Consider the following 69,680-nt stretch of genomic DNA (forward strand, 5'->3'; position numbering starts at 1 on the left):
ACGTATGGCAAAGCACACACAATAATATATTGTTTAAACAAATTAATAACAATAAGGAATAATATATGCACTGACTTGGTACTGACGTCTCAGTACCGATCAATAAAAATAATACAAAACATGACACGTAATAAAACCGTGTTCAATACTAACAGATTAATAATAGAGGAATAATAAATAATACTATAGTGATAAATAATAATAATGATAATAGATTATCAACAGTACATTATAATCAATAAAATATGGTACAATAATAGTTACGCGCCTCTCTTACGACCATTGGTGATGACTCGGCAATAGATAACAAGATGCGGCGACAAAATATCCAACGACGTCTCTCCCACATGTATCACCCGTGACTGGTTGTTGAAGTTGTGGCGAAGTGTAACACCGGATACTACAAGCGTGTGTTCCGCTTGAACACAACCGAACGTACGCGTATTACAGACCGATCAGCCGACGTGCCACAAAAATAATAATAGAGAACGCACAGATAGCAAGCGTATATCCGTCGGACGACCAGGCACAATGTCAAAATACAACAATGATTAATAAAACCTACGAGAACGGCGACGTACAGCCTATGGAGGCAAAGCAAATAATATAATTAAATATAATATTATTACGGCGATCAACCGACGTGCGTAACGTAAACGGACACACAAGGTTTCGACGAGCAACGAGAACCGTAAATCGGCCAGAGCAACGTTACGACGACGGGCCGTAAGTCGGCAAAGGTCGTCGGTGAACTAACTAGGTCAGGCGATTACGGGGTCTACGGTGTACGTGTATTATCGGCGATAGCATGCTAGACGGGCGGAGGAGATGGCACTACCGGTTCAAAGACGCATTGGCTGGATAACGACTGCGGCGCTCGAACAGTATCTGTATTTCAGATTGATAATTAGTTTGGATGTGCGGGAGTTAAAAACATTGCGCTGTCAAATCTTTATAGTTTGTTATGCGAATAGCATAATGCCATCAGCACACCAAGACTGTACGTGAGAGAATAAAACGAGCTCCCACATGGGTATTTGATCGGACATTCGGACTGGTTGTGCCGATCGCGCGGTATTGGGCGTGGCTTACACGCTTCGACCGCTTGAGGATCGCGAAAACACTTAGTAGCTCATTCTCTCGGCCGTTGCATACGTTTCGTTTTGGGTATCACCACAGATATATATACTAAACTAGATAGCCGATTCAGTGTTGCCATAATGTAAAACCAAAAAAAAGTAAATAGGTGATAAAAATAATGCTAGATAAAGCTAAATACAAACTCTTCCAAAAAAAGCTATAAAGTGTTTGTATTGTTTTTAATATCGATATAAAATATTTCATTTATAATTTATACATAGAAAATCAAATACAAAACTATTTTATTTTCACTTTATTATACGTATTACTTATTAGGTATTTTATAAATATAATAAATAATAATAATTATATTAAAGTTTTTAGTAGTAACAATAACAAATCAATAGAATAATAATAATAATAATATTTTTATTTTAAAATTATAGACATCTTATTCTTATAGCTGTATAGCCCATCTAAATGTAGGAAATCAGCCTTCCTTGACTAAATAATAAATAACAAAAAATAAAAATTAAGATAATACTTATAATTTTAGTATTCTAATGAACTAGAGTATTATAGGTCGATCTAAATCTATCAGATGAGTTACATCTTTGAGTAGTTTGTCAGTCTCTTCGGTAACTTTTGCGGGATAATAATTTGAATTGGAAATATTTTTTAATAAATCTTCAGATAGTTCATAATCAGCACAGCACTTGCCATTTATTTTAAGGCCATATCTTACAGTTAAAATAGAATCCAATAACTTCGGTCCCATACGATTCCTTAATTTTGTCTTAACAATTTTCATTTGACTGAATAGTCTCTCAACATCAGCGTTGGATCAGGGAAGTACAAGAATGCGTTGACTCAGATCACACGGCTCAGAAAATGGATTTATGTTAGATGCATCTCTATAATCACTTCTTTCCAAAATTTTGTTGTATTGACAGTTTCTAGCTACTTAATATTAGTAATATTTTTCCATTGTTGATTTACTTTATCAACAGTAGATTTTTCATACATGAAAAGTTCTGTTAAGGGTGTTAATGGTTCTTTAATAACATTTAAAGAATTTTTCACTGATATAAGTGAAACTTTTTCTAAGATATGAATGTTTTTTGGTAATCTTTGTTGAAATTGTTTTAATAAAACTTTTAAAAATTGCAAACATCTACTTTTCAATACATCTTTATCATTACTATCTTTTACTAGATCTTCAAATTCTTTATTAAAATACATTACTGGTACAACATAGTTGTCCAAGTTATTAGTCAGTGGGTCTAGCCGGCAATGAGGATTGATAACACGGTTTGCAATTGAACGCACCAACAAAGATAAATCGCTTAGCAATTTACTGGGATCAGCATCGTTAGATTCAAATGATTTATTAACCAACTGAATCTCTAACAATATTGGATGTAAAAATATGAGGTATGCAAAATTATTATTGTCATTATACATTTGATATAAAATTTCAGCATTGTAACACTTCTCTTTATTTCTAGCAATACTAAAAAGTGTTTTTAGTTCAACCCATTGGTTTATAATTCGACTTACTGCAGTCTCAATAGATAGCCATCTGATATTGCAAGACTTGACAATTTTTAATGTGCTAAGATTGTCATTAATTGTCTTGTACAAGTTCTTATATTCTGCTTGGCGCAACGTCGAATGAGAAAACCAATTGTATGTTTCTTTTATGAGGTATTCAATATTTCTGGGAAGGGTGTCATTAGCTGCTGCTGAAACACACATCATCATCATCGTCATTTTTAACAGTTTCCATACCTTCTGAATTTGAATCAAAATTGTTTATTGATAAATTGCATTCAGACAAAAATAATTTTTTACAAACTGACATAAATCTCACAGGAATACAATTTAATTTAAATTTTGGATGACTGATGGATGATAAAATATAAGCTTTGCTTTTGACATGCTCAAGATCAAATATAAATGGAAATCTTTTTTCTAGACTTATTACTATTAATCATTATTAATGATAATGGCTTGCAATATACTAAACTTGTTAAATTAAGAAACTTCAATCTCAAAGCAATTATTGTGGGAATTACATAGCCTAAAAAACATGTTTTTTCACCCTGTAATTTATCTAGAGAAATAGCTAACGGTGCCATTACAGAACAATATTTCTCTAAAAATGACCATTCATTTAACGTAAGTTTACTTAATTTCAAATCATCAAATATAAATACTAGCTTATCTTTATAAGAAACTATTTTTTTTAGCAGCAAAGAACATAGAGCTCCATCTAGTTATTATGGGAACGGGAAATTTACAATTGCATACATCTTCTACTTTATCGGAAGCAACAGTGCTTCTACTTAAAAGATTCCAAAAAGAATTTAGTTTTTTGAGAGTTGTTTTATTATAGGATGAGTTGGAGATTTTAGAAGTATCTATAGTTGCTATTAAATTCAGTGTATGAGCAGTGCATGTCATGTTTTCTGGTAAACTATATGCATTGCTATAATTGACAGAACTAAGAATAGAATCCATTGTGATGACTTCAATTTCAACCTCCTCATCTGAATTATCAGAGCATGAATCATCAAACCAATTTCTTTCTAGATCACCATGTTTTGAAGAATTTGAATATGTTGAAACAACAGATTGGGAAGAAAATATTCTAAAAGCTTTTACAAAATTACTTGCATTATCAGTAACAGTGTGCGAGATTTTAGAGTTATTAATTTTATAGGTTTGAGTAATTTCGTTAATAATTTCAGCGATATTATCATAAGTATGACTACCTTTTATACGTCTACATCCTAGAATATAAGATGATCTATCATAAGTATTTTCATTAATAAAATGACAAGTCATGCCTAAATAACTCTTGTTGTTGCAGCTCCAAATATCGGCAGTAGTACAAATAAAGTTATGCTCAGAAATCAGTTTAGTTAACAAACAATTATAAGAAAAATATTTAAGTTTTAACTCTTTTAACATAACTTGTCTATCAGGAAGATGAATATTTTCTGTGATACCAGGAAGACCTTTGATTAAACTCCGAAAACTTGTTTTTTTACAGGTTACCATGGGTCGCATCTCTTCAACAATATATTCAAAAACCAGTGTAGTCACCTAAATCAAAATTAAATAACTATTATCAACAACATAAAAAATAATATTCTTTAAATTACACTACTTTTAGGTAGGTTTATACATTTTTATTTAAAATAAAATATGTATAAATATAAGACATTTTAATCAATTTTGGGGACTACTTCCTTTAGATTTTGAAAATCTATTTGAGCAAATGGTAATTTTAATTGTGTGTTCACCGAAGACAATGTTGAATCATTTGTTGGTTTCTTTAATTTGTAACTGTCTTTTACTATCTTTACTTTTGAAAGACTCGCAGGATATCTATACTATACAAATATACATTAAAGTAGTACAATATTATCAATTTAGGTGAAAAATTAAGAAACACAATACTGATGAATGATGATTAAGTATAGATAAACTTTGGTACTAGCATAACACAATTGGTATTTCAAAAATATCAACATAGGTAGGTACATAACCAAACAACATGCATACATAGCCACATATATAGGTATCCATACAAGTATACAACACACATTATTTTCTTTAGAAAACATATATTATTTATTTACCAATTCAATTCAATCCAAAAATTATAATGTTCAAGTAAACTAGCCTATTATAAAATTTAGAAAAAAAATTACAGGAATGTATTATTTTTGTTTATTTATTTTAATTTTTTTAACATTTTAGATAGCTAATTGAGATTTTGATAGGGGTTTCCTTTAAATGGTGTATGGTACCTAATGACTAATGAAGGTAGTTATGTATGATTTTATTAAAAACTAAAAATCTGAGTTAGAACAAAATATATAGATAACTATGCATAACAGCATTTTTAGAATAATATAATTTACAAAAATAGTATATTTTTATAATTTTTTTGTAATATCAGATAGTGTTACACTATTTAACCAATGTTCTTAGGTATTTCAAAAATCATTACTAATTAAATAAAATCGAAACATACCTTAATGTGGCTAAGCAAATTTCCAGTAGATCCCTTTTGTCCTTGAATAACTTTTGTACACATTTGGCACTGGGCTGATATATTTTTATCATCATCTTTGATGACACTGAACAGTTGGCCATCAAGAATACCATAGCAATTGGTACTTTTTACACTAATTTCATTTGATGTTTCGAGTTCATCAATATCGTCAGATTGCGTTTAAAGCTTTTGCTTTTTATTTGTAGAGGAGTCAGATTTGGAAATTACAAATTTGTCCATATTGTGTAAGACGGACAAGTAGACAACAATTTACAGTCGGTTATTCAAGTTATGAGCTGCTAGTGTTATAATGTAATGCGTATCAGTGACTACGTGTTCATGCGTTCGATTAAACTATTATGCGAAGACTGATGAAGTACTGAATAGTGAATTGTTTGGTCATTGGTATACTGGAATAAATTCCATGTATACCTAATTATAGAACTTATGATAAAGATTATACTATTAACCGTTAATATATATATATATAATATATATATATATATATATATATATATATATATATTATTTAACTATTTTTATACAGTTTACACTTATCATGTAGATGTTATTGCTATGCTCAGACTAACAGTATATTACATTATTACATGGGATTTCGGTAATATACTCGACGACGACGATGTTCGCACGATTATAAAAATAATTTTCAGATAATGCCAACTTGGATTATTATTGGTGGCGATAATGTACAGCCGTCGTCCTCACTCGTTTCATATAGGGAATCCCGTCGCTATTCGTCGTCACCGTGACATCGTCCCGTTTTTATTTTTAAATAATATACGGTGACCCGTTATCGCATGCTGCTCATTTAAAATAAGAATTTGATAAATCCATTAATTTAAATGAAAAATATATAGGTATAGGGATATTTATAATTTAAAAATTATTCTACCAATACAAATAGATGGTTAAATTTTTATCCATATGTATAAATATAAATTTTGTAAAATACCTAATTACTGGAATTAGTAATTAACATTAACTTTAAAATCAATGTTTAAAAGTTAAATGTTATCTAGATAAATTTATCTAGATGTATTAATAATTTATCTTAAAATACTGCTCAGATAACAAACTTCCCATTTATGTGGATAAGATAAAAGATAAAAATATAACTATCTAGATAAAACACAACACTGCTGACAAGCATAAAAAATAAAGCCTCTGTTGCTGGAGTATCCGTTCCTTCCAATTGTAATTTATATTCTAACACAACAGAAGAAGTAAATCATTGGGCAAATATTCAAGTGGGCTTACATCTTTATGATAAAATTCATCCATTTTTGAACGAAATGACTGATCTGTTCTTAAAGGTGCGTTCATATCATATTTTTGATAACATTCTCTGTGTACATATCGTCTTCGTTACAAGTCAAATTTAATTTAATTTGTATGCGTTTCGCTTTCGCTTGTTAACTTAACAATTCTATGCCAACTCATAGTGCTTTAGAAGTCGATGCAGCCCACCTACTTCAGTTTTTGTGCTTCTTTTCAAGTTTTCTTGGGGCAGCTTGTTCGTGAGTACTGAATTTTGTTTTGTTGTTATCACTTTGTACTCGATTCTCACAACCACAAACAGCTGTTTTACGGAGACTTTAACGGTAGTTGCCATTGTTTCCGAATCACTACACACCGTACCTCCATCTGCTTTTACCCAGTAACTTTAACGCTGGTACATCCTCTACTACCTTAAATACAATCCATCCATACTCGTCATGAATTCAGGAAAAAATTCAATTAATAGCTCTTCTTCTGACCGTGTTCTTCGTACGCGCACTACTACTACCCAACCTACCTCCTCAAAAGTTCTCTCACCGGTTACAAGTACTTCAACCATTGATGACGTGATGTCGACTCTACTTTCTTTTCGGAACGACTTGACAGCTTCCAATGAGAAGCTATCTACCGCCCAAACATCACAATTCAAAGACTTAAAAAGCGATCTTAAGAAACTTTCATGTCTAATTGCGGACCTTAAAGCCGAAAATACTGCGCTACGAAATGATGTTGACTCACTTATGGACAAAGTTGCGAAACTTGAGTCAGGTTCAACCACTAACATTGCTTCTAATACCGTTTCACAAGTTCTACAGGAGACTTTTGAGCGTGAGAGATGTTCTTATAATGTACTTGCCTATGGTGTCACAGAGTCACTTTCTTCAAATATTGCTGAACGTATTAAAGACGACAAGGAAAGTTTTCAAAAACTACTCGAAGAAAATTCAATTGGGCCCTCTCATGGCTCCAAATATTTTCGGCTCGGTAAAGCTCGTTCTGATTATGTCCGCCCTCTCAAAGTTATTTATACTTCAAAAGAAGATGCAACTAAACTAATTATGTCCTTTGCCGAGTTAAAAAACCAAGGTGTATCAATTACGCAGGGATTCCGAGTTGTCAAGGACAAGACCAAACTCCAACGGGAACTACTAAGATCATGTCACTTGGAAATTGACCATAGGACTAGCAATGGCGAATCTGGGCTTTCCAAGTATGTTAACGGTTCTCCGAAAGTGATCTCTGATGGGTCAAAAAACGGTGTTCACCCTCGGCGACTAACCGATCCAAAGTCCAACGCCCAAATCAACTAGTAGCTTCCACTTTATTATCCGGCTTCTACCAAAACTGTAGGGGTCTTAATACTAAGTTAACCAATTTTAAATGTAATGCATCATCTGTAAATTATATATTTATTGTACTAACAGAAACTTGGCTACACAGCAATATCTCTAATTCCGAACTTGGTCTTATTAATTATAATATTTTTAGATATGACCGATGTAATTCTAATAGCAAATGTAGTCGTGGTGGTGGTGTTCTCATTGGCATTCGTAAAGATTACCCTGCGTGTAATGTTAAAGTTCCTCAATTAAATGTTGAACATGTTTTTGTCCGTTTTACTATTGGTTCGTGTAGTTTCATAGTTGGTGGTGTCTATATTCCGCCTCTCCCTCCTCCTTTAATTTATGAATCTCACGTCTCTTCCATTGAATGTTTGATTAATACTTATCCTAATGACAAATTTATTATTTGTGGTGATTATAATATTCCTGAAACAAAGTGGGACAATGATGATTATGGTATTGTATACTCATATTCTTCACCTGCCCGTGCCCCATGTATTCCCGAATCTTTTTCAACTAACGGATTCTTTCAAAAAAATAATATTTATAACTCAACCAATTCGATTCTAGACCTAGTTTTTTGCAATGATAAAGATTTAATCGTTGAAAAGTCGCTTGACCCGCTAGTTCCTATAGATAAATATCACCCAGCTTTAAATATTTTACTTCCATTTAGTCTCCCGGTACCAAGCTGTAAACAGAGCCGCAGGTTCTACAATTTCCGCAAAGGCGATTATGGGAACATCCGTTCCTTTGTGTCTACATTTAACTGGTCTTCAATACTTTCTCAATACGACCTTGACTCAGCAGTAAATGTTTTATACGACGCATTGCATAAATCAATCCTTGATCACGTTCCCCAAGTCTCTTTTAATGAATCAACATACCCACCCTGGTTTACCAAAAATCTTAAAAGTATATTATTTTTGAAAAAAAAGGCTCATATTAACTATAAGTCTTCTTTAAGCATTAATGATTATAGAGAATTCTCTCTCCTCAGGGCTAAACTTAAATATGAAACAAAAATATGTTACCGAAACTTTATACTCCGTACTGAAACAGCCCTTAGGACTAAGCCTAATGATTTCTGGAAATTTGTTAGGAACAACCGTGCTAAGATTTGTATTCCCAAGGAAGTGTCATACAACGAATTCACTTCTAGTAATGAACAAGAGACCGCCAATCTCTTTTCTGACTACTTTTCCTCAGTTTACTCTACTAAACGAGTAGATTTTGATGCCAAAAAAATAGATATTTCTACATATGATCTACCCAATAATGCTACGTTTAGCGTAGAAGATGTATCGCATGGCCTATCTTCGTTGGAAAATGTGTGGTCAATTGGCCCAGATGGCCTCTCAGGTCACTTTTTATATGAATTAAGAACTATTATTGCTTATCCGCTATGGCTTCTGTTTAGAAGGTCGCTTGATGAAGGCGTTTTTCCTTCCATGTTCAAATTCAGTTCTGTAACCCCTATTCCTAAATCTGGTAGCCCCTCCGTTGTTTCCAATTATCGACCTATTTCCATCCAATCGCATATTTCAAAAATGTTTGAACACATAGTCTTAAACGCCATTCAACAAACCGTTAATTCTATCCTAGCCGAGGAACAGCATGGCTTTCGCCCAAGACGGTCTACTAACACATGCAATCTTGTTTTCAATAACTATGTCTTCGACTCTTTTCAACAACGAACTCAAGTAGATGTAATCTACATTGATTTTCAAAAAGCTTTCGATTCGGTCAACCATAATGTACTTATTCATATTCTCAAAGAATCAGGTTTTGGCGAACCTCTTCTGTCTTGGCTAAGATCCTTTGTTAGTAACAGGTATCAATGGGTTAAAGTCTTTGATGTTAAGTCTAATCTGTTCTTGGCTTCATCGGGTGTCCCTCAAGGGAGTCATCTGTCGCCAATATTGTTTTCATTATTTATAAACAACCTCCATCGTGTGCTACATCACTGTCAATTTCTGTGTTTTGCTGATGACATCAAATTATATCTGCGTGTAACCACGCCAGATGATTGTACAAAACTTCAATCCGACCTAGATCGATTCTCAAATTGGATCAACACTTTAGGTTTAGCACTTAATCTCGATAAATGCAAAATTATGACCTTCACTAGATCACGTTCTCCTATAATGTCCCCATACTTCATCAATAATATAGCTATTACTCGTACTATGGACTATGTCATGGATCTTGGTTTCAAGTTAAGCTGCAATCTTGACCCAACTGCTCACATCGAGTACGTGTGTTGTAAAGCTTTAAAAACCCTTGGTCTAGTCATCCGATTAATAAAGGATTTTCGGCTTGAATCGTCATTAAAAACACTTTTCTGTGCGCTTGTGCGCCCCATTTTAGAATACGGGACCGTAATATGGGACCCTCATACTGCAGACAATGCAAGGCAAATTGAGCGTGTTCAGCGCCGGTTCCTACGCTATGCTAGTCATATCCTTAAGATACCTTGTGCACCTCATAACTATACACCGGTTGCTATTCATCTAGGTTTGGCATCCTTAGCCGAACGTCGCCGTGTCGCAGGTCTTAAATTCCTAGCGGGTCTTTTAAATAATAATATAGATTCTCCAGTCCTTCTCTCGCAAATCTCCATTAAAGTTCCATCCCGTCCATCCCGCTCAAAGGCCCTCTTCTATGTCCCGCACGCCACCACTAACTATATGGCTAATGAGCCTTTAAGACGCCTAATGTCGTCTGCCAATGCAGAACCTTCCTTCGACGAATTGCTAAATTTTTAATATACAAATTTAAATTAAAGTTTTTTGTTTTAATGTTTAAGTTTTTATTGTCATCAGATAATTGTATCTCATATTAATGTAAGCTGTATATATTTAATTTAGTTTTGTCTTATTGTAAAATTTCATCATCATATAAAATATACACTGTAATGTCAAAAAGGGCTAAGCCCGTATAACAAATAAAAATAAAATAAAATATCTAAATAAGCCATTCGATTATGAATAAAATCTCCTTCAACTGTACATGAGTTACACCCATGATATGCGTTATGTCCTTTAACGTTTAAAATAAAAGCTTTTGCTGGAGCGTCACATACAACCTGAACTAGCTTAAATTTAAAATGTCTATTATTAATAGTTATACCAGTAGTTAAAATTTGTTTCATCTCATCTATAAACGGATTTAAGTAATCATTACTTGAAGTTGGCTTTTTATATTTTCCATGGTACAGTCCTACTGGAATTACAATTTGTGACACATGTTTTACATTAACAAAAGATATAAGAATGGGCCAAAGACTTGATTTAGAACTGGACGTTAGAGGCAAACCATCGACATTCATTCCAAGTTGTATTTCGTCATTTTTAAAATGTTCTAGGTATGCAGTCATGCATTTAGACAACATAAATTCAATACCAAGATGTATATAAGATCCTGGATGAATACTTATAATAGTATGATCATTTGCTTTAGGAGTTTTAATTAATGTTCTAGTGTCTTTAGGGAGATCAAGGCCTTCTGATCTTAAAATTAATAAGAGAGCATTTACACAGTTGTGTGAAACATGAAAATCAACTATCCATTTACATAATTTTTTATCTAGAGTAGATTTTTCCATTTTTTCATTATCAAAAACATCTTTAGTACTAACTGCAGTTATACTAGGATTATTGACAAACTGTTGATCTAATGGTTGTAATATATCACTTGTTGAAGATAAATTTAAAGGAATATTTAGTTGATTGGATGGTATTGGATCAGTCTGTACTTGAAGTTCCATGGTCTGATGTTTTTGTTATACTTGGTAGTTGGTTTTCAGTTATTTCACTTTGTACATATCTTAATAAGTATCTTCTTGATAATAAGTTTACATTTTTTTTTTCTTATCGAAATAAAAATAAAAATATGAATGAGGAATATGGAATATTAATATGCAATCTGATATAAATGAATAGGTAATTTATTTGATAATGAATTAATGTGTTTATACTTTTTACACCAAGTTTAAGATTGTTTTGTATTAAAAATAATAAAATATAGGTAATAAAATGGACGATTTCATATTAAAAAAATTTGAACTATATAACATAAATATAAAATAGAATAAAATAAATGGATGATATCATATTCAGATAGCAACTTGAATAATATAATATTAATAAAAAACAAAATAAAATGATTATAATAAAATAAAGCACATATAAAAATTATTATAATATTAAACCAAATCATTGTTTTTCACGTGATAGACGTAGGCTAGCGTGCCTAAACCAATTTTTTGTATGGGTTCCTTTAAATAACTTCATACAAACCTGAAATTTGTCACTAGATAATATTACAATGCCCAGTGTACACAGACATACAAGATATAATAATACATGTACAAAACTATAATTACCTTTTATAATTTTAATAATTTCTAAAGTTTCTAATTTGTTGTTATTCCTGAAACCAGTCCAAGAATATTTGGTAGCTAATGAATTAGTGAAAAATCTGGAAAAAACTCTTTTGATAAAATTTTGAACATTTAATCCTCCTATTTGAGTCACGCAAGTAACCTATAACGTACATTGTAATTCAAGTTAAAATTAATATTATAAATTATATTAATAAAAAATATATATAAGTACTTGCCACTTTTTTTTCAAAATCACTATCTGCTTTTATTTTGTTTTCAATTTCATCCAAACCTTCTACAGTTTTTATGGGTATTAAATTAAAAAAAGCGGGCAAGTGGGTACCGTTCTGCTGTACATTAGGAGGTGGAGTTGACCTCGGACTAGGGTAGGTTAAATTTGAATGCAATGATAGGTATCATTGTATACGAAAAACGATTCTGAACGAAGATGATTTGTCAGCCTAGGATATAATTTTCAGTGGTTGGTGAAAAAGGTGATTTATGTTTTAATGGCCCGAATACACCAAAATTTAAGTTCTTTTATAATTATTGTAAGCTAAACTTATGAAAAATCTTGTATTAAATTTTCAACTCTTAGCTACCTATACAAACATTTTATGAATTATACCTACAAAATAATTTGTAAATATTCATAATGTTGACGAATTTTCGTTAAAATTTTAACTTCAAATGCAAATAAAAAAAAATTGTGCCTATGTATTCTTATAATTTTTTAATCACTATAAGAATAACATATGAGGAACTTTGTATAAAATTTTCAAGTATTTTGATAGGGCCAAAAATATTTTATCGACACTTCAAAAATATTTTTTTTAGAAAAATTGAAAATTTTAGTTGTCTATAAATAGCTCAAAAAAATTCAAAATATTTTAAAAATTAAATCACGTAAAGAAAACGCGAATCTTAATAACTGGTAAAATTTTCAAGTATCTACGACTTATACTTTTTGAATAATAACAAATATTTAAAGTCGTTTGGGATATTACGCTATTTCGTAAAAATTTAAAATTCGCATATAAAATTTTTCCTATAATGATGTTATGAATTTTCTCTATAGCTACTTGAAGAAAAACTTATGGAAAACTTAGTGTTATAATTTTAATCCTTAGTTATGAACACAAAAAATTTTATGATTTTTCAACTTCAAAATTACTTGCAAATTTTCGCGTTTTCGACAGATTTCGTAAAAATTTGAACTTATAAAACTTATAAAAAAAATTGTAACTAACGATTTTTATTTTTTTTTAGCTACAATAAAAACAACTCATAAGGAACCTTGTATTAAATTTTCAAAACTTTTTGGCCATCCAAAAATTTTTTATCGACACTTTAAAAAAAATTTCTCAAAAATCGAAATGTTCAGTGGTCTATAAATAACTCAAAAAAGTCAAAATTTTTTGAAAATTTAACTATATACAGATACCACTAACATAAACATTTGGTGAAAATTTCAAGTATTTTCAGTGATTAGTTTTTGAATTACAACCATAAAAAAAAAATCGATTTGGTCGAAAACTGGTTTTGCGTAAAAATTGCCGTTTTTCCGTCATTTTTTTTTTGTTTTTCTCGATTTTTTTGAAAATTGTTGGAAAACTTTAACTTTTTACCTTTATAATGCACCAAGGATATTCACTTTTACATCGGAAACTACCCCCATAGTTTGAAATTGGAGCATTATTTCGACTAGTTATGCTGTACACAGACACAAAAAAAAAAAAAAAAAAAAAAAAAACACACATCATTGTAAAATCAATACATTCATCACTTCGTTCAGAATCTAAAAAAAAACATACATCATTGTAAAATCAATGCATTCATCACTTCGTTCAGAATCTAAAATTAACAGGAAATTTAAAATTTAAAATTAAATTAAAATAATTATAGGTACTACGAATAAATTTTTAAAGATGAATTGTAGTGATAATATATGAATAAATAAATAATATAATAAATATATAAATGGATTTGGTAGTTAAATAAAAAAAATAAAGAATTCTAACATAAAAATATTATCATATTGTTATTAAATGTTAAATGTTAGAAAAACATAAACAATCAATAATATTATAGTAGATGAATTATAAATTAAAATTAATTGTGTACTTAAATATGTGTTTCAAACAATAATTAATAGTAGATTTAAAAATGTTACATACATGACAAACCACCATTATTATCTGATTCCTGAGGTTGCATATTAATGTCATGTATTACATCTACATGACATTGTTCTTCTTGCAGTTCATAACAACCACTTATAGCATCTAAAAATTAAAATTAATTTATTATAACATAAATTAAATACTAATAAATACTATTAATTTCAAATTTCAATACATACTAGATATAGTTTGATAGAATTTTTCTGTATTCGTTTTAGTGGACTCTACATTTAAGTTTTCATAGGAATTTTTTTTTTTTATTGCTGTTTTTATATTTATTGGGCTAACTGGAGTACTGGAAGTACTGCTGTTTGCTAAAACAAAAAAATATAAATGAGCATTTAACAATAATACAAGTAGGTATCTCATTGGTAGGTGTATTTAACTATTTAAATATTTTAAGCAGGGCAATATTTCAATATGATTGTTGTTTATTATATGTAGCCAATCAGTAATTTATTTAATTATTCAATATTCTAATGTCTTTAAATCATTATTATTTATGCCTGCTGTTTGTCAATGCAATTATAATTAAAGTTTAAAAAAAAAATTATAGAAGATATCAGGTACTGGAGCTTATTTTATTAATATCTATGGTAATAACTAATAGTAATTATTATGTTAGTTAGTTCATATTTATCATTAATATATATATATATATTAAGATTAAATAATAACTTACAGCTGTCATTCCCGTCTTGAGCAATGTTACATAATGTTTTTTGCTTTTTATAACTATTGTTACGATAATCTCCATCATATTCAGTTTCTGATGCTGAAGCTGATAAAAAAATTTCTTTTTCTTTTATAGCAGCATCATCATAAGTGTCTAAATAAATATAAAATACCTAACATTGAGTATTGATTACATAGAACATTTGAAATATATAAAAGTGTATTTTATTGTGATCTTGAATATGTTAAAAAATAACTATAAGTACCTACATTACAATTAACTTTACTATTCTTAGCATTTGGAAAATATATAATAATACTGTGTATCTTTTCAGATATCTAAAAATGAATGGGTACCATAGGTGCAAATAGGGAGTTACATTGGCGGGAGCTTAAGCCCTTCAATATATTCTACAAAAATTCCCCACACCCCCTCCACATCAAATAAAAATATTAATTTTTTTTTTTATATATTAGCTTCTATAGTATAAAATTATTACTCAATGCACATATTATATTTATCATTAACTAGATAATACAGTATTAAATTTATTCTCCTGTTGAATTAATTAAATGTTATTCAAATTTATATATTTATGTTTATTTAAATTATTTAAATTTTAAATTAATAGCCCCCTCAAGCCCAACACTATTTGTGCCTATGATGGGTACAGAAAAAATTGGTTGGATTTAAATGTTAATATTTTTAAATTTCTGGATTACTTCTAATTTTTTTAAGTTAAATGATTTAAATAAATGATTTTGAATTGATCTAGGTAAATTAAATTTGCTTACTGTAAAACTGTGAAACGATTTTGACAGGATATTTTGGCCAATCATTTTCTGTGTCAGCATATTCAGAAATCATGCTTCTAACATTACCAATTTTTGGCCATCTTGATATCCACATTGTACCACATTGAATAAGCCAGTTATGTGGTATAACTGAATATTTATTCTCACCGTTCAAATAACCAACAACCCACTAAATAACAATTATAGTAGATATGTGTACTATTATAAACTTATCTTCTTGAATAAATACAAAACTAGAACTTCTTTTATAGTTTTAATTTAAAATTAAATAAAATTATAGTTAATATATTTTTGTTACATATTATGTCACCTAACAAATTTTCTATTTTCTATCCAAACTAAAATTTAAATCTCCCATACATGAGTATTAAAATGATACCTAATTTAATATTTAATATATATTAACATATATATTAACTTTCTATAAGATGCCTACTAAAAAACTCATATTTAAAAAATTATATTTTATTATTTTTTTTTAATTTCAGCAGTAGGCACCTAATAGAAACTTATACACAAGTAACAATGTCTAACACTTAACATAGTTAATTACAATATATTAGAGAAGTTAAATTATTGATAACTATACAATACTAAATAGTATAAAATATAAATGTTAATATAAGGTATAGGTAATATATAGATTATAGGTATTTAAATTATTTTTAGTTGGACAAAATTGTATAAACACATTAATATCTTCAGGACATATTATTATAAATACCTACTTAATTAGCTGGTAAAAAATGATCATTACATTGGTAGTAGATCACCAGCTGAACATTAAATAAAATTACTTGTTTTAATCATAAAATAATTACCTGTTTTTAAGACATATTTAACAATATACAGCAAGGTGTTTGATGTTGGTCACGATTAGCACTTTAGCAGTACAAATAATAAAATTTAACAAATTTTAATAAATGAGTAATGACGGTAACACATGTAAAACGGCGTGGACGATTAAATAATATTTTATACGCGGGAAAAACTATAGAACAATAAACTAAACAATAATTGTATACACAGTACACATGTCATGAAGATGGTATTATAATATATATTTACGATATTATACATATTATTTTATATTATTAATATATTTTGCAGTAGGCACATTGTGATGACTATGAGACATCGCTATCTATTTATAGATTAAAAATACCATTGTTTTACCCATGACTAAATAAACAGGCATGTCAGCTCTGATAACACTGCGCATGAAATGTTCCCCAGACTTGGAACAAACACTAAAATGCATGGAAGAATTAAATCCGGTGTATTTCGAATTGTATAAAATTTAACAATTTTTATAACTATACATATTTTACCATTCTAAATCTATGTAAATACCTACTGGTATAAATCTGGTATATTTATAACTTTAATGATATTATTTTTTATACTTTGTTTTGTCTTTAATATTATTCTGTACATTTTATGTTGTCTTTTGTACGATAGAAAATAAAAATTTGAATTTTTATACGTAGTTTGTCTTATTTTTTAACCCTAACATTTTAATAAAAATGCCTAACTGTATGGTACCGAGTTGTCCAAATAACTCATGTAGGAGACGTACTAAGGACATTAGTTACTACAGGTTACCCAAATCTCCTAAAATCAGGAAAAAATGGTTAGATGCTTGTGGCAAGGAAAGTGGTCTAATAAAAGATGGTAGGCATAATATTTAATTATTTATTTTCAACATAATACACAACAACGATACAGAAGTACGGCAATAATTCAATAATATACATTTTGAAGCAATACAACTTGTCGTATACGCCAATTACTCGGACGTATATCAAAATAAAGTTAAACACAAAATAACGCAAAAGAAGAACTTTATTCACATATGACGTCTAGTGATAATCGAGTCACACGATTACCACTACTGACCCCCTTTGCTGTCTTAGCCATCTCACTTATATATTACACTTACAATCGAATTACTATCGATTGTTCTACATTTTTCTATTACTACGTTAAATTTACAGTTTATAGACACTATGATTATTATGTAATTGTTATTTTAACCCGATTAGTAAATTATTAAACAAATTTATTTACATTTCTTATTATTATATCTTGCTTACTATGCTAACTGTAATATAAAGTTTACTGACACTGAATTGCACAATTTTATTTTAACCTATTTGTGTGAATAATTAAGTATTGCTTAACTTATTGAATTTTACTGTTTTACTTATTATCTATAGTTTTTCTTAACTTATTTCTTACGTACTAACATCTCTTATAAAATATTCATACATATAATACAACAGTCCCCGAAATTACAAAAAATATGACCTCATATTTTACACCTGTGCCACGTATATGGAAAAGTTTAAATTGAATAGCCGTATTTATGTCTGTTGGTCACGCTGTTTAATTATTGATGACTACTGACTACTGACTATGGAATTATGTAGTTGTGTTGTCTGAAATATGTTGACGTAGAAAATGCTTATTCTTTGTTTATTGTTTTTGTATTTGCTGATGTGTTTTTGATGGTTTAGTAGCTGTTTTGACTTCTTTCAAGTCACTCCACAACACCGTCACAGTGTGTCTTTGATTTTTATTGTTTTTATTGAACCCACCTCTTCCATCATGCCAGTAATCGACGAAACTATAACAAGCATTGATTATGTGTTTTTTGGTATGTTGTATTTTATTGTTTTTCTTCTTTTTTTTCTTTTTTTTTTTTTTATTCTGTATATTTTATTTGCTGGCCTTATTCCTATGAGGATTACCGTAGATTGGCCGATCGGTGTTGAGCCACCGCCGTATCACGTGGTCGTGGCTGGCCTGGAGGCGGAAGAGGAAGAGGAGTAAACCAGAGAAAAAAAAATTTTTTTTTTACTTGTTTTTCTTTTAATTAAAATTTTCCTTTTTCTTTTAAAATGACTTGTTTAGTAATTTAGTAACATATTCTTTGGTAAACTATGGGTCTGGGGTCTTCTGTTGTTTTGAGTATGAATCCCGATCGGTTCCATACATGTGTAAATAAATCTTTCTATAGATCTAAATTCAATAATAAAATTTCCACATTAGGTACGTCAGTTCGATTTGCCGTCTTTTATTCCGGCGATCATGTCGGTGCTGATTGTTGGCGAAAATATCATACAAGTGTAAATTATGGGTTTTTTTTTTCTTTTTTTTTTTTAAATATTGTTAAAAGGAATAATTACAAGTTTTACTTACATTATATTATTATATTATACAAGTGTTAAAAATATTGTGTCGAAAAGGGGGAATTACAAGTTTTACTTATATTATGGTTTTAAGGTTTAAACAGAGCTTGATACTTTTACACCTCTATCAGTATCATTGGTATTACAATTTTAGCTTAACTTATTACAGAACTATGGTACAAGGTACGTTGTTGGATTTGTATAAACAAAAAAAAATATATATATATATACTGTGTCGTTTTTTTTTTTTTATTTAGGTCGAGAATTATGGACTTGCGTATCTGTGCTGTTCGTCTTTGTTTCGCAGATCACTTTTCGTTTACTTACTTATGGATATCCTGTGGAACGTCTTCACGTGCAGCGAAAATTAATTAATTAAGTTATTTTTAGTTTATTTTAAGTGTTAGATTTATTGTTTTGGAGGTATAGGTGGGGGTAATGTATGTGCTGTCATAAGCAATTGTACTGTTATGACCACTGGGTATATCTTATAGCAAATAAAAATTATGCTTATAGTTAGAATGGTTAGCCAAGTTATATAAATAATGTCTCCTAAAAAGTCATCTATTAATCTGTTCGGTATCCCGTCTAATGTAATGTCTTTGAAATAATTGGTCATAATTTTTAATTTGTTAATGTGGAAATTTGGAATATCTTTTGTCCAGTCTGTGTTTAATATTTCTGTTAGGTTAGTAAAATAAATGTTTTCTTTTTGTTCTTCGTGTATTATTTTTAGTGATTTGATGTTTGTCCATGATATGGGTAGCACTCTTTGTATAGTTAATTTATTATTGTTGCTTAGTTCACAAGGGTACATTTTGGGAATAAGTATCTGTTCATTTCTAAATAATTCGTGATTGCATGGCAATTTTATTTTAATGAGTCCGGGGTGTTCATAGTTTATGTAAATTTGTTGTGACGTTGTGGTGTTCCCTACTTCTTTCCTAATAAATAATGTTGGTTGTGGGTTGGTTATTGCGTATGTGTTAACCCCGATTTGTTTAATAATTGTTTCTTCATTGTTTATTTGCGTTACGCATTGAAAGTAACAATATTGGTTTCTTTCTTCTAGAGGCAAATTTTTGAAAATTGATTCTACGCATCTCGGTGTTAATGTTAAGTCTGAGGGGAACCTGGGTGTGTAACATATGTCTGTTAAGAGAGGGTCACAATGTTGAAGTCCTATCCCAGATATTATCCTATGTTCGTTATTGATTGTATTTACTGCCATGTATGTTTTCTCAGAGTGTATTATGCATGTTGCATTTTTATATTTGAAATGGGCTGGCACATATTGAAATAATTTCCAGTCTGACTTATATTCACGAATTGGAATTTTTAATTTTATTAAAACTTGTGTTTTTGAGAACTGACATTCAGTTATTGGTATATTGTAATATAATGAGAGGTTATCTATTTTTATTGCTAGTTCAAATCCATCTTTCCTTAATATTTCCGAAAGTTTCTGTAAATCGGCTTGTAGGGTGTCTATAGTGATTAGTCCTGGTGGTATTTTCCCAATTTTACAATGTATTTGTGTACTTGTGTCTCTTTCATAATTTATAATTTTCATAACTATTGTTAGTGTATTAAAGATTATGTCCTGCATCCCTTTTATCTCTTTATCAATTTTAGTATTTTCCATTAATTCATTTTTTTTTCTTCGGTAAGGTATATTTTAAAGATATTTTTTAAATTTTCTAGTTTGTTACTAGTTGCAGTTGTGTAGTTATTTAATTGTGATGTGATCTGGTTTAGATCTTTGTGATCTGATACAAATACGTCCCTTAGTTTGTCAGCTTGTTGTTTTAGTTTGTCTTCGTTTGCATAAAAATTTTTTACTTGTTTTTCGGTTGCTATATCACAGCAAAAATTGTAAAAATCTCCTATGAATTGTATGCCTCTTTTCTTGTTTTTTTTTTTTTTACTATCTCCTACTATTTCTGCTAATTTCTCCAGATTCTTGTTTTCATTAATATTTATGTTAAGGGTTTTTAATAAGATTAGGGATTGTTGTACAATGTAGCAGTAGCTATTTTTCTTTTTTTCACAGTAATTTTCTACTTCTAATAAGTTATCTACGTTATTTTCCTCTTCTATTATTGTTTTTTGTGTATATATAAGAGGTATACTTTTTTCATATACTATTACTTCTGGTACTTCATTGAAGAAAGCTCCTGAGGATATTGTTATGCTTATTTTTTCCTCTGCGATGGCGCTTGCTATTATTAATATCATGAACTGAAACATATTTCTAAAACAAACCATGTAATTATATCATTTGATTATTATTAGTTTTTATAGTTTTACTTTTTAATATATATTAACATGTTTTTTTTTCTGTCTGTAAAAGGTTTTATTCTTTGTACGTGTATGACGTCCGTGGTTGTTTTTCCATTTAATATTAGTTCTATCTCATAATTTACGTCAGATATCTTTTTAATTATTTTAAAAGGTCCTCTATACCTATATGCTAATTTTTTTGATTTGTTTGCTTCCTGAAATTGGAATTTTATTAATACTTTTTGACCGGGTAGGTAGCTAACAGTTTTATGCGTTTTATCGTAATTTAATTTTTGTGTTTGTTGTTCTTTTTGTATTATATTTGGTATTTCTTTCCTAATTTCTTGCAATGTTTCTAATGATTTTGCTAGATTAAAATTGTCAATGTTGGGTATAATTTTATTATCTAACGGTTGGTTGGCCTCAATGCCATGCAATAGAAAGAAATGGCTTACTTTTAGCCTTGAGCTCGGGCATGTATTGTATGCAAAAACCACTAATTTATAATACAACACCCAGTCTTTTTGATTTTTATTAACATAGTGAGTTAAACTATTGCATACTATTATTTTGTTCATTAGTTCTGTCATATTCGATTAATTTAAAAATGCTTTTCGTTATTCTTGATGAAGGATTTTTCATTGTTTTGAATATTTGTAAACTAGAATGATCACTGTATACAATGAACTCTCTTCCTAATAGGTATTCCCGAAAATAGTTAATTACAAACAACTGCTGCCATTTCTAGCTCTGTAGTGGACAAATTTTTTTCCCCCCTTTTAATTTTCTAGAGTGTAACCTATGGGGTGTTTTTTTCCTTGTTCGTCCTCTTGTTCCAGTATTCCTCCTAGTCCTTCCAATGATGCGTCAGTTGTTATATAATTGGTCTTCCTTCTTTAAAATGTGCCAATACTGGGGCTGATATTATTGCATGTTTTAGTACCTCAAAGGCGTTTTTTTTTCTTTTTTTTTTTAAATATTGTTGTTAAAGGAATAATTACAAGTTTTACTTACATTATATTATTATATTATACAAGTGTTAAAAATATTGTGTCGAAAAAGGGGAATTACAAGTTTTACTTATATTATGGTTTTAAGGTTTAAACAGAGCTTGATACTTTTACACCTCTATCAGTATCATTGGTATTACAATTTTAGCTTAACTTATTACAGAACTATGGTACAAGGTACGTTGTTGGATTTGTATAACAAAAAAAAATAATATATATAATTACTGTGGGTTTTTTTTTTTTTTATTTAGGTCGAGAATTATGGACTTGCGTATCTGTGCTGTTCGTCTTGTTTCGCAGATCACTTTTCGTTTACTTAATGGATATCCTGTGGAACGTCTTCACGTGCAGCGAAAATTAATAATTAAGTTATTTTTAGTTTATTTTAAGTGTTAGATTTATTGTTTTGGAGGTATAGGTGGGGGTAATGTATGTGCTGTCATAAGCAATTGTACTGTTATGACCACTGGGTATATCTTAAGCAAAAAAAATTATGCTTATAGTTAGAATGGTAGCCAAGTTATATAAATAAGTCTCCTAAAAAGTCATCTATTAATCTGTTCGGTATCCGCGTCTAATGTAATGTCTTTGAAATAATTGGTCATAATTTTTAATTTGTTAATGTGGAAATTTGGAATATCTTTTGTCCAGTCTGTGTTTAATATTTCTGTTAGGTTAGTAAAATAAATGTTTTCTTTTTGTTCTTCGTGTATTATTTTTAGTGATTTGATGTTTGTCCATGATATGGGTAGCACTCTTTGTATAGTTAATTTATTATTGTTGCTTAGTTCACAGGGTACATTTTGGGAAAAGTATCTGTTCAATTTCTAAATAATTCGTGATTGCATGGCAATTTTATTTTAATGAGTCCGGGGTGTTCATAGTTTATGTAAATTTGTTGTGACGTTGTGGTGTTCCCTACTTCTTTCTAATAAATAATGTTGGTGTGGGTGGTTATTGCGTATGTGTTAACCCCGATTTGTTTAATAATTGTTCTTCATTGTTTATTTGCGTTACGCATTGAAAGTAACAATATTGGTTTCTTTCTTCTAGAGGCAAATTTTGAAAATTGATTCTACGCATCTCGGTGTTAATGTTAAGTCTGAGGGGAACCTGGGTGTGAACATATGTCTGTTAAGAGAGGGTCACAATGTTGAAGTCCTATCCCAGATATTATCCTATGTTCGTTATTGATTGTATTTACTGCATGATGTTTTCTCAGAGTGTATTATGCATGTTGCATTTTTATATTTGAAATGGGCTGGCACTATTGAAATAATTTCCAGTCTGACTTATATTCACGAATTGAATTTTTAATTTTATTAAAACTTGTGTTTTTGAGAACTGACATTCAGTTGGTATATTGTAATATAAGAGAGGTTATCTATTTATTGCTAGTTCAAATCCATCTTCCTTAATATTTCCGAAAGTTTCTGTAAATCGGCTTGAGGGTGTCTATAGTGATTAGTCCTGGTGGTATTTTCCCCATTTTACAATGTATTTGTGTACTTGTGGTCTTTCATAATTATAATTTTCATAACTATTGTTAGTGTATTAAAGATTATGTCCTGCATCCCTTTTATCTCTTATCAATTTTAGTATTTTCCATTAATTCATTTTTTTTTCTTCGGTAAGGTATATTTTTTAAAGATATTTTTAAATTTTCTAGTTTGTTACTAGTTGCAGTTGTGTAGTTATTTAATTGTGATGTGATCTGGTTTAGATCTTTGTGATCTGATACAAATACGTCCCTTAGTTGTCAGCTTGTTGTTTTAGTTTGTTCTTCGTTGCATAAAAATTTTTTACTTGTTTTTCGGTTGCTATATCACAGCAAAAATTGTAAAAATCTCCTATGAATTGTATGCCTCTTTTCTTGTTTTTTTTTTTTTTACTATCTCCTACTATTTCTGCTAATTTCTCCCGATTCTTTTTTCATTAATATTTATGGTAAGGTTTTAATAAGATTAGGGATTGTTGTACAATGTAGCAGTAGCTATTTTTCTTTTTTTCACAGTAATTTTCTACTTCTAATAAGTTATCTACGTTATTTTCCTCTTCTATTATTGTTTTTGTGTATATATAAGAGGTATACTTTTTTCATATACTATTACTTCTGGTACTTCATTGAAGAAAGCTCCTGAGGATATTGTTATGCTTATTTTTTCCTCTGCGATGGCGCTTGCTATTATTAATATCATGAACTGAAACATATTTCTAAAACAAACCATGTAATTATATCATTTGATTATTATAGTTTTTATAGTTTTACTTTTTAATATATATTAACATGTTTTTTTTTCTGTCTGTAAAAGGTTTTATTCTGTACGTGTATGACGTCCGTGGGGTTTTTCCATTAATATTAGTTCTATCTCATAATTTACGTCAGATATCTTTTTAATTATTTTAAAAGGTCCTCTATACCTATATGCTAATTTTTGATTTGTTTGCTTCCTGAATTGGAATTTTATTAATACTTTTTGACCGGGTAGGTAGCTAACAGTTTTATGCGTTTTATCGTAATTTAATTTTTGTGTTTGTTGTTCTTTTTGTTTATATTTGGTATTTCTTCCTAATTTCTTGCAATGTTTCTAATGATTTTGCTAGATTAAAATTGTCAATGTTGGGTATAATTTTATTATCTAACGGTTGGTTGGCCTCAAGCCATGCAATAGAAAGAAATGGCTTACTTTTAGCCTTGAGCTCGGGCATGTATTGTATGCAAAAACCACTAATTATAATACAACACCCAGTCTTTTTGATTTTTATTAACATAGTGGAGTTAAACTATTGCATACTATTATTTTGTTCATTAGTTCTGTCATATTCGATTAATTTAAAAATGTTTTCGTTATTCTTGATGAAGGATTTTTCATTGTTTTGAAATATTGTAAACTAGAATGATCACTGTATACAATGAACTCTTCCTAATAGGTATTCCGAAAATAGTTAATTACAAAAACAACTGCTGCCATTTCTAGCTCTGTAGTGGACAAATTTTTTTCCCCCCTTTTAATTTTCTAGAGTGTAACCTATGGGGTGTTTTTTCTTGTTCGTCCTCTTGTTCCAGTATTCCTCCTAGTCCTTCCAATGATGCGTCAGTTGTTATATAAAATTGGTCCTTCCTTCTTTAAAATGTGCAATACTGGGGCTGATATTATTGCATGTTTTAGTACCTCAAAGGCGTTTTTTGTTCTTTTTCCCATTTGAACCCAATATCTTTTTTTGTTTTGTCTATTAAAGGATTTGCTATTTTTGAAAAATTTTTGATATATTTTTGATAGTATGAACATAATCCAATAAATGCCCTAACATCCTTGATTTTAGTTGGTTTGGGAAATTTTTTTACTGCTTCAATGTTTCTTTCTAATGGTTTTAATCCGTGCTTAGAAATGTTGTGCCCTAATAACTCAATTTCAGATTGAAAAAAAAACATTTATTCGTTTTAAGTTTTAGTCCTGTCTCGTCTAACCTAATGAACATTTTCTCTAAATTATATAATGCTTTTTCGAATTCGTCTGCGAAACAACAAATATCGTCCAGATAAGCTACTATTGATCTGTATAGGTATTCGCTAAAAATTTGATTAATTGTTCTTTGAAAAATTGGTGCTGAATTTGTCCAACCCTGTGGTATTCGATTAAATTGAAATAATCCAAAATCCGTTGTAAATGCTAATTTTTCTCTATCTTCTTGTCTTACTGGGATCTGAAAATAACCTTGTGCCATGTCAGCTGTTGAAAAATATTTTGCCCCTTCTAGAGCTCTGAATATATCTTGTGCTCGTGGAATAGGGTGCCTGTCATTTATTGTTTGTTCATTGAGTTTCCTAAAATCTACTAGGAACCGGTATTCCCCTTTTTGTTTTTTTGGTATGAGAAAAACGGGTGCTGCGTAGCTACTTTTGCTTGGTTTAATAATATCTGCATTAATCATTTCATTTATTATTTTTTTTAACTTTTCTCTTTGCTTTGGAGATACTCTGTATGGCGCTTGAAAAACCGGATCTTTCGAGCTTAATTTAACTTCACATTCCTCTACTCTGGCACAGTTTAGATCCAGTTGTTCCGAAGTAAATAAATGTTTTAATTTCCTTATTAGAACCTTTGCTATTTCGGCCTGTTAATTTGTTAGGTCTTTAGAAATTTTAATAATTGTACCTTGGTTATCACATACATCGTTATTTGTTTTATTAATTGTGAGTAAATTGTCTTTTTTTGAAAAATTGTATAGTTGAATTTCTGTGGTTTTTTCCCCTACTTTATTCGTTTCCAGTTTTAGGTAGTGTTTCTAACTTAAACGGTCCACCGGGTGAATGACTGACTGTTCATCAAGTGCACCTATATTTGTTTCAATTTTTATGTTTGTTAATATTTTGGGTGGCATTAAGGTGTCTTCTGTCACTATTATTTTCTGTATAATATGTTCATTTGTCATTTTATCTACTTTCTCTGTTTTATACAGTATCGTAGGTGGTCCATTGTGTTCGACCCAAATCTTGTCCATTTTTATATTATTTATATTATCTCCTGTATAAAATCTTATTTCTTTTTTTTGAAATGTATTACTAGACCGTATTTTAGACAAAAATTATTTCTAATAACAACCTGCATGTTAAGCCTTTAAGTACGTATGCCTTTATTTCATATTCAGTACCTTGAATATTTATTTTTAATAATATCGTTCCCATGTTTTTTAACTCAGAATCGTTTGCACTAGTGATAATTGTTTGCTTCTCTGGAACAATTTCTTCTTTGTTTTTTATTAAGGAATATTCTATACATGAAATGTTTGAACCTGTGTCTAGTATTGCATGTTCTATTTTATTTTCAAATTGCGCTTTTATTGATAAAACTCTATTTTTCTTAATTGTTTCTTCTTGTTTATTTGACTCAAATTTTATAGCTTTATTTTCGTACCAATTTTTTACGAAGTGTAGATATGTATATTTTCTTTATTAATTGTTTTTTTTTCTTCCCGAGTTAATTTTCCGAAATTTCATCATCCAACCCGGTAGTTTTTAGTTTTTTGTATTTGTACACTTATCTGCATAGTGACCTTTTTCGTCACATCTATAACATATAATTCTTTCAGCTTCTTTACTATAGCGATCTCCCCTGTATCGTTCTGGTGTTTTTTCTCGACTATGTTCTCTGCTGTATTGGTGTCTGTTGCTGTAATTGTACTCTCTATTATTGTCTCGATCTCTGGAATGTGATCTGTTTCTGTAACCTCTACCGTTGTTTGTATTTATGTTAGGATCTCTATCGCGTGAATTATCTCTGTGTTCATAATTTTTTTGAAAGTATCTATAACTTGGTTTCCTTTCATAATCTTGATTTGTGTTAGTCTCGTTTTGTATATTATTATAGTAGTGTCTCTCTCTAGAAAGTGATCTGTCTCTACCATATTGTCTATTTCTGCTGGATTCTCTACTTCTGTAGTTAACTCTTTCTGGTTATGGACTCTTATCTCTGTATTCACGTCGTTGTCCCTGATAGTTTGTTTCTGTTCTATAACTTCTTCCCCTGTCTTCATTATAGTTATAATTGTTATTATTATATCGATTATTTATTTCTCCATCGTCGAAATTTACCGATTTATTTTTCCTTCCTGTAATGTTGATTTGTTGAATATTTTCCCTTAGCTGGTTTATCTCTCTCTTGTATTCTCTATCTCTCTCTATTAACTGTCTTTTTAGTTCATCAATTTCTTTTCCCTTTTCTCTTGTTTTTTGATTTAGTTGAGATACATGTTTATTAAGAATTTCAGTATAATCACTTAATTCTGTTCCTCGATTATTGATTCGAAGTTGCATCAATTCAAATTTCTTTAGATTTTTTTTTAATGCTTTTAAATTACTATTGTCATGTAATGAAATCGCATGTAAGACTGTTTCTTTAAATCCTTTTAAAATATATGTGCAAATTTCGTCTTCATTCATATTTTTATTTAATTGTCTACATATATTTTCTATTTCGGTTACAAAACGCATTATAGACTCTGTATCTCCTTGTCGTCTAGTTTCTAATCTAGCTTTTAAAATTGTATCGTACCCAATTGGTTGAAATTCGTCGAGAAACTCCTGTTTCAAATTATTCCATGTCCAATTATTATGTTTGTCCTCCAAATTCTCCAAAAATGTACTAGCTGTACCTTTTACGAAGGCTGATAAAAATCTTACTTTATCCTCGTCCTTCCAACCATTACATCTGCTGCTTTTTCATATTGCTTAAAATATTTTCTCACATCCTCATTACCCGAGAAATGGTCTGGTCTGATCATTAGGATTTTATCGTTCATTTTTTGTGTTGTTTTATTCAATGAAATAGAATGAATATCGGAATTTAAGTTATTGTTTGTTTGCTTATTTGTTATTATTATTGTACTATTGTCATCGAATATTGTTGTTTCATTAGAATTAAAATTGTTTGTAGATTTATTTAAATTTATTAGTTGTCCCTCCTTATTTTCACTATTTTCTGTTTGATTGAAAATTAATTTTTTATATATATTATTAGAAGTATTATCGGTGTTAAGATCTTTAAATATATTTTGATAAGTCTCAGGTTTTTCTTTTTGTAAATTTTGATAAGTTGTATTTGCGTTTTCTAATATACTTTCAGTTTTATTTAAAAATGAACTTGTACTGGTATTTAGGTTATCATATAATCTTAAGTTATCTTTTGTTATATCCGAAAAACTGCCTGGAATTGATTTATTGTCTTTACCTACTTATTATGTCAGGACTTGAATCGCTAGATTCGGATATTTCTGCTGCTCTTTCTAATTGCTTAAAATCGATTTTATTAGCCTTTGCTTCAATTAAAATTAAGTTACGTTCCTCTTCACTTAAGATATTATCTATGTCGTTCAATGTTATAGTGCCTTTTAAATATCTACTAAGCCTAGCTCTCAATTCATTAGTGTTACCAGTTGACTTTAATTTTTTATTGATACAATATTGTATTAGAAATGGTTTCTTTTTTGTATATATTTCTGTTGCTATATTAATTGTAATTAAAAGATCGGATTTGGTATTTTTTAAATCATTCATTTAAAGGTATGAAAATAATTATATATATATAATATGTACTAACCTTGCTGCGTTGTCTGAAAACATGTACTGTAGATCCAGACCAAATTGTGTATGATCACTCCACACACAAATGCTGGATTGAGAGAAAGAAAAGGAAATCGGTTTGGTATATATCGCATACGCACAATTGGAGAAATCCCCCCAAAAAAAAAAATCCTCGTGTACTTACTACACACATACACACACTCTCGGTCTCTCGAAAAATTGTGTATCTATAACACACACACACACAACTGAAAAAAAACCCGTGTACTCAACGCACACAACTGTAGAAATCCAAAAAAAAATTTCGCGTGTACTTAATACTCAACACACACACTGATCACTCGAAAAATCGTGTATAATCAAAACACACACACACACAAAAGAAAGCCGTAGATTAACGAGCCACGAGTTGGGCGCCAATTTGTCGTATACGCCGATTACTCGGACGTATATCAAAATAAAGTTAAACACAAAATAACGCAAAAGAAGAACTTTATTCACATATGACGTCTGTGATAATCGAGTCACACGATTACCACTACTGACCCCCTTTGCTGTCTTAGCCATCTCACTTATATATTACACTTACAATCGAATTACTATCGATTGTTCTACATTTTTCTATTACTACGTTAAATTTACAGTTTATAGACACTATGATTATTATGTAATTGTTATTTTAACCCGATTAGTAAATTATTAAACAAATTTATTTACATTTCTTATTATTATATCTTGCTTACTATGCTAACTGTAATATAAAGTTTACTGACACTGAATTGCACAATTTTATTTTAACCTATTTGTGTGAATAATTAAGTATTGCTTAACTTATTGAATTTTACTGTTTTACTTATTATCTATAGTTTTTCTTAACTTATTTCTTACGTACTAACATCTCTTATAAAATATTCATACATATAATACAACAAACTAAAATATTGAAAAAAAATATTTTGCAATTTTTTATGTCCTCACTTATTTTATATTATAATAAAGTATAAACATTATAGCTCGGATATGTTCAAAACAATTTACTCCTAGTAAATTCCAAACACAGTTGGGATGTTTTAAGATGTTACCCAGTATTATTCAATAACTTAAACCGATTGCCGTACCAACTAAGTATTTAACTCCACTCAAGGCATGTATTTTAAAAAGTTCAATATTATTTAATGTCATATTTGTTTTATAACTGCTTCATATACAATAACATAGAAAACTGTAAATTGTCAAGATGTCAAAAAATTTGAAGTAAATAAACCTGAAAATACGTTAGAGGTAGATATTTTTACAATATGCATATACATGCAAATGTGAACATATATCAATATTCATTAATATAGGTACAACAAGTTGATATAGAGACGAGAAAGAACAAATCTCTCATGGTCAGCTTTAAATCAAATGAATCCATAAATATAATTGATAACGATAAGAGGTAACATAAAAATTTATTTAATGCAGATGCAAGTATTCCAAGTTCTAATATTATGTGTCTTACTGTGTTGTATACCTGTATATACTTGAAGGAATTTCTATTTATAATTCAAAACATTTATTTTAGTATTGAAAAAGAACTTGAGGAAACTAAAAAGTGCTTAACTGCAGTACAGGAAGAAAATGAAATATTAAAAATGAATTTTAAAGAAAAAGTTTCTAATTTATTTTCACATATTTTTACACACACCCAAATAAATTATTTCTTAAGTCCTGGAAATAAAATATTAAAATGGGGGATAGATGACATTACAAGAGCAATTTCTTTAAGAAGTATATCACCAAAGGCTTATAGATACTTAAGAGAATCTTTGAAGTATCCATTACCAGGTTTGTGAAGTATTTCTTATACAACTGCCATTATGATCATAATTTAAATTTATTTTAGGTCTATCTACTTTGCGAACTTGGGCTCAAAAATTTCCAATTCAACCAGGGGTTTTAATGGGTGTGTTAGGTTTAATGAAATCTAAAAGTAAGTAAACTAATCCAATATCTACTGGCTATTACTAATAAAAACTTAAGTATTTCACTACTTAATCGTCCAATAAAATATTAATTAAACTATAGGCATTTCTATGTATGAAAATGAAAAACTAGTAAGTTTATCATTTGATGAAGTGTACACATCTCATGATATCTGTTATGATAAAATATCTGAGCAAGTTATTGGACCACACAAAACGGTTCAAGTAGTAATGGCCAGGGGTATTATTAAATCATGGAAACAAGTTGTTTATTATAATTATGACACACCGATGATAAGTGACATATTATTGGAGATTATCACCAACTTATATAGCATTGGATATACTGCCGTATCTGTGACAAGTGATATGGGTCCAACTAACATGGGTTTATGGAAGTCTATGAATGTTTCTCATACAAATAGCTCGTTTAATCATCCTCTAATGCCTGATAGGAAAATGCATGTTTTTGCTGATGCCCCGCATTTGTTAAAACTTATTAGAAACAACTTTCTTGACCATGTCTTCCTTCTGAAAAATAACAATGGTATGGATTAACTTAAAAATATTAAAACATTGAGTATAAGTTGATTTTTTTTTTTTTTGCAAAGGTGATAAGTATATAGGGAAATTCTTAATAGAAGAACTATTGAAAATCCAAGATAAAGGTGAAAATGATATGAAATTTAAATTTAAAGTTAGTGATTTTCATATAAATGTTAGTGGTACACAGCGGCAAAAAGTTAAGACAGCAGCCCAACTTTTCTCCAGAACAGTATCAAAAGTAATGGAATATTATGGATTCAATAACAAATTCAAACTATTGAACTGGAAAGAAGTATTAAACAGTAAACAAGTTAATTTAAAACTAACATAAGTTTATCTTTTAATGCTTAAAGGCTGCAGAAACTATCCTTCTGATCAATGATTGGTTTGACTTACTTAACAGCCAAAATATAGTTGGAGATAACTCTATGGCATATGGCATGAGTATTGTAGATCAAAACAATTTATTGGATAGAATGGATAAGTTTATTTTGTCAATGCGGGTACATGGAAAAAAATCCTTAATGCAATTTCAAAAAGGTATTTTAATGACAAACTTGTCCTTAAGAAGATTATTGAATGACCTGCAACAAAATTATAAAGGCCAGTATATAATCACACGACGTGTTAATCAATATGTAATAGAGAATTTTTTTAGTTTTATGCGAGGAACGGGAGGATCGAATGACCATCCAAATCCTTTAGACTTTAAGTATCGGTAAGTAAATTATTCTGTTTCTTAATAAAAATACCTCCTTCTTCTTTTTATTATTCTTAATGATTTATTGCTGTTCTATATTTGTTTTTGGACTTCAATTCTAAGTAGAAATTATTAATAATTAATAGCCTCGTAAGTATTGATCTGCTTTGTGCGCGATTCAGATATCTATTAAATAAAATAATCATTTTATAGTGGATATTTTTATTATTACCTACCTAAATAATTCTGATTTCAATTATATTTATTACATCACAAAATTTAAAAATAATAATGTAATATTTATTTTTTGCATACTTAGATTAAGATGGTACATACTGGGCAAACACTCTACATCAGTATTCACAACTAACCGCAACACTGAAGAAAGTGCAAATGAAAACAGTTTGTTGAGTTTGAGTGATATTGTTAAAGAAGATGAATGTATACTGACGGCTGCTGTTATTGAAAATTCCAGAGTATTTGGCAAAGACAATAATTATACCAACTACATAACAATTGATGACCAGAGTACTAAATTATTAAATTCATTTGAGTTAGAGGTAAGAATGTTAAAAATCATTAAGTACTTAAAAAATACATCATATTTTATATATTTGGTTTTTAGTTAAGTGCCATGTAATTATTTAACCATAATTTCAATGATTCAACTGAAGAAAATTTGAAGTACATAGCGGGGTCAGTTGCAAGAAAGTACAAATCAAAATATTCATTTTTGGAAGATGAAACCGAATATCCTGTAGAAAAAAAAGATGATTGGATATCATATATTTCAAAAGGTTGTTACATTTAGAATTATAAATATCAGCAAACTCCCGAAAGTTCATAAATGAAGTATATTTAATGGTTATAGGATATCTTACACGCCCATCACAAGATTTGATCAATGTGGCCAAGATACTTGAAAGTGTGTTTGATGAAGGTTTTAGTAGACGGACTGGAATAGCAAAAAAATTTTTTGCCATAGTCAACAATAAAATTCCAAGAAATTGCATTCCAACTGAAGTGATTGAATGCCTTATTCGAACTCGCTTGTATATTCGTCTCCGAGAATTAAATAAAAAAGAACAAAAAAAAAAAAAAACAGTAATTTACAATAATAAAAATATTAAAAAATGTACACAGTGAACATTAAACAAATTAGTAAAATTAGTGACTATTGGAATTTCATTTTTATATACTTACAACAGTATACCCTATTCCTAATTATTATACTAAAAACGAACAAAATATCCTAATAATATATAAATTAAAATATAAAATATGATTATTAATTAATATTTAAATTGAATGAATTATAATTTTAATTTTAAATATCAATAATCAATATATCATTGTGTAATGTGTATTACTTTCTACTCCATGTATTTGATATCGTTTTTGCCAAGACTGGGGAACATGCGCAATAATAGCGAAAATCAAATTTTAGCTGATATGACTGTTTATTTAGTCATGGTTTTACCCATATTAATGTTTTAATCACTATTGTAACTTCTATGTTAGTATGTTACATTACGTAGTGATTTCTCATACACTATTGAGCCACAATGTTTTATAGATATCGCCATTTAATTTTTTTTTAATAATACATCCATTAGCCAGAACATAGATGTTACAATGTGTTGTCACATTTGAGACTTAAAACGGTCATCCCATAGACTTCAATATCTTCACTTTGCACACAGGGATAATAGCGTAATAGTGGTCCAACGCGATTTTCCCTACCGAATTGTGTATTGTCGGGAATTCGCCATCACGGTAGAGTTCGATAAGCTGGTCTAAAATAACATCTTGATATAAACGGACATCAGTTATTAAGATTTCAATGTCATCTATTCGCGGTTGTAGTATCGAGATTCCGGGCTCGTCGGTTTTAGCAGTATTCACAAAACCCATTAAAATTGAAAATTGCTAGACAGCTTGATCGCGTTTAATAATATTCCGTTTTAATGCACGCTCGAAACGTTCTCGGTCGTCTGCACTCAGAGACATAATGAAAATTTAATTTTAAATGATTTAATAAAATATATGAAATTGATAAAATCTTTGTTTTTAATTTTGCTTGGATATGTTAATAGAGATTAAATAGTAACACTATTTGTTTGGCTATATCTTTTTTTTTTTACATTTTATGACCGTAACGCGAATCCCAAATTGAATGTCGTAATTGAAGTCGATGCGGAGATAGCTGGTTACAAATACACGACTAATTAAATGAAGACCGGTAGCAGTTACAGATGATTAAATATACCTGGACACCGGTGCTAGATAGCGGTTGATATTTCAAAGTCCAAATGTTCGTACGGTGACAGTGGCGATAACCCACCACGATATTTATCGAAACGCATAATAACATAATATGAAATATAAATATCTGTATATTGTTGAACGTAATGATAAAAATTATAGCATTCAGGAATCGTTGTACGATTGTACTTTACACCTGATGTGAGTGTACAACCACTATTATTAACTAGTAATACTAGACCAAAATATCGTAGCCAGTAGATATAGGGGATTGACCAGGGTGTACAGAGGGATTACAATGTTAACGAAATTATTACTAAATAAATATAAATTTTTTCCCGTTTTAACGGAATAAAACACTAATAAACACGAATAAACTCTTTCTTTGCCTGTAAGGGATCACAATCTGGTTCGAAAGACCATATGCTGCGTACCAAGTCTCAACAAGTGTGAAATTGTTGGCCATGCAATATAAATATACCGGTGTTGGTAAACCTTATGGCAAGGAGAATACAGAATGTAATAAAATAATATGTATATATAATAAAAGACAAATATTGGCGTAGGTGATAATAATAAATAATATTTCAAATAATAATGGTTTGGTACAACAGGGTAGTGAGTGATCCATAAAATACTAGTGTTAGTACTCCGACGTAATTAACACCGGATGACCCTAATCACAAAGAATAAATACTATTGGATATACTATAATAATAAACAGTTATGCTGTGGCGTAAAGCCTACTCACGTAACCTATATGCAGTATGCCTGGGTGGGTATGGAGATGACGATGAACTTGACGAAGATGGCAATGGTTATAATATGTTGGTGGTTTGATGAAGAGAATGCGGCATATGGTGATACAACGGGAACGAACGGTATAGGTATATAATACCGTAGGTAATATTACAATGACGACCGCTTAAGGCAGCGGTTCCCAAACTTTTTTTTCCGCGGTGCCCTTTTAGAGGCACCAAGTTAGCCACAGTGCCCTGCTGTATATAACATGAAAGATAGAACAAAAAAAGTACTCATTGAGAACCAATTTTATTAATTTTATTAAACCTAATACAATCTAAGCATTCTAAGCTACACAACTAATTTAATTATAAATTAATGCATTTTTAAAAAGATAAATAAATAAAAATTATTGTTATTATGATTATAATTATTACATAAAAATATTACAAATGAAAAATATTTACAATTTAATTTTAATTAATGTGATGTATGTAGCTGCTTATTTTGGCACAGTTTTGCAATGTAGGTTTTATTTTTGATAATTGGAGTCGGAGATCAGGTTCAACATTGAGGCGGTTGCGGTATTTGGTTTTAGTTGCAGCGTATGACGAAAATCCTGACTCGCATAAGTAAGTAGTGGCAAAGGGTAAAAATAGTGTTTTCGCTTTCTCGCTTAAACCTTCATAACTTTTGTCTTTCAAACTTAATCAAAATTCGGCATACACATTGCTGTTGAAGGAAGATTTTAATGTTAAGTCAGAAGTTAAATCGATCAACCTTTCGTAATCACTTGAAGGTTTCATACAAACTGAGAATGGATTCAGTACCCATTCATGGTCTTTCAACAATACTTCCCGATCTGCAGGGAAATATTGCTCAAAAGAATCTCGTTGACAATATTAGTAGAAGCCTGCTCATCATTTTCTTCCAAAAAGGCTTGCATTATTGGAAAACATTCAAATTTGCCTTTAGTAGTACACTGTGCCCAATAATCAATTTTCCTTTTGAATGCACTTACTTTGTGGCTGGCATCAAAAATTGTCATAGTCCTTCCTTGTAAGGAAAGGCTGAGCTCGTTCATTTTGCTAAAAATATCAGCCAAGTATGAAAATTGACAAAGCCGTGTTACATCATTCATGATTTCACCCAATGTAACGTTATGGTCCATTAAAAATGAAAGAACTTCAGTTCGTAATTCCATTAACCGCGTAAGAGCCTTGCCGCGTGACAGCCACCTGACTTCTGTATGGAAAAGTAATGTACTATGAAGACTACCCATGTCATCACACAAAATTTTAAAAAGTCGGGAATTCAGAGGCCGTGACTTGATAAAGTTGATTATTTTTATAGCATCATCCATTACGTTTTTCAAAGAAAAAGGCATGGTTTTCATTGCCAGAGCATGTCTGTGCAGTATGCAATGACTACTGCGAATTTCTTTAGATTTTTCCTTTATTTTAGCAACTGCTCCAGCTGTTGCTCCTACCATGGCCTTCGCACCATCAGTACACTCATCAATGCAATTGGTCCATGGAATCTTATTTTCGGTGAAAAAACCATCCAATAATCCGAAAATTTGGACCCCCGTCGTATTTGATAAAAGTGGTCGACAAAATAAAAGGTCCTCTTCAAAAGAATGAATATTTTCGTAACGAACAAACACCAACAAAATAGCTAGACCTGCCACATCAGTTGATTCGTCCATTTGTAGAGTAAATTTTCTGTATTTAATAATAGAGACAAGTGTTTGTTCTACATTTGTAGCTAAATCTGCTATTCAAAGTACTGTTTGACAAAGGAATTGTTGACAACTGTTTGGCAAATTTTTCGTCAAGCATACAAGTTGCTATATCAATAAGACATGGTTTTATAAGCGTTTCAGCAATAGTATGAGCTTCACCTTTTTGAGCAATGCGGTAGCTCACCATGTAGGAAGCTCTCAATGCATTTTCGTTGTTAGTTTGAACGTGTGTTTTTATTTTGTTTTGAACAGTCAATAGTTCAGTGCGCTTTCGTTTAAAATAGTCAGTCGTTTTACCTTCATAATCCGGATGGTTCTTTTCAAAATGACGACGCAATATTCCGGGATACATGGAACTGTTAGGAAGAACTTTCAAACAAATAACGCACTGTGGCTGGCAATCATTAGTTTCTGAGAACCCTATCTCTAAATAACTTTCGTTGTATTTACGTTTTTTGATCGGATTTATGAAGCCATTTGCATTTGAATTACAATGATGAACTACTTGACTACCATTTTCGTCATTGATTCTGCCTTCTACGGACTGAGTACTAAGAGATTCCTGTGTAACAGGCTTCTTATTAAAATGTCTACCTTTCAACCAACGGTCCATGTTTAAAAAAAGAGAAGAACACGTAAACGGCGTAAACAATGCGCGCACTAGATACTTAAATAACACAATTCGACTAAACGGTGTAAAGTCACGCACACTACTGAAGGTAAAGAGCTCAAGTAGTTCCAAATAACAGACTAATAAGTAATAGTTAATTGAATACATCGTCTGACATGATTAGATAATAAAGGTACAATCAGTCAACAATCAACAATTATTTGTAATAATTTATTACCCATAAAATCATATCTAGTAATAATATTATACTGATAAATACCAAACCCAGTAATTGGGCATATGGTTTTTATATACATTTTAAACTTATGAAACGTAGACCGCGGTGCCCACAGAAAGTGCTCGCGGTGCCCCTAGGGCACCGCGGTGCATAGTTTGGGAACTGCTGGCTTAAGGGCTCAAATGCGTATGGTGGCGCGAGCGTATTCGTATCGAGTGCGTAACGTCGACTGGTTCCGCGATAACGCAGAGATAGCTCGGTAGGTCCGTTGTTACCGTGACCTTTGCGACCACCGCGTTAGGTTATATAATAAGTATGCACTATGCCACTATATATAAATACGAAAAGTATACGTATAAAGTAACATAGTAACATATGTATTTAATATATTATTATATTTTGTTCACTTGTATTATTGAATCTATTTATTATTCTATATTTCTATACGTATTACAAATCAACCATTAGTTATTAGTTATACCTATTTATAATACAATATTAATATTACGTATTTATATTATAAATTATTAAATCCACAAATTATAGTGTTCCAATTTCCAAATACCACCAGGCACCCACCCCAAAAATAAGTGTGACCTAAGCCACACATGCTATAACGTGTGGGTGCCACTGCGTAAGGCAATCTATTTTCTTAAAAATGGTTCTTACACTAATATAGTATAAAATATTATCTTTAAGAATGTTAACACTATAATTTTCAAAAGAAAGGAAGTCTGGTATTTCTTCATCATTATCTTCAATCATTTCTTCAGATTTTCTTTTTTTTCATCGTATTTCAAAAATGCTGTCATAACATAAATTATCTAATGCACCACAATTTGCAGCATTAGATGAAGTTATTAAATTCTTTAAACACAATTGTCTCATAGCTGTTCAAAATTCCAGAACATTAGGGTTATTATTGAGACCAAACCTTTGCCTAATCTTAAAAAAAAAACATTTCCATGTGGTCTTGCGAAAATTTAAATGTTAAAAGATATTTATAATCAGTAACAATAAAAAGTTCTTTAGCTAAGTTTAATATTGATTTGACAGTTATAGCAAAACCTACAAATATAAATATAATAATAATGAGTATAATGATACAATTATACAAAATAATAAATGTTATGTTAAAAATCCAACAAATATAACCACTGACCGATTACAAACGTTTTCCTAGGAGTTTAATGAATTGGGATTCCTTTACAATCTGTTAGACTCAACAAATAATCTACCAAAGGTTTTATCATATTTTCTATTTGTTCTATGTTGTCTCTGTAGTCTGTATATTGGTTTTTTAAATCCTTTACCAAAGGGGTTAGGGGTATTAAGAAAGTCAAATACTCTATTAAGTACTCTAATAAATCGTTCTGTGGCTTCACCTATAATAAATTAAATTATACTTATACTGAATTACTCATTATAATTAAAACTTACTGTTTTTAAATGTAGATTCTTCTAACGTTCTAAGGAATTGTATTGCATCTGCAATTGATGAGCTTAAGGTCTGTGCGGCCATTTTCACCTTCATTATGTTTTTTCTCCAGTCAATATGAGCAGATGTCAACTTATTGGGCAAGTGCAACCCTATTTTCTCTTGAACTTTATCAATAAAGCACAGAATCTATATTATGAAGTAAATTCTATTTTAGATTTATCTTTTAATATACCTTTATTAAGATATTGGATAAATGTCCAATCAATTATGCCATCAGCACTTTTAAATTTTCGGTAAGTACCAAGAGCATTTCTTGCCAATTTAATATTGTGGCATGCATCTGGTATATAATAAATCTAAATAAAATAAAAATAAATAAATTATACAGTGCTGATTTTTATTAATGATAGTTTTTACCTTCCGGTCTATGGCAGGAATATAAAAATATTCTACTAATGCATCATATGATCCATGGAGTTTACATCCAAGATGTGTCATAGTGGATAAGTTAGTACTGGTGCCATCACATGTTACACCCCAAACTCGAACACCAACATTATTTGCCATTGTAATTGCAGTTGTTACAAGACCAGCCTGTATAACAGCAGTACTTTTAGATTGTAAAAAGTAACCAATTGGATATTTCCACTTTCCATTCAATCTAACTAACATAAAAACTAATGCTTCTGTTGCTGGGGTCTCCTGTGCTTCAGCTTGAATTCCTCCAAAATCACAATAACCCACCAGAAATTGATCTTTACTAGCATAATATATTATTTTTTTTCTTATTGACATTGAATCAAAAACTAAATTGCATTCCTTGTCACTGTATGGAATACATTTCATGTATTCAAATACTTCATTGAAAAAATCTGGATTAGCATCGATAGAAGAAGTCCAGTTGCTAATGGATGATGGATGTGGTAGGCTTAATATAGTTCTAGAATAGCAGGAATATATTTATATTAGTGAAATATTTGAATACATAATATAAATATAACATAAAAACATTGTTATAAAATAAATTTAAAAAAAGAAAAATGCACACAAATAGCTGATAATAGTGTTTAATTACCGGCAAAAATTATAAGCTTTGGGAGAATAATAGTGCAAGGTCAATGCAAATTGTTTCATCATTATCATCGGCAACCAGTTCCTTTATTACTATTTTTAAGCTCATTATTAAATAATTCTAATAAAGATCCTGGCAGAGAAAGCATTCCAATAGCAAGTTTAAAATATCATCGAAGCATTAAAAAGCAGCAAAATGTATTTATGATTAAGAATTCTTACCATTAAAATTATTTTCAATTAATCTTCCATGTTCACCATCAATTAATCCTTTATTGTGTAAATCATCTAAGAGATCTTTTAAATTGTTTATTTTCTTTTCTTTTCTCCTAAGCTTTTGTTTTAAAATTTTTATTTTATTTTTTAACCAGTTTCACCGGTAAAACTATTCATAGTTTGTACTTCTACATCTTTTGTAGACTGTGTCTCATTAGTTAAAGTATCATCAGGTTCAAGAACATTATCTAAAAAAAAAGTTATTCATACCAAATAAAAAAAAAAAAAATAATAATGATACTATTTAAAATAGTTCTAATAGGTACCATCAATAACTGGTGTTGTATCAATAATTGGTCTAGAAATTCTCATTATAGGATTTTTTCTATGTTTTTTTAACTTTTTGGTAGTATGGTGGGAATGATGGAAACATAGATGGAGTAGCATCCAATCTTAATAACGGTCTACTTGCACCTGGGCGTATTTGATAGTCATCATTAGTAAAATGATCATTGCAAATTCTACTGTGCTGAGATGGTTTGAAATTTTTTCTATTTATAGCTTCAAACCATTTCTTCATCAATTGCTCATTGGAATATGGAAATCTAGTTAATGATAAATAATAATTCAAATAAAATACAGTACGGTTATGGTTGTAATATAATATGGTTATAATTCCAGTATAAATTATACAGTCAATAATTGTCAATAATGTTTCAAATAGGTAGTAAACTTACCGGAAAAAAATGTTTTGACTGTCCAGGTGAAGTCCTATTTTCACAGCCATACGCAATACACGAATTAGGCATATTTAATCATTAATTAATTATACATTTTAAAATCTAATTCTACTATTAAACAACATAAATCGAAATTCATAAATCCGTAATAATTCCATAATTGTATTATATCTATGTTATGGCAGAAGTATTTTCCCCCCCCGAGAAAATAGCGGCTAAATCGGCGGCGAGCTTCACCTAATAACGGGAGTTCGCTATCTAGTTTAGTATAGATATCTGTGTTGATAACTCGATGTCGGTCACGTAATATGGTGCATGTACAATAATATGGTGTGAGTACAATAATATGATAAGCGTGATTGATAACTTGATAACCACGGCGGTGGCGGTGTAAAAATACGTCACACACGTAGTGGGCGTTGGAGTCTGCGGGGATAGCAAGGCTCAGCGGCTCATGGGCTCGTGTTTCAGAATTCTCTATTTTATACTACTTTCTTTTTCTTGGACAATAGATAATTTTATGTCAAGATTTAATTCTGCATTAATCAAATTCTGTAACCGATGTTACGGACCTATACTGTCAGTATAAATTATTTTATACGCATAAGATCATACAATGTCAAATTTCCATAACTTATATAATTAATACTACAGGCATACGAGTACAGGACACGAGAGAGTGGAATATTATATTAGTATAATAATTTAACAATTAAAGTAAAACCACACGTCTCCTTACAAAAAGTCAAAACTCGATGTCTTAGCGATTCGATAAGAATTATGGGTAAGAATACACAAGCAGTCTTTCCGGGACCCCTCGTATGACGGAGTCGCCATCCACTCTTGTAAGAAATCATATATAAGGAAGACCGAGACAAGAGCTCGACAGACGGTTACAGTATAACCAACGAATAGGGATATCTATGACACTCAGAGGCCGGTCGTAACACCACTCACCATCTTAATATATATAACTTAATCTTAAGCTAATATCACTGTATTCGTGCAAGAAATATTTTAATAAACGTTAACCTATACTTGAACAACACGACGTATTCATTTTGTACGTTGATGCATGAATCGACCTAGTCGGGACGCAACACCGATCATAGGTTTGGCAAGTTTTTCAGATTTCCAAAAGATAAATTAAAATTTGTATTAAAATATTTAGTGAAAAATCGATATTTTACAATAGGTTTAACATTTTCCCCATTTTTTAAGTTCTCAAAAATGTCTGGTTCATATTTTTTAATGTACATTTCATACACATTATTACTACTAAGTTCAGCAGATAAAAACCCGTATGGTTGTTATCATGCCTACTATAGTGTGATACTTGTTTGGGAAAGCTCTGTATGTGGGTTTTCAACTGAAATAAACTCATATCAAAAATCTTGTTAGGACGTACTAAGTATTTGCCACGCATATCTCTTGGGCTAGGGTTATTTTGTTTGGTTTGAAAGATAAGTCTTTTAACTGCTGCTTTGCCTATCCTAAAAATTTAACAAAATGCATTTTTACATACCTTTATTTCATTAAATCCATCTAAACGTACTTTATAAGAACAAGCAACACTTCTATTTTGTTTTTGATTAGTGGTAGGTTGACGTCTAATAATAACTTTAATTTCAATTAAGCCCCATAGAAATGTGTCTTGCATTTCTTTATTCTCGATCTCATTAAATTGTAACATGCTACGTACAAACAACAGAATGATGTAGTATTGAATGGTTTAATTTAAAAAAAAATGAAAACTTTTGAATTATTCTCAGTGTTTTTTTTATTGAAAAATATTCTATGTACAAATAATTAAATTAATTAAACTCTGAAAAATATTCTAAGTCCAAATAACAAGATTATTGAACTGGGTGACGTGAAGGAGCTCGCTCTAACTATGGTAAGTCACGTCTAAAAGGTGCCTAATCTAGACCCCATTATATATCGTCCAGAGACCCCCGCGGTACCGGCAGGTTCCTGATGGTCAGTGCACACTGCACGTGCATCCGCTCTTCCCACGCATTTGCGTCAATCATATATCGATGATTTCCTGTAATCCTGTGATATCGCAAGCGCGCGTGCGATGATGGTCGTGTGTGACCATGAACGATCCCACTATACAGTGTGTGATAATATATTATATTATTACGGATGCGGGGTCAGTATTTCCAAGAAAAGCTGCTCGCTCTGCTGCTTTTTATTGTTATAGGCCTACAGCGTGTTTCACGCATACTAGTTTAATTATATTTTCCACCCTGCACTTTTAGGCCTAAGTTATTATCTATTCATGAGTTCTACGAAATACTTTCCATTTGGATTTGGTCATTGTTATCTACGTTTTGGTACTTAGGTACATTATATTTAATGTATATGACATCAGAGCACGTTGCACCTCCCCACGAAAAAAAAGGCTTATGTCTTTAAGACAAAAGGAAGACAATTAAAGACAAACAGAAATCACCCGAATCAGTCTATGGAAAAGGTATCAGGTAAATTAAATAAGTCAAATACAAATATTAAAAATGTGAATTATATTAATGATTGTAATAGATGTGGTAAATCACATAAGGTAAGGGAATGCCTTGCATATAAAAAAAGTTGTAGTAATTGTGGTTTATTGAATCATTTTAAAAGCAAGTGTAGATCAGGAAAAAGTAAAATAGAAAATCAAGTTGACAATTTAGAAATGGAATTCTCAATAGATGCTTTAGAGCAGTGTTTCTCAACCTTTTTTAAGTTACCGCCCCCTTGAGTGTCAATACATTTTTTAACTGCCCCTACAATGTGAGAATTCTATAATTAAGGGTATTTGGAAAATTTAAAAGAAAAAATTGAAATTATCTAATAACTCATGTTTTTATTTATTTTTTATATTTGACATATTTTTTATTTATAGTACTAGTATGATGGTAATTAATTAAAAAAAATAAATATTGATAAATAAATAAATAAAAATTAAATAATTTAATAATTCAATATTTAATAATTTATAAATTTAATTATTTAAAAAAATATAAAATATAAATACATTTTTTAGTATCTTTAGTTTCTTTAAAAATATATTGCTAGGCTCAATGAGATGGTTGAACTTGGTGGTTTTTAGCAAGTTTTTTTATATTAGGTTCGATGTTTGTTAACTTAAGTCGTAAATCTCCTCTTGTCACGATATCCAGTCGGTTTCTCTTTTTTGTAATTAAATCTGTTACAGTGCTGAACCCTCGCTCGACGAGGTATGAGGAAGGAAAGGCTATTAACATTTTTTTAACAAGAGTCCACAGTCCAGGATAATTATGAATTATGTTAGTTTTAAGCCAAAATTCCGTGAGCCGATCACTATCCTTGAAACTGGATTTCAATGTTTCATCAGTTGAAAGTTCGATTAGTTCTTCTTGAATTTGTATCTCTGCTGTCTCAATATTTATAAAAGGATTCATGACCCATTGAGGAACTTCCAATGACAAAATATCCTTAAAACGTTCTGAAAAGTCCATATGTAAAGACTCGAGGTGTTGACAGTAAACTTGTATGTTGTCGAAAGCTATTTCACTGTTTTTGTGCAGATCAGCCAAGACTGGGAATTGGCTGAACTCTTGACGACCAAAATTGGTCTTCCACAAAGTCAATTTTTTTTGGAATGCAGAAATAACCGATTTTGACGTTATTAAATTGAGCTCGTCACCTTGCAGTTGCAAATTAATGGCATTAAACTTTGCAAATAAATCGGTCATATAAGCAACATCGCTTTTAAATAGTAACAACCTGTTTTTGAGCTTTACATCTTTCTCTTCAAGAAACTCAAGCACAGAATCGAAAAGATTCCAAAACCTATTGAGGCAGGCACCTTTGGAGAGCCAGCAAACTTCAGTGTGTAAAAGCAAGCGATTGAATTCTTCGTCGTTTTCCTTACATAGCTTTGTAAATAGTCGATTGTTCAACGAATTACTACGAATTTTATTCATAGCAGATATGACATATTGTAATGACTGATGCAAACGGTCACTGAGGTTTTTTGCAACTAAATTTTGTCTGTGAATGACGCAGTGAATAGCTAAAATACCGGGTATTTCATTTTTTAAAAAAGCTATGAACCCACGATGACGTCCTACCATTGCAGGTGCTCCATCAGTGGCAATAGATATAACGTTTTTAAGAGGAATATTTTTTTCTTTAAAAAAGTCTTTAACTACATTGAAAATAGATTCACCTTTAGTGTCAGTAATCAAGGTCCTTGCAAAAAGCATTTCTTGAACGATTTTTCCTTTGTTTACAAACCGGACGTATGCCAGTAGTAATGCCTCATTATTCGGCAATGTTGATTCGTCGATTTGAAGTGAAAATTCGGTGGATACTAGAAGTTCACATAATGAAATTTCAACGTCTTCCGCCATTTCGTCGATTCGCCGTCGCACAGTATCGTTGCTTAATGGGACATTTTTTATTACACTGTGTGAGTCTGAATGGTGTAAAACCGTTTGTAAAATTTCTTTGACAGCTGGAAGTATTAACTCTTCGCCTATGGTATGGGCTTTTCCCGATTTTGCTATCAATTTCGATATATTATAAGAAGCAATCAAACCATCATCGCATTGTTTTGATGAGCCTGCGAATAAGCCTGAGACCGATGGTGCCTTCAGAAACTTGTCCCTAATATTTGTGAAAAACGACAAATCTTTATTTTGTTTGTCAGGATGAACTTTTTGCAAATGTTCCTGCAAGCGAGATAGTTTCATTGCCTCATTGGAGAACACTTTGTTACAAATTAAACACATTGGGAGCTGTATGTTGGATGGCGATGGAATAAATCCAAACTTTAAATACGTCGTATTATATTGACGGCATTTTCTTTTTGCATCAGACATTTTTGGAAATACAATTTTACACACGTTACTAACCGACTGAATATAACGAAAACTAATACAACATACGCGGGTCAAAGCAAATGGTTTACTAAAAGGTTGGTTAATATAGGTACCTATATAAAGTATAATGTCAACGCACAATCGCTAAAATAATTAAGATAATAAATTTGTCAACAATCAAAGATAAGTTATTGTACATTGCGTAGATTGAGTAGTGACTGATAATTATTGTATGGATTATCAAGTATGAATTATTTTTAGGTCACACCGACACCATCTACATCGTTTTTGCGTGAACCCCGTTTGCCGCCCCTCTACCACCCAAAATTAGTTCACCGCCCCCCTACCACCCAAAACTAGTTCATTGCCCCTCGGTGACACTTTACCGCCCACTGGGGGGCGATATTGCCCCCGTTGAGAACCACTGATATATATCATCAATTCTTCTTTCGATTGTATTGCGATTAGGATGTTTATATAATGGACATATTGTCTTGATCATATTCTTGAACCCTTCATTTCCACTGTTTTAAATGGAACATTATCTTTACAAATATAATATATTCTGCTATTTGTAACTTTTTCTGATTTTGAACCACCTAAAGAAAAACAATTAACTTAATATTTAAAAAAAAAAAAAGTCGGCAAGTGGGTACCGCTCTGCTGTACATTAGGGGATAGGGTGGACCTCGGACTAGAGTAGGTTAAATTTGAATGCAATGATAGGTATCATTGTATACGAAAAACTATTCTGAACAGAGATGATTTGTCAGTCTAAATATTTAACGTTAGATATAAATAAAAACAATTTTATGAATTTTGAACTACAAAATAATTTGCAAATATTCATGATTTTGACGAGTTTTTGTCAAAATTTGAACTTCAAATACTAATAAAAAAAATTGTGTCTATGTATTCTTATAACTTATGAGGAACTTTGTATTAATTTTTCAAATATTTTGACTCCGCCAAAAAAATGTTATCGACACTTCAAAAAAAAAATTCTTAAGAAAATTGAAAATTTCATTTGTCTATAAATATCTCAAAAAAAGTCAAAATATTATGAAAATCAAATCACGTTAAGAAAATGACAATCTAAATAACTGGTAAAATTTTTAATTATTAACGACTTATAATATTTGAATTATAACAAATATCAAAAATCGTTTGAGGCTAAACCGTTATTTAACGCGGTTTTGTAAAAATTTAAATTTCAAACACTCATAAAAATTTTTTGCCTGAATCCGGCAGTTTTTTTACAGATATTTGAAGAAAAATTTATGGAGAATCTTGTACCAAATTTTCAAAACTTAGTTATAAAAGAAAAAATGTTTAAGATTTTCCAACCACAAAATTAGTTGCAAATTTTCGCAATTTTGACATATTTCGTATAAATTCGAACTTTAAGCACTTATAAAAAAAAATTGTGACTAACAATTTCGGATTTTTTTATCACTTCAAGAACAACTTATAAGAAACCTTGTATTAAATTTTCAAGATTTTCTGGTCATCCAAAAATTTTTTATCGTTATTTAAAAAAAAAAATACTTAGAAAAATTGAAAATTTCAATTGTCTATAAATAGTTCAAAAAAAGTCAAAATTCTTTGAAAATATAACTGTGTATGAAAAACGCTAATATAAACATTTGGTGAAAATTTCAAGTACTTAAATTGATTATTTTTTGAGTTATAGCAAAATAAAAAATTCGATTTTGACGAAAACTGGTTTTGCGTAAAAAATCCCGTTTTTCCCTCGTTTTTTTAGGGTTTTTCCCGATTCATTTAAAAAATATTGAAAATTTTTAACTTTTGTTCCCCCAAAGTACCAACTAGATTCAATTTCCTTTTCAAAGAGGGACTGAAGTCAAAAATCGAAGCATTTTTACTGCTCCAAATGTTGTCGACAGACACAAAAAAAAAACACACATCATTGTAAAATCAATACATTCATCACTCCGTTCAGAATCTAAAAATAGTAATACATAAGATAAACTGTTTAAGCTTTTTTTTACTAATCAATATTCAATACTAAAATAAAAATATTTTTCACTTACTTTCTATAGACGTCATTTGCGTAAAAATTTCAGGTACAGTTGGTTGAGTTTTTGAACGTTAGCTACAGTTAGATTCCTTTAAATAAATATTAGTATAAATGCTATTTTTAATAATTTATTAGGTATTTTATGTTTTTACTTTTTTCATCAATTACAGTGTCAATATCTTGAGGATCATTCTCGTTATCCTCGTTATCTGTGCTTGCTCTTTTGTTGACTTTCAAAATTTTCTGTGAAATTATTTTTCCTGGTACTTCTTTGTCTTTCGCATGTGTAGCCAAGTGCGTTTTTAAGTTACCAATACCTCCATTCGGTGTTTTGTATGGTTTATTTCATTTTTTGCATATATAATTATATTGGTCAATTTTATTAAAATAAACCAACAACTCCTGTTTAGTTAAATTCACTGACATTATTATAGAAACTTAAAAGCGCAAAAAATATAAAATATAAATACTAATTGACAAGGTTAGTCAAATGTTAGTCAATGTCAGTCAAAAAGTCCTCTGTCTATCAATCATTTTTATAATCTAAAATCTAAAAATAATTTGAAAACAGATTGCCGCCATAATACAATATTTCACGACGCTGGTTTTTTCCAAGAAATTATCTTAAATTTATATATCTTATATCTTATCGTGTATATTATCCAGGTCAAGGTGTATTGATACACCCACAGAACAATAGATACACCTGAACCAGGTAATTTTTTCCCAATTTTAAGTCCCGATATAATCTGTTTTTAGATTGTGAACGAAGTGATGAATGTATTGATTTTCAATGATGTGTGTTTTTTTTTTTTTTGTGTGTCTGTGTACAGCATAATTAGTCGAAATAATGCTCCAATTTCAAACTATGGAGGTGGTTTCCGATGTAAAAGTGAATATCCTTGGTGCATTATAAAGGTAAAAAGTTAACATTTTCCAATAGTTTTCAAAACAATCGAGAAAAACAAAAAAAAAAATGACGAAAAAACGGCAATTTTTACGCAAAACCAGTTTTCGACCAAATCGATTTTTTTTTTATGGTTGTAATTCAAAAACTAATCACTGAAAATACTTGAAATTTTCACCAAATGTTTATGTTAGTGGTATCTGTATATAGTTAAATTTTCAAAAAATTTTGACTTTTTTGAGTTATTTATAGACCACTGAACATTTCGATTTTTTGAGAAATTTTTTTTAAAGTGTCGATAAAAAATTTTTGGATGGCCAAAAAGTTTTGAAAATTTAATACAAGGTTCCTTATGAGTTGTTTTTATTGTAGCTAAAAAAAAATAAAAATCGTTAGTTACAATTTTTTTTATAAGTTTTATAAGTTCAAATTTTTACGAAATCTGTCGAAAACGCGAAAATTTGCAAGTAATTTTGAAGTTGAAAAATCATAAAATTTTTTGTGTTCATAACTAAGGATTAAAATTATAACACTAAGTTTTCCATAAGTTTTTCTTCAAGTAGCTATAGAGAAAATTCATAACATCATTATAGGAAAAATTTTTTGTGCGTTTGAATTTTAAATTTTTACGAAATAGCGTAATGACAACGATTTATCCCAAACGATTTTAAATATTTGTTATTATTCAAAAAGTATAAGTCGTAGATACTTGAAAATTTTACCAGTTATTTAGATTGGCATTTTCTTAACATGATTTAATTTTCAAAATATTTTGAGTTTTTTGAGCTATTTATAGACAACTGAAATTTTCAATTTTTCTGAAAAATTTTTTTTGAATTGTCGATAAATTTTTTTTGGCCCTATCAAAATACTTGAAAATTTTATACAAAGTTCCTCATATATTATTCTTATAGTGATTAAAAAATTATAAGAATACATAGGCACAATTTTTTTTAATTAGCATTTGAAGTTCAAATTTTGACGAACATTCGTCAAAATTATGAATATTTGCAAATTATTTTGTAGGTATAATTCATAAAAATGTTTGTATTGGTAGCTTAGAGTTGAACATTTAATACAAGATTTTTCATAAGTTTAGCTTACAATAATTATAAAAGAACTTAAATTTCGGTGTATTTAGGCCATTAAAACATAAACCACCTTTTTCATCATCCACTGGAAATTATATCCTAGGCTGACAAATCATCTTCGATCAGAATCGTTTTTAGTATACAATGATACCTATCATTGCATTCAAATTTAACCTACTCTAGTCCGAGGTCAACCCCATCCCCTAATGTACTGCAGAACGGTACCCACTTGCCCGCTTTTTTTTTATTAGAAATCAAAATAAATGGTTACAAATTAAACAAATTTCAAATAGGTACAGTTTTGATTACCTACCTCCTGTAAGCTAATAGCTGGAGTTGGAGGTAGGGAGTTATTACATTTACCAATAAAATAAAATAAATAATAAAATAATTAGGTAATTTCTTATAATATTACATACATTGACTTATGAATATAAACACTTTAAATATATAATAATAATAATAATAGAGAAGAGAAGACAAGTGATGTTAAGTTTTAACATAAATAAATTAGTAATACATTTAGTTGATACTCATTAAGGCAATCAAAATATACTGTTATATATATAAATAACATACAATTTAGCAATAATTTACAATAAAGATAAAATTAATACACATTTTTATTCAATTCTAAAAATATATATTTATATAATAATCCTTTAATATTGATTCTTTTACTTATAATAATATTTCTTTTAAAATCCAGAGGCATAGAATTGTAATAAGTCGGGCCTAGATAATCTACAAATGTTTGACCAAAAAATGTATAGGTATATTTAACTGGATAATCATATTTTCTAATTTCTCTTATATGGCTATTATCACTATGGAACTGATCAATATCAAGTTGTTTTATAATGAACATAATTGCTATTTTTTTATATAATTGTCTTACTAGCAAGATCCCTAATTCCTTATAATTTTCAATGTTGATCCTCTTAGTGAAAGCTTATTTAGGCAAATTCTAACAATGTTATTTTAATTTATTATTAAGTGATTTATAATATTATCTCTAAGGCCACCCCATACTAATAAACCGTACTGGAAATTGGATTGATATAGAGCAAAATAAACTAATCTCATTGTTTGCTTTGAAACTATTTTTTTTAGTTTGAACATGTTATAGGTTATGAAACGTAGTTTCCCTAATAGATTGTTAACATGTAAGTTCCATTTCAAGTGATTATCAAAAATTAATCCTAAATATCTTATTTTTATAACTTTATTAATTTGTTTACAGTTAATTGAGTTACAGTTTTTGTTATTCGAACATTCGTGTATTGAAATGGAGCTCATAGTAGAATCGGATTTGTTAATAGAAAACGGTATAAACACTGTTTTTTCTATGTTTAAGGATAAATTTCTTTCTTTCAATGTTTTTAATATTTTACGAAAGCCAGTTACAGATTTTTCATAAGCACTTTCCCATGTATTATCTGAGAAAAGCAGACAGGTATCATCCGCATATGTTACTATCGAACCCTCAATGTTAAGATCACAAATTTCATTTGTATATAAAATGAATAAGATAGGGCCCAAAACACTACCCTGAGGTACTCCATATTTAATTTCATACATGTTACCATTAATTCCATTAATTTTAACTGTTTGTTTTCTATTAGTTAAATAGCTTTTGAACCAGGTTAGACTACACTTATTTATTCCAAAGCTTGGCAATATATTTAATGAAATATCAACCGTATCAAATGCCTTAGCTATATCTAAAAAGATTGCCAATGATTTTTTACTATTATTTAATGCGCTGTACAAAAACTGGGTAACTTTATAAAGGGCATTATCAGTACTCAACCCTGGCCTAAAGCCAAATTGGTTTTTTGATAAAAGTTGATTTTTTTCTAAGAAAGATATTAGTCTTGCTTTAATAATTTTTTCAACAATTTTAGAATAATTACTTAACATGGATATTGGCCTGTAGTTGTTCATATTTGTTTTATCCCCACTCTTAAATATAGGTTCAATATCCGCTATTTTTAGTTTATCCGGGAAAATACATCGCTTTAGACTTAAATTATATATGAAAGCAAGGGGATCCACTATGTATTTGCTTATTTGTTTTAGGGTTTTCACGGTCACTCCATCCAAACCCGCTGCCGTATCATCTTTAAGACTATTACAGCATAACTAGTACAGCATGTGACTTCAATATATCATTTCCAAATGATGATTGATAGTAATCATCATTTGTAAAATGTTTGCTACACAGCCTAGTATATTGAGTTATGATAATAGGAACATCTTTTTTTATTTGAGCAACCCATTTTTCCCTCAGATTTATATCTTTAGGAAATCTGTAAAAATTAAAAAAAAATATTTGTAAAATGCATGAAATGATGATCCAAAGTATATAATATAAAAGGTGATTTTTTTACCATGAACCACTCATTTTTTGAAAATATTTTTTAAGTTTCAAGTTTTTTGAAAAAACCGTTTTTATTAAAAAAATTATATTTTTTAATGTTTTTTATCATTATTATTTTTTTTAAGTTTTTTAGAAAAAAAATAAGTTTTTGATAAAAGAATCATCATGTATTATGAATAAAAAAATATTTACCCGTGAAGTTTAACATTGTCTGTCTTAGCAGAACCACAACTATAAGATTTTTAAACCATTATACCAGTGATCAAAATAAAAAGTCTTAATAGGCAACTAAAAAACTCGCTGTTCACATAAAAAACAGACGTTCATCAACAATTTGTAATTGTTTATTATTTGTTATGGTAAAAAAATGATAATATCACTATCACCATTACTTTGTCATGGAGTAAATATAATATAATAGTTTTTTTTTCCATGAGAAAACCTCTTTAGAGTCTTTCTCACTCACGCATATGTTGGCTTCTATAATTTCTACATGGAATATGTGTTGTTCGCGGTCTATTCTATTATAGGATAGGAAGATAGAGACTGACGAGAATTACGGTGGCCGTGTTAAACTGCGCGCAACGGCGGACCGGTACATAACACAATATTATATTATTTACTCGTAGGGATGCCCAAATAATATTGATATATCTATATATCGATATTTTAGAGTGAAATATCGATATTTATAATTCGATATATCAATTCTGTCGATATATCAACAACTACTGTAATTATGAATGCTAAAAATAAGCGACTAAAAGATTGGATGACTAAGAGTTTATTAATTTCGACCCAACAATTTGGCACAACCAATAAAAATATAATATTATAAAGATAACTAATAAACTATATTGTATAATAATTCAACGGTAAATAATAATTCAAATAATAATAAAAACTCACAATTTCTGGAGCACTGCTGGCCAGCCGCTACCTATAAATAATATTGCACAAAACCCTAAAATACATATAATAAAAGATTTGGCGATTAGCGCCTATACAATATATAAATATAATATATGGCGATTAGCGCCAGTAAATAATATAATAAAAAATGTGGCGATTTGCGCCTATAAGGCTATAACATATCACAATACAGTGTCGATTCGCGCCTTGCAATAATATAATATAATAATATGGTGGCGAAAGGCGATTCGAGCCCACGACAGTATACAAATTAAGTGGCGATTCGTGCCGACAACAATATAATATATAATTATCTAAATTAAGTGGCGATTCGCACCCACGACGATTGTATGGTCCGCGTTAACAGAAACGATCGTACGGTACGATAGAGGATAGCGTAGACATATAATAGAATAGACCGCGAATAGAAAGAGAACTACAAAGCCATGATATGTGTGAGAGAGAAAGAACCATAAGAGGTTTTCTCATGGAGGAGTTAATGGATTCGTTGCCGAATGTGCCTCTGTGAATTTATTAAAGTCGATGTATTTTAATTTCGAAAAAATTTTCGAAAGGGAAAAAAAGATTTTTCGACTAAAGAATTCTTATTTGAAAGAATCCTACCGACTGCGCCAAATTTGTAACGTGCCATGTACAAACAACAGAATGATGTAGTATTGAATGGTTTAATTTAAAAAAAATGAAAACTGTTGAATATTATTCTAAGTGTTTTTTTTTATTGAAAAATATTCTATGTTCAAATAATTAAATTAATTAAACTCTAAAAAATACTCTAAGTCCAAATAACAATCTAAGTCACACTAAAATGTGCCTTATTTGGACCCCCTTATATATCGTCTAGAGACCCCCGCGGTACCGGCAGATTCCTGCTGGTCTGTGCACACTGCACGTGCATCCGCTCTTCCCACGCATTTGCGTCAATCATATATCGATGATTTCCTGTGAAATCGCAAGCGCGCATGCAATGATGTCGTGTGTGACCATGAACGATCCCGCTATACAGTGTGTGATAATATATTATATCAGTGACGTGCGGTGATATTTTATGTTGGGTAAGCGCTAAAATAAATTTCAAGTTAAAACAAAAAAAGGTATTTTATTGATAAAAAATAAAAATTACAATCTAAATTTATTTATAGATAAAATCCATTCGTCTTTCTTGTTTTAAAAATTCGTTAATAACTTTATCATAAAATTTTGGATGATTTTTTTCTTTGTGCAGGAGTTCCTTTTCGATTGAGATTAATGATAATGAACTAAGTCTTTCTTGCCCTTGTGTAGATCTTTGATACGATTTGATTCGTTTTAATGCCGAAAAAGAACGTTCAACTGAAGCTGTTGTACTGGGAATAGTTAAAATTAGTTGACCGAGTTTAAATACTTCTTGGAACGCCGATGTTAAATCATTCGTCTTAATTTTTTGACTAAATCATATGGATTAGTATTTAAAAATTCTTCAGATTTGTATAATACAATTAATTCATTTCGTAATCTAATAAAATCAAATATTTCTCCAAAATTTGATTCTTGCAAGTTTTCTAGAGCAGAATTTGGAAATTCATTCGTGTAGTTTGAATATTTACTTGGGTCAATTAATGATAAAAATTCAAATTTATTTAAAGAACCAAATCGCGCTTGCAAATTTGTCAATATGTTATCAAATATTTCATTAAAAAGTACTTTGTAAAATGTTTTCGGGTCACGAATTTTACGCTGTAGTTCAAAATCGCCTTTATCTGATAAAACTGTTTCCCATAATATTTCAAATAGATTTAACCTATAATTTTGCAGTTGACATTTAGTTTCTTCAATTTTTTTCACACAGTATAAAATATCTAAATGTTTAGTTTATAATACTTCATATAAAATATCAGTCAAACTAAATATTTTACTAAATACTATTAGCAAAAAGTATGTTTGTCGACTATCTAAAAAATGTATGAACCCTTGAGATAATACTATCGCTTCATTATCCCAATCATTTGAATTATCTAATACGTGTTGAAAAAACTCTATGAAATATGAATTGTATTCGTGAACTGTATTTACTAAGCGAGAAGAAAAATTCCATCTAGTCGGCGCATTTTTTGGCATTTTTTTTCTTGTAAAATTAGATAAAGCATGTGTACGTTTAGAAGATTTAGTAAAAAATGATCCCATACCAGTTAGTGTTTGAAAAAAAATCTTACAGTCTTTTATATTTGATGCTGATTGTGAAAGTACAAGATTTAATGAATGGCTAAAACAATGGACAAATAATGCTTTTGGGTAGAGCTCCTTTACTTTAACTTGTAGTCCTCCAACATGACCACTCATAACGGCCGCTCCGTCATAAGTTTGAGCTACTAATTTATGTTGTAATTCATACCTATTAACTATATCAATTACGTGTTTCAATAAACCGTCTGCTGATCTATCAGCACTAACATCAACAAATGAGATAAAACGTTCATGTGCTTCCCCGGTTTCATGATGGACATACCTTAAAGTTGTTGATAATTGAGACAGATTTGTTATGTCTGAAGTTTCATCTAATAATATTGCAACAAAATTAGTATTTTTTATTTCTGATTCAATGTACGTAGATATGATGTTGCTAACTGAACAAATAAGATCATTTTGAATTCTATTGGACGTACCACGGAATATTTTTGATGTTTCTAAATGCACGTTTAAAATAGAATCATAAGATGATAATAAATTTAAACAACCGAGGCAATTTCCCTGATTGAAAGAATTAACTCTTTCATTGTGTCCACGAAATGGTAATTCGTGGATCGCAAGAAAACAAACACAAACAATAAAACGTTTTAAAACGTCTCTATTTTTTTTTACCATTTCATTATGGCGTATTACATCTGAACGTCTTTGTTCATCAAGCTGCAAATCAATTCTAGATTTTCCAAACATTTTTAATTTTAAAACAGAAGAAATATGTGTTTGAGATCGTTCATGTTTTTGAATACCATTTGTTAAATTATTTAAATTAACAAAACCACTATGAGACCAAACATTTTTTTCCCTAGTAAATAAAACACAAGGCCAACAGAAAAGTTTATTTAATTTTGCACTACCAGTCAACCATGGAGTATTTAAATAATTAGAAATATTAAAATGACGAATGTAAACTTTGTTTTTTTCTTTGGAATTTCTGGACATGGTCGACCATTTTTTACAATTGTTAATTTTTCATCAAAATTTTTTAAATGAAATTCATTTTCCAAAAGATGCTCGATTAAGCAATTGTTTGAATTAGTATTCATTGTCTATAAAAACAAATATAAACAAGGCGAATATAATTTGATTCCTCTTAATTATAATAATTTTATTTATTTAAATAATAATTATCTATACCAATTCTATAAAATTTGCAATAGGAATTTAATATACTTATTACTTACATTAAAAATGTTTTTTCAACATCAAATTAACTATGAAGACGTCTTGTGGACACGTTGACGGTTGACGATAAAATAATATATTTATTATTAGTATAGTATAGTAAAAACGCATAATAAGTATATTGATAACAAAAATAATCCAATATGCATCGTAAGAATATTGGAATTCCGTTTTTAAAAATATCGATAAGCGCTCGGCAAAGCGCTTTCAACTATCACGTAAAAACGCGTATATCCCCTCCTACCATAACTATTCATTCCTATAAATAACGATATGGGAAAGGCAATCTAAAATACTAGCGCTTCTGTAGAGAAATTGCCTATACGAAAAAAAAAATTTAATTTCTTTCAAAATCTTATACATTTTTTTTAAATTGAACACAAAAATAAGAATTAATAAATATTTGTAATTTTAATGTAAACAAATTGTCATTTAACATTAGAAATATTAATCTTTTTATTTTTTCCTTTTTGACTGGGCATGCGCCGCTTACCTAGCTTGTCCTGACCGCACGCCACTGTATTATATTATTACGGATGCGGGGCTAGTATTTCCAAGAAAAGCTGCTCGCTCAGCTGCTTTTAATTGTTATAGGCTTACAGCGTTTCACGCTTCCTAGTTAAATTATATTTTTCACCCTGCGCTTTTAGGCCTAAGTTATTATCTATTCATGAGTTCTACGAAATACTTTCCATTTGGATTTGGTCATTGTTATCTACGTTTTGGTACTTAGATACATTATATTTAATAGAGCACGTTACAAAATATATTTAAAAGAATAAATCTCTGTTCATCAGTTAAATTGTTGAAACATTTCAAATTACATTTGCATGGAAGTCCAGTTAACCTTTTTTTTACAATTTTTTTCTTAAATTAACACACTCTTAGCCTTTACGACAGCAAAGCCACGGGCGACGCCGAAGCCGACGAGTCCGTCTCCCTTGCAGAGAACGCGGCACCCGTCCACGTCTCGGCGACCGACCCATCTCGCACGCCGAGTGAAAACCACGACCGGCACTGCGGGCCCTCCTACCGGTGGGCCGGCAGCGTGACACACGGCCGATGACAACTCCCGTTACCGTTTCGCAGTCTACCTGACAACCCGAAGCCAGACCGCCGCGGCCGGCCATAGTCGACGCGCCCGGCGGTCGCCGGGATGATGGACTTTGCGTCACGTCCCGGCTTCCCCCACGATCTCGGCTGGGGACCATTACGGAACGGGCGAGAGCAGCGATTCCGGCGCCGCGCGCCGGCCGATCTCCCGACTCTCATTAACGCGTACCGTATCGCGACGGGTCACTGCCCCGCCGGGCACGCGCTCGTAGTATTCAAAATTCACCACGAACCGCGGTCGATCGCACGCCGGGACCCCAGCGGTCGCGGCCGTGCGATCGCCCTCGGCGTCGTCCCGCCACCCGGCGGACCGGCGCTCGGACGCACGCGTACCGCGCCTGTTGTAAAACCGAGATCCCTGGTTGATCCTGCCAGTAGTCATATGCTTGTCTCAAATATTAAGCCATGCATGTCTCAGTGCAAGCCGCATTAAGGCTCATTAAATCAGTTGTGGTTCCTTAGATCGTACCAAAGTTACTTGGATAACTGTGGTAATTCTAGAGCTAATACACCGAAAAAAAATCCTTGTTCATAATGATAAAAGCATATGTGTGTTTGACAATAATCTTGTTATCATAGGTCCAACAAATTTTTTTATCAATTGTAAAATTTGTAATAACAAAACGAATGTTAAATCAATAGATTAAATTGTCATTACAACAAAAACATGCCGTTAATAAGTTATACAATTTTTGTTGTGGTGATATTACATCTGTCAAAACAATAATGTTATTTTATTATTTAAATGGCATACTTTGCAGGATGTTTAAACCCCCTTAAGTAGTAACTTCATAATCTCCTTCGCCATTTTCTCAATTAGCCACCACTGTCTTACACCACAATATATGGGGGCCATGTACCCCACTTCTTATTTACTCTCACCAGATTTTTTTAGCAATTTTATATTCTGTCAATCCATCTCATCTTTGATCTCCCTCTCTATACCTTAATATTCATTTCCCTAGATACTCTTAATTTCACTGAATCATATCTTCCCATAACATGACTGAACTATCACAACCAATTCTCCCTTATACTAATTTTTTCTACAATTTATACCGGTCTTAACTTCACCAAATCATATTTTTATTATGTATAAATATTAAAAAGTAATAATTGTAAAATATTTTTATTCAAAATACAGGTACCAAATATTAACATCTGATTTGTAAATTATTTATACAGTGTTTTATTGAATATTCATATTATTAAAATATCAAAAGCAAAATAGTAAATTACATCTTGGTTAATTACTTAAATCTAATAAACTTTGTCCCAGCATATGATTACTTTTGTCAAATTCAGTATTTAAACTATAAAAATATTTTTGAATAAAGAGTCAAAACAATATATGCTTCTGGAGGATATTCGAGATTAAAAAGATGAACAATCTTAAAGCAAATATCAATTGCTGATATTATAGAGAATAATTTATATTTTATGCAATCAAAAAAAAACAAAAATTTCTTTTGGTTTTGTAAGACTGCCAATTATAAAAATAAAAAGTTGGACTGGACGTTTTTCATTTTTTAGAATTTTAATAAAATCTTCAATTTCAGACACAGTATTCTTGAACACAATAAAACTGTTTTAAGAATCTTTAATAGAATACTTCACTTGGTTTTTTGTCCATCCGAGTCTCTGGTTACTTTTTTTGATTTGGAAACAAATACAGCATGCATTAAATAAAATATAATTGTATATTTTTCATCTACAAAAAATGAATATATTTTATTAAAATGTATTAAAATTTGTTTTTATATGTACCTATTTGATTACTTTCAAAAATTGTTGAATGAGACTCCTTCAAATTTTCAAAAATTTTACGACAATCTATATCTTTTACATGCTCATCCATCAACAACATAGGTTTTTCTAATTTTTCATCAAACTGAGTAACATGATTTGAACATTTTAGATACAGAATATTAAAGTCAATATCTGAAAAAATAATTAATTATTATATACTGTAAATTGAGGATACTTATATTTACCAATGATCGTAAAAAAGAATATTGAGAGGTTTATAACTTCATAGTGCCCACTGCCCAGTCTTGTAAAGTATTTAAAATACAAATATTTGGAAACTTGTATTTAAATACTTTTTAAAAGTTTTTTTAACCAAATTGAAATACTTTTATATGTTTTAGGTTATGAAAACAAGAAATTTGGGACAAAGTATTCTAGTATGGTATTTATACTATTGTTGTGATAAAAACTTACGAATCTGTATCCAAGTGGTAAGGCATAGCTTTTCGATTTGTTCATGATTTCTGTAGTAGAAGAAGAATTCTGTATACTGTTTATACCAGTGTTTCCCAAAGTGGGCGAGATCGCCCACTTGGGGGCGCTAGACCTATCCAGGGGGGCAATGGAAGTTACAAGCTTAATTGGGGGGCATTTCATTACAAAAAGGGGGCGGTGATAGTTTCATCTGTCGTTATCGTAATAACAGAAACAACGTAGGTACGTGATCTAAATTATCTGAATTATTTTTGTATTTAGTACACTCGCGAATGCCGACCTTATTCGTTGTCGTTTTTATAATAATTTTTGTTATTTGTGTTTATTTTTATTTAAATTCTAAACGTTTTTCACATCATGGCATCTGAATCGAAGAAAAAATGTAGGCAGTATAATATTGAATATTTGAAGTATGGTTTTATTCAATCGCCTACAAATATAACATTACCAATGTGTCTCATTTGCCGAAAAGTATTTTCAAATGAAGCTATGAAACCATCGAGACTGCAAGAACATTTAATAAAAGTTCATGCTAATAAAAAAATATGGATTTATTTTATTTTCAAACACTTGAAAAGAAATTTTTGAAAGAGCCGACATTGGTCAATATGTTTTCAACAACGTCGAAACAAGATGATGACGGATTGCGAGCTTCGTACAACATTTCTCTACTGATAGCCAAGTCTGGTAAACCACATACTATTGGCGAAGAACTTATTTTACCAGCTATAAGCGAGGTAATAAACACAATGCTGCATAAACCAGCTTTTGACATTATTAAAAAAATTCCTCTGAGCAATAATACAGTGCAAAGGAGAATTGATGAAATGGCACAATCTGTCGAAGAATTATTATGCGAGTTTTTAAAAGCCACCAAATTTTCTATACAGCTTGATGAATCAACTTTACCAGGTAACGAAGCCTTATTATTAGCTTACGTACGATTCGTAAAGAAGAAAAGATTTGCCAAGAATTATTATTTGCTAAAAACTTGATGACTGACACAAAAGGAGAATCAATATATTACACATGGAAGAGTTTTTTAAAGAAAAAGAAATTCCTATGTGTAATATCTTATCAGTTGCGACCGATGGTGCTCCAGCCATGGTAGGGTGCCATCGAGGTTTTATTGCATATTTGAAAAAAACTGTACCAAATGTACTCGCTGTACATTGTGTCATTCATCGACAACATTTAGTTGCAAAAAATTTGAATGAACGCTTACATAAGTCATTATACATTATGTAATTTCAGCTATCAATAAAATCAAAAATAATTCATTGAATGATAGATTGTTTGGACAACTTTGTACTGAAAATGATGAAGAATTCAATCAATTATTATTTCACACAGAAGTTCGTTGGTTGTCGAAAGGTGCCTGTTTAGACAGATTCTATAAGTTGTTTGACTCGGTACTTGAATTTTTAAAAACTAAAGATGATATTTTACGAGGCAACTTATTAATTATAGAAGTGACATTGCTTATTTGACTGACCTGTTTAAAAAATTTAATGAAACAAATTTGCAGTTGCAAGGTGATGATTTGAATTTAATCAAAACAAAAAATATTATTTCTGCATTTTTAATAAAACTTCTTATGTACAAAAGAAATTTAGGACGAAAAGAATTTATACAGTTTCCAATCTATCAATGGCACAAAAAAATGATGAAGATTTAATGACATATTGTCAACACCTGGAAGCACTACATTCCGATTTCAACAAACGATTTGAGGATATTCTTAAAATGAACATACCCAAATGGGTTTTAGATCCATTTTCAAATACAGAAACCATAGATTCTGCAAAATTAGAAGAAGAATTGATAGAAGTAACTACAAATGAGGAATTAAAATTAAAGTTCAAGGAAGGTTACCAAGTATTCTGGCTACAAAAGCAGATACCTATACTTTATCCTGGATTGTGGGCTGTTGTACAAAAATTTCTTATCGCATTTCCATCATCTTACTTGGTTGAACGTGGATTTAGTGCAGTAACCAATCTACTCACTAAAAAAAGACAACGGTTACAAATAACTAATTGTGGGGACTTAAGAATGCTGCTTACGAAAATCGAACCTAATATCAACGAACTTCTAGCAAAACACCAACCACATCCATCTCATTAAGATATTTTTTTTGATTTGTACCTATACATTATATATATATTTATAAACAATAAATTTAATTTTTCATTGCATACTTTTTTAACAATATTTTTTTTAAGGGGGGCGTCTGTCGGATTTTTTTTTTTTGGAAGTGGGCGGTAAAGATAAAATGTTTGGGAAACACTGGTTTATACGATATTTTGTTGTACCTTTCCTTAATTTTTCAAGCTCTGGGAATGAACAATTAGTATCATTCTGTATTTGATCAATCATATAATGAATGTCGTCTTCAGGTTCTATAAAACATCATAATTCATATAACATTTAAGTATATAAAATATAATAATTACATTAAGTATTTTACGATATTTTACAAATTAAAAGATAACATTTACAACAGAAGAAATGGCAATTTAAATAATATTTTACCAAATTCTTTATCATGTCGACGTTGAGTATGTAGTTCGAATGCAGATTTTATTCGTTCCTTACTTGGTACCACAGTCCATTGGTTTTAAGCGTTCTCATTGAATTATAATATTTGGCGTACATTTTCCCTTTGGGATTTTTGTTATGCCTATCTTTCATAAAATATGTATCCTAAAAAAAAATATTATACAATTTAATTTCTACTTTTATACCTTTGCTACTAATCTTTAAAAACTTACTTTCACTTCAGAAGGAAACATAGCAACAATATAAGTCGCCATGCTGTCAGCAAGATTTATAGACCTCGGTATTTTTTTAGTTATTACATATCTGATAATTGAATCAACTAACAACACACGTATGTTGCTATTCAATCTGCTGTTACCTTTAAAACAAATTATCATCTTTCCAGTCGAAGATGCATTTAATATTTCTCCTAAATTAAAAGTTACAGATATAGAAGATAATTTTAAAGGTTGATGGGACTTTAAAGTTAATTTAATAGTTATTGTTTCGTTATGATTAGTTGTTTGTGAAAAACAAGTAACATCCTGCTGATCAAGAGACTTCTGCCAATTTTCAAGTTGGTGAGTAAAAAGAACTTAGATACCGGTTGGATATGTTTTTAATATTTTAATAGCAAGGTCCCTTTTCATGATTGCTAATATTTTTATATCAACCATTTCATCTATTTAATGAAAGATATTTCTTGTTAATACAAACAAAAAACCAATGGTATATAAAAAAAAAGTTTACTTACCAATTAATAATATATATATACAGAGCCGTAGCAGTGTCCATTAGTGCTCCTGGCCATTCAATATATTTCCGCCTTTATAAAAAATTTTAACATACATAGAAAGATAAAAGATAAAAATGATATAAATATTTATGGCAATTTTTATTTTATTTTATTTTTTTAAATTATTAGTAATTATAAAAGTAATAAAAAAAGAAACAGTAAACACTGATAAACGTATTATAACCTTTTAATATAATAGTTTAAAAAAAAAATTATTTTTGTACATTTCAAAATTTCACTTTTCGTGCTTTTTTAGTTGCAATTCATCTATAATATTTTTAAAATTGATTTTTGTAGCCAATTCACGTTCAATCATTATAATACCCATATTTGTCAATCTGTCCTGTGACGTTGTAGACCTTAGATACACTGAAAAAAAAACCCGTATCTTATGAATAAAAACGTAAGTTGATTTGACAATTATCTTGTTACTATTCAGCCGACAAGATTTTTGTTTAAACCAATGTTTATTAGATTGTTAATAAGTAATTAATAATCTTATCATTTTGAGAAACATATTGTTGAATGATAATAGGAATTTGTATTAGATTTACCTACTGTTATTGTAGTGGTGACAATTATCTTGTCAGCATACTAATAATTGCTGCAGGTAATTGGTTAAATGATAAATATTTTTATAAATTGATAATTTATATGATTGATTTAAACTTATAGTTATCAATTTTAAAATTTAAATTGTCAAATTACCTAAATATTCTTGTAGAAATAACAGTTATATTGATCTTTATTTGATCATTGTTCTTGTTAATTCAATGATTATGATGCTAATTTATTAAAAATTGATTTTTGAAATATGAATTTAATTAGTAAAATACAGTACCTAGTCATAATTATATTTTGATTTTTCATGAAAAAATTTTTTTTTCTATAGGTATTAATTTCATAATCATTTCTTGCAGCATAGAACATACAACTAAAACTAACTAAAACTAGTTAAAATAAATAAATAAGAAAAAGTATTGGTTAAATTAATAAAAACTTTTATTATTTTTTAAATATTATCATAATATACACGGGTTATTATAATAAATTTAAAATAAAGTAGCATAAAATAATAGTAGAATAAAATGTATGAAAAAAAAAGAATTATAATTATTTAAGTTCTGATAAGACTTGTGCCAGTTTAGGGTGTGGTTTATCGAATTTTGATTTCAGACCAAAAAATATATTTTGAATAAATAGCCACACAATGTAGGACTGTGTTGGATATTCTAAGTTAAATACATGAAAATTTTGTAGCATACTTCTACAGACCGTATGATTGAATGCACCTTGTATATAATTGTATCAAAATAAACTAAAATTTCTCTTTGTGCAAACAAAGAACCAACAATAAAAAATAAAGGCTGAATTGGGTTGCCTTGGGTTCTAAGACTTTGAAAAATGATGCTTCATGGCCTCTACTGATTCACCAAAAACTATAAGACTATCTTGAGAGTCTTTGATTGAATACTTAATAAGATTTTTCTTTCCATTTTCATCTTTGGTGATTTTTTTTGAAGTCGGTGCAAAACAGCATGTAATAAATATTTAGAGCTGCGTTTTTTGAATCTGTTAAATATTTAAAAAAATAGTATATCAATACACATGTTATTGTTAGACAAGCAAGTACATCAAATCAAGCAAAATTTTCTGATAAAAATTTAAGTGCCCATTAGAAGCCTTAATAACACCCAAACAATAATAATAAATAGGTATATAATACATTAATACCCACTATTAATAAGTAACTTTTTAATTATATATAATATTTATATATATCAAACTATTCATGATATAATATTATGTATTATATGATTTAGGTATATACTATACTATTTCAGCATTAAAAATCTGATAATAATAATAATATACTAATTACATAAATCATCTTAAAGAGAGTGACAAATTTTTTTTTTTTAATTATTACCCATTACTTAAATAACTTTAAATTAATTTATTAATTCAAGTAAAATACATACAAGATTTACCAGTGATAAAATTAGGGATTTAGGGATCATGGACTACCTATGCGGATAAATAAGAAATAAAGAAAAAAGCATAAAAATATCTCACTTTCACTTATATTGTTATCACTACTTTGTATTTTGTCTAATTTTTGCGACAGTTTATATCCTTTACTTTTTCCATCAATAAAATCAAATATTTTTGGACTTTTCTTCAAAGTTTTGTATATAGAGTCGCCATTAGGAAATAATGCATGGTAATCAATATCAATCTGAAAACATTAATAATCTTTATAGGTACATGTACATAAGAAAATACAGAAATAATTTTTTCAATTAATTACCAGCTTATGGCCATAAGGAATTGAATATTGTTTCCAAGTCTTCAATATACTTGCTGTTGACTCTGAATTTTTTATGTAATTTAATCGATAGTTTACACTTGCTTTCCAGTTTTTTTCAAGATCTGGAAATGGACTGTCATTATGTTTCAATTCATCCAATTATAATCTATTTCATTTTCTGATACTGCAAATAATATAGACATTATATGTATGTATGTATATTTTCATTTATAAATTAAATATTTTACCAAATTCTCTGTCAGTCCAACCATCTTTCTCTTGATTTCCACTACCAGTTTTATTTTTTTCTAATTTAGTTTTAGTATGAACTAATCCAGTATTTTTCAGATTTCTCATTGAATATAAAAACTTGGCATACAATTTGCCTTTTGGGTTTTTATTGCATCCAATTTTTATGAAATAGGTATCCTGTAAATTTTTATTATGGTAATTATTATTATTATGATAGCAATAAATAAAAATTTAGTTACCTTAATTTCAGAATTAAATATTGCCACTATTTGATCTGCTTAAGACTCAGCCAAGCTTACAGACATTGGTATGCGCTATGACAGTACTTGCCCAATAAGTATGTCAACCAATGTTGATCTAATACCATCATTTAGCTTATTATTCTGTCTATATAGTCCAATATTAAAGAACCTTGTTGATGAATTAAGAATTACATCAACATTTAATTCTTGGCTTAATTTAAAAGATTTAAGAGGAGGTTCTAAATTTGCTTTGTTCATTGATATATCTAACGTTGATGTTTCAGCAAGCTCTGTTCGTTTATCTATATCAACAATATTTAACCGCTTTTCCATTTTTCCAGTTGAGATTCAAATTTAACTAGGATGCCTAATGGATATGTTGATAATAATTTATCAATATGTCTAGTATTTAAAAGCCGGAGAGCACTCATATCAATTAGTTGATCTACACAAAAACATATTTACAGAATAATGAGTGATAAACTGTGCACTGTTTTCCCCATATAGTTATTTTACCAATACAAGTTTGATATAACACATGTTAATCCCCAATCTTCTAATAATTTCTTTAGTATTGGTAAATCTTTAACTGGGTAATGAAACTCTACATTTTAGTTAAACTGTTTTGAAGATATAAATCAGGATTCATAGTTTCTACTACTTCAGCTGGGGGCTAAGATATAAATTATAAATAATAATACAAATGAACATTGGTATAATAAAATATGCATAAATAACTAAGGTGTCATTTTTAAAATGTTATTTATTAAAAAAAGAATGGTACTTACAGTACTAGAAGGTACTTGAAGCATATGTAAAAATGAGTCACTTATATGTGGCGTATATTCCATTTCTTTACAACTTATAAATATTCTAATAAATGTTTAAAAAATATATATATATAGAGATACAATTTAATGATACATATTTATTATACATATAAATATTAAAACATAATTTTAATTAATTAAAAATTTATTAAGTTAGTAGAATTCTTTTAAACGTATCATTTTTTGACCTGATGTAACTACTGTTACATTATGGGAGGACCACTAAATTCATTTATTTTAAAAACAAAACAACCATCTTCCTCCTCCTCATTATCACTAACAATAAACGATTCAAGATGTGAACTAAATCCATTTAACAAAATTTTTTTGATCAAAATATAGACAATATTGTCTGGATTATTATTCATTGTTATAAGTTCCAATATTTTAAATAAGCACATTTCATTACACTGCTTTGTTAAATAATAACCAACCTTATATAAAATTCCATTAAATCTCAGTTCAGTATAACATGTATACTGTAATGAAGTTATATTAAGACTATTGTTAATAATGTCAGTATATTTAGTAAGAACTTTATGTTTATCTTTGAAAATAATTTTTTTATCTAGGTCTCTCATTAAGTCATAAGCAAATTTAAACTGGTACTTTTTTGCTAATGTCAAGGAAATATTTTTTCTAGAAGTAGTGGATCTTGCATACATCTTTAATTCTCTGTGTTTACCTTCAAAACGAAAGCACCAGTAATGCCTAGGAGGACCAGAATTTTGAATTATTGTTGGATAATGGACTAAAAAGTGATGTTTTGGTTTTAAATTATCATTGAAAAGAGTTATGTACAACAAATTATGTTGGGAAATTAATTGTTTCAGATATGAAATTGCATTCTCAGTAAAAGTGTATGATAACAAAATATCTGTAATTTTAAGTAATAACCGAAAAAGCTCCCAAACTTCATCAGATTCAGGTATTAAATCTCCTATCATCAAAGGAAAAAAGTGCATAAAAGTCATGACTTCCCTGGCTGACATTTTTAAATGGTTTTTTTTTAAATGAAGGGCTGTTATAGGAGGTGAAATATTACCTATCTCTATTTGTCCATAATTGAAATTCATTTTTCGACTATTCAATGTTTCTAAAGAAAATAGTTTTGCGGTATCAATATAATATCTTATAATATGACATAAATCGTAGTGGCAAACCCCTTCAAATAAATCATGCATTATATCAATACAATAATTTTTAGTTGCATGAAAACTAGTTATTTGATTTAAAAACGAATCTTTATAAATACCAGTTTCAGCAAAATTCATAGTTTCAATATCTTCAGAATAATTTTGAACATTACGTAAACAACTCAAGTCTTCTTCATGCATAACCCAAGTAGCAACCTTATCTGCTTTACAGAAGCGACAGAAGAATTTTGCTGAAAACGATTTACTAAACTCCAATATACTATTAAGTCCCAAATTATCTCCTAATATTATACCCAAAATAAAGTGTACATGAAAAGTACCTTCTTGTGTTACAATATCTATTCCTTCCTTTTCAAGCATATTTATTTCATTTACCAAACCATGTAAACATTGATCATTTCCAAATAATTTAAGATCAACATGCTTTATTAATGCAGCTAAATATATATTAGATAATTTTGAACAATTATCTTCTAGGGGGAAGCTATAATAAAATGCAGAAACAGAGTGAAAATTAGAATGCGAACCTAAAGGATTATTAATTTCAAATTCATCTGTATATAAAAAAAAAGGAATACATATTTTGTTAGGTTGAAAACCTTTTTTTTTCCAGAGATTTCCTTGGACAAAATTTTCCATTGATGTACTTTCATTGTTTTTATAGAAATTTAATTTAGTATACTGTTTTTTAAAATTATCACCTTGCTCAAAATATTTTTTAAATTGGAACTTTAAAGGTAAAAAAGCTCCTGTAGTGTTTTTTTCATCGTATACACTTTCACCAATACATTGAACAGGGCTAATTTCTTTATTTATATATAGTAAACTGATAAATATTACATAAGAAATCATTTTTTTTTAGCCAATCTATTAAACGATATT

The 69,680-nt window shown here is 29.7% G+C and overlaps 3 protein-coding genes, 1 long non-coding RNA gene and 1 pseudogene across 5 annotated transcripts; 1 reads left to right on the top strand and 4 right to left on the bottom strand.

Annotated features, from left to right (window-relative positions):
- The first annotated feature begins 6,864 nt into the window (after positions 1–6,864).
- Positions 6,865–7,758, top strand: LOC126553113 (uncharacterized). Its single transcript, XM_050208296.1, has one exon. The coding sequence runs from the start codon at positions 6,886–6,888 to the stop codon at positions 7,756–7,758; it is 873 nt and encodes a 290-aa protein (XP_050064253.1). The 5' UTR covers positions 6,865–6,885.
- A 4,338-nt stretch (positions 7,759–12,096) lies between these two features.
- LOC126553111 (uncharacterized) lies at positions 12,097–16,198 on the bottom strand. The gene is made up of 5 exons (XM_050208294.1): positions 15,832–16,198; positions 15,044–15,190; positions 14,541–14,675; positions 14,414–14,463; positions 12,097–12,576 (listed from the first exon to the last, which is right to left on the bottom strand). The coding sequence occupies exons 1-5, from the start codon at positions 15,944–15,946 to the stop codon at positions 12,382–12,384; spliced, it is 642 nt and encodes a 213-aa protein (XP_050064251.1). The 5' UTR covers positions 15,947–16,198; the 3' UTR covers positions 12,097–12,381.
- A 14,609-nt stretch (positions 16,199–30,807) lies between these two features.
- On the bottom strand, positions 30,808–33,239 carry LOC126553117 (uncharacterized). Of its 2 annotated transcripts, none has more exons than XR_007606448.1 (3): positions 32,970–33,239; positions 32,330–32,517; positions 30,808–32,215 (listed from the first exon to the last, which is right to left on the bottom strand). It is a non-coding gene; the product is annotated as an uncharacterized LOC126553117 (long non-coding RNA). The 2 variants fall into 2 exon arrangements; XR_007606447.1 differs by having other exon boundaries at positions 32,949–33,239.
- A 2,880-nt stretch (positions 33,240–36,119) lies between these two features.
- On the bottom strand, positions 36,120–36,585 carry LOC126553114 (zinc finger BED domain-containing protein 5-like; annotated as a pseudogene).
- An 8,182-nt stretch (positions 36,586–44,767) lies between these two features.
- On the bottom strand, positions 44,768–46,584 carry LOC126553112 (SCAN domain-containing protein 3-like). Its single transcript, XM_050208295.1, has one exon. It carries the CDS (start codon positions 46,553–46,555, stop codon positions 44,768–44,770), a length of 1,788 nt encoding a protein of 595 aa, XP_050064252.1. The 5' UTR covers positions 46,556–46,584.
- Between the last annotated feature and the right edge of the window lie 23,096 nt (positions 46,585–69,680).

This window comes from Aphis gossypii, unplaced genomic scaffold (genome assembly GCF_020184175.1).
Source record: "Aphis gossypii isolate Hap1 unplaced genomic scaffold, ASM2018417v2 Contig00069, whole genome shotgun sequence".
NCBI classification, from domain to species: Eukaryota; Metazoa; Arthropoda; class Insecta; order Hemiptera; family Aphididae; genus Aphis; species Aphis gossypii.

Coding starts and splice junctions, on each gene's coding strand:
- LOC126553113 (XM_050208296.1), top strand. CDS start 6,886: ATGAATTCAGGAAAAAATTCAATTAATAGCTCTTCTTCTGACCGTGTT.
- LOC126553111 (XM_050208294.1), bottom strand. CDS start 15,946: ATGTGGATATCAAGATGGCCAAAAATTGGTAATGTTAGAAGCATGATT. Junction 14,676..15,043: donor TCAAGACGGGAATGACAGCT/GTAAGTTATTAT, acceptor TTTTTGTTTTAG/CAAACAGCAGTACTTCCAGT. Junction 14,464..14,540: donor ATTCTATCAAACTATATCTA/GTATGTATTGAA, acceptor TTTAATTTTTAG/ATGCTATAAGTGGTTGTTAT.
- LOC126553112 (XM_050208295.1), bottom strand. CDS start 46,555: ATGTCTGATGCAAAAAGAAAATGCCGTCAATATAATACGACGTATTTA.